This window comes from Euprymna scolopes, chromosome 27 (genome assembly GCF_053919585.1).
Source record: "Euprymna scolopes isolate OS-2025 chromosome 27, ASM5391958v1, whole genome shotgun sequence".
Lineage (NCBI taxonomy): Eukaryota > Metazoa > Mollusca > Cephalopoda > Sepiida > Sepiolidae > Euprymna > Euprymna scolopes.
Window position 1 is genome coordinate 44,450,515 of NC_136508.1, and position 72,089 is coordinate 44,522,603.

Sequence of the window (72,089 nt, forward strand, 5' to 3'; positions counted from 1 at the left end):
GTGGCGCATCTCCAATCTCACTCATTGAACATTGTGTCACTTTCAGACATGATAGAAGGCTCCTATCGAGATTTGTACACAACTTCCAATTAGTAGATGGTATGCAAAAAAAACAACAAAAAAAACGGTTTTCATCAGAAGGAAATGCAATCATGTCGTCTTTTCTAGGGCAATAAGTTTATCCTTTAACCTTGTATATAACCAGGGAACCGTTAATAAAATTCACAATCGCTACTGCAAAACTTCAACCAAATTTGGTACAAATAAACTTCAATCGATTCCTGACTTGTCCACCAAGTTTGAATCATGAATGTCCAACAATCTTTGTTTTATTGTCGTTCAAAGATAATCTCTTTGTATACGACGTGCAAAATTATTAATAAATTCAGACACATATCTCCTTGGCATTTCTCTGATTTAATATGTGATGAGACCAAAAATAGCAATAGGCGTGGACTGGTGTATTTGTACTTCTTATTTCAGAAGTTTCTTTCCAAGAAACACAACTTTATGGAACTCTTTTCCTCTTGGGGCGTTTCCTCCTACATTATATTTTTTTTTCCAAAACGAATGTCAATAGGTATCTTCTGTTTGTTTTGTTTTTTGCAATAAGCATCTTTCGTTTTTTGTTTGGTCTTTACTTCAAGTAGCTTCAGGCCTTGGCTCGAGCGTTTTCCATTAATGAGACTATTTGCATTACAGAACGAACAGTAAATTTTATTAACGAATGCAAGGTTGGTATTTTGACGAGGTTATTTTGTTTAGCATTACTTTACGTTATGTTTCATGACAATAATGTACACACGCACACATAAACAAACACATAAACGCATACACATACACACATGCACACATAAGCACAAACACACACACATAAACACATACAAACACACACATAAACACAAACACACACACACACAAATAAGCACATGCACACACAAACACAAAAACACTCACAAATAAAAAACACACACAAACACACACACAAATAGAAACCCACACAAACTCACCCACATATAAACACATAAACACATACGCACACAAACACACACATAAACGCAAACACACACACATAAAGACGTACACAAAGAACACACACAAATACAAACACACGCATAAACACAAACACACACAACCATGCACATAAGAAAAATACACACATAAACACATACACACACAAACGCACACACACACGTAAATACATATACAAGCACACGCAAACATAAACACATACACACATGAACACAAACACATACCCATACACACATAAATACAAACACAAACACATACACACATGAACACAAAAACACAAACACATAAACACAGACACACACAAACACATACACAGACACAGACAAACAAACACGCATAAATACGCATAAACACACATAAACATATACACACACAAACACAAACACACATAAACACATACACACACATATGTGTACAAAACACAAACTGTCTCGATATATTTATATCAAACTAGCCATTCAATTTCCACAATTCTCTATCTGTGCCTAAAATTAAAGGAAATTCGACGAGCAAAGTTCCTTAGCTAGAATTGCCTATCTATGAAACACAATACCACGAGGCTACTTCCCAGCTTATTATAACATCGTCATTTACAAGTCTAGTGTGAACCCGTTCTCTAAAATAATCGAATCCTCCAAAATTTCCACCACTACTGATCATCATGATGGTATCTCACAGATCACACAACACAAATTATCCTCGAGTGGCATTTGAGCCTTGAACAACGGTAACCCTAATCCGGTAAAAAAAAATAAACAAAAACAACAATGAAATCAGTATGAGGGCGGGGCAAATAATTTACTTTGTTGATTTTTAGGATATTCGGAATACAAATTTGAATATCCCTTTCTTTAGTTGGTACTCTAACGCACATTGGCTATTCATTATTACCCTTAGATTGATAAATGAAAAATCTTTTGTGTAAAAGACGTATGCGTGTTCTCGTCGAGTGGTTCCAATATGGGGGATCGATTTATTGTATTAGTGTACACACGTAAGTAAGTATACCAAAGAGGTTTCCTGTTAATTTAAAAACTTTAATGTTGGGTGACCAAACTTGAAGATTGCGTAATCAAAAAAAGAAAAAAAAGTTCGTCCGGGCAAAACCTTTTTTAAATATCGGGCGACAAAACTTGAAGCTAACAATAAATATGTGCATAAAATAATAAGAATAGTGCAAATTTCAAGCAAAAATTAATTTCAAAAAATGACTAAACTGCTTAAAAAAAGGCTAAATTCGCGAAATTTAGCTTGTTATGTCAAGTAGTTCTTAAATGGGTGATCGATTTACTAGGACGTTGTACTGGAAATTGAGTACTCTTGCAAATATTTAAATATTGACTTTTTCATTTTTCTTTTCTTTTTTCTTTCTTTTCTTTCTTTCTTTTTTTTTTTTTTCGATAATCTGGTAGATAAGTGTCCATTCGATAATAATCCGCTAAAAGAAAAAAAAAAAAGAAGAAAAGAAAAAAAGCAAGAAAAATATAGAGAGGGGATACCGTTCGTACATTATGAACAGGATTTATCTATTTTCTCTACAAAAAAAGTTTCATATTAAACTTGTAAAATTATTGATGACATCTGTTTTTTCTCAGAATTTGAAATAAAACTTTTGTAAAGTGACCTTGTTTAAGACTTTGGCACATGTACAGTTTAATCAAGACATCAAAAAATGAAAATATCGAAAAAAAACAACAGCAAATTGTTGCAGTGTTGCACGTATCCATTTTAGACTGAAGGTCTTTGAAAAAAAATCACTTAATTTGATCAAGTAGTTTTTTTGTTTGTTTGTTATTTTTTTACTGCAGAAAAACACGTTTTTATGGCAGCGTGTTGAAGGTAGCCATCTTTGAATTTTTTTAACACGACACGAGGAGATAACTCAGTTTAAACGCCGGCACTTCCTCCTCATCTTTAATACTAGCTTTTCGGTAAATATCCAGATCCGCTACTACAGAACACCGACCACTCTAATTTGTTTTTTAAATAGGTAATTGAGGTCGCTGACAACGAATCTGATAGTCAAACTTGAGGCAGATTTACCGTTTGCATGGTATTAACCCCCGAACCCACGAATAAATTTCCACCATTTTGCATCTTCCGTTTACGCTACGCGCGTGCGCTGCAGCATGAATGACGGCTTGATTCACCTAGCAAACTGTCTTCTCACATGGCGTACCAATCAAAAAATTACGGACTGACATTTTTTAATGACTTACAGTTAAAGAAAAGTACAACAAATTGGGGGACTTTTTTTTTTTTTTTTTTTTTTGTCTCGCGTAGTTTTTAATGTGGTTTACAAAAACATAAGCACCAAACATCTTTATGTTTTTCATTCTTTTTTTGCGGGAGGGGGATTCGATTATAGAACATATGTGGCTTAATAGGTGCTTTTGCAGTTTAGTTAAACGTTTTTCCGTAAGTAACGCACCGACATTTACCAATAAGAACACCATTTAACATTTTCCGAAGATTTTATTGTTTACATTGGGGGCGCGAGCGGGGGGGGGGGGGCGGATGTGATGTTGGGGTGCGCGCGCCCCGCTCGCGCCCCCAACAGTAAAATCTTCGGAAAATGTTAAATGGTGTTCTAATTGGTAAATGTCGGTGCGTTACTTTTTGAAAATTTGAAAATTCTGTGTTCCAGGTAAAAAAAAACAAAACATAAATTACCCCCCCCCCCACTCCAACTTGGAGTGCTTTCCTTTTCTTGTTTTATTTCTTTTTCAGCTAATTTTAAATTTTCCACCCAAAAAGTGCTATAATGTATTTTTGAAAATTAGAAAATTCTATGTCCTGGAAAAAAAAAAAAAAAAAAAAAAATCCCCTCACCCAACGTAGTTTGCTTGGTGAAGCCGTCGTTTATGCTACAGCGTGCATGCGCGTAGCGTAAACGGAAGCTGCAAAATGGTGGAAAGTAGTTCGTGGGTTCAGGGGTAAATACCATGCAAACGGTAAATTTGCCCCAAGTTTGACTATCAGATTCGTTGTCAGCGACCTCAATTACCTATAAAAAACAAATTAGAGTGGTCGGTGTTCTGTAGTAGCGGATCTGGATATTTACTAGCTTTTCTTTTTAACACACCACGGGGAGATAACTCAATTTAAAGCGCCGACACTCCCTCCCCATCTTTAATACTAGCTTTTCTTCCTAAAAATCGAACCTTTTGCTCGGTATCATAATAATTTTTTTTTCGCTGTAAAATATAAAGAAAGAAAGAAAAAAAAACTACTTGATGAAATTAAGTGATTTTTTTTTCTCGAAGAACTTCATTACATAACGAATAGGTACAATTAAAACTTTTTTTTTTCGATATTTACATTTTTTAACGTCTTAATTAAACTGTACAAGTACCAAATCTTTATATTTTTCGGCACGAAATGCGTCAATTTTAGCAATTAAACTAAATTCATAGAAATTATCTCATTTTAAAAAATAATTTTCTTGGTGATCCGGAACCTCATTTCTTTTTTTTTTTTTTCTCAAGATTAAAAAAAAAAATCTTAGGCTGATGTTCACTCACTTATTTAAACATTTTCTCGGAAATTGTTATCATTAAACAATACTAATAGTGATGAGTTCGTGATATTGTTTGATCGTTAATTAATAAATACTGGAAATTACATTAAAATTGGTTGATTTTCTGAATTTTGGTGAATTTTTTTAATGAAATGTTTCTACATTTTAGGGATCAGACATACTTTTACATAGAAAAAAAAACAACAAAAAAGAAAAAAAAACAGGTAATCTGGAAGAAAGAGAGAGCCTGTTTCCTCCGTTTGACTATAGATGGCGTTACTGTCTGTCCACCCAGTTACGGAAGTACAAAATGTATATAATAGCACCCTTGAAATAAAAATAAATGTTTTTGTTATATTTTAATTTTAAACGTGTTTTTTTTTTGTTTTTTTGCAAACATATTACTTTTTTTTTTTTTTTTTTTTTTTGCAAACATATTTAAGTTTTATTTTTCCAAACATTTACGTTTTGTTGCTTGTTTATTTTCAAACATTTACGTTTTTTTTTTTTTTGGTTTTTACGTTTTTTTTTTGTTTTTTTTGTTTTTTTGCAAGCATAAACTAAATGTTTTTGCTATATTTTTCTTTTAAACATACTTATGGGTACAACCGTTTTTCCGTGAGTATTTTTGCGCTCTTATAATAAAAAAAAAATCCACGTTTTTTCTTTTATCTTTTTTTTATGGACGCCCCCCCCTTTTCTTAATTTTTCTGCACTTATTTTACCTTTTCCGCGAGTAAATATATATATAAGCGCGTGATCAAAGAAAGAGCTCAAATATGTTTGAAAAAATGAAACTTAAATATGTTTGCAAAAACAACAAAAAAAAAAGTGTTTAAAATTAAAATATAACAAAAACATTTATTTTTATTTCAAGGGTGCCATTATATACAGTTTGTGCTTCCGTAACTGGGTGGACAGACAGTAACGCCACCTATAGTCAAACGGATGAAACAGGCTCTCTCTTTCTTCCAGATTACCAAAAAGCACTAATTATAAATTAACATTGCTACACCTTTTGGTTTAAAATATTAAAAGCATATTAATTCTAGTTTCATTAATCGTCCCAAAAATGTTTTTCTCTCTTGGCAATAATTTTCCGGGTTTTTTTTTTTTTTTTTTTTTTATAAGGTAAAATTAAAAGCCAAGAACAATGCGAGATTTTTTTTTTTTAATTTTTTTTTTATATAGAGTAAAATTAAATGCAAACAAAAGAAATAAAGTTCTTTTTTTTGTTGTTTGTTTTTTCTTTTTCACACAAATTTTAACTCTAAACAACAGTAATTTTTTTTTCTGTTGTATTCAATGGTTTTTTTTTTTAATTTATTTATTTATTTATTTATTTATTTGTTGAATCCAAGTTTAGCGTTACAAATTCCAGGGATTTTTTTGAGAAAGGGCACTATTGCAAAACGAATTATTTTGCTAAATAGTATTTTTTTTTTTTAATTAACCATTATAAGCAGAGAACAAAATATCGAAGCCGTTGATTTTGCTTACTTTATATCGCCATCATCTAAATTGGAAATAAACATGTCCGCTTGTCTTCTTCATAAAGTCGTCATTTAATATGATTTGTCCATTTTTTTTCTCCGAGAGTGACTTGCCCTTGCTTTTTTCAGAGGTGGGGTGGGGGGGGGGAGGAATTCTCTGGAATTTGTAACGCTAAACTTGGATTCAACCATTATTATTTTTTTTTTTTTTTTTTTTATATCATCATCATCACCACCACCACCACCACCACCACCACCACCACCACCACCACCACCACCACCACCATCACCACCACCACCACCACCATCATCATCATCATCATCATCATAATCATAATCATTATTATTATTATTATTTTTTTTTTTTTTTTTTTTTTGGCACCACCTGGTTTTTCTCTCTCCCTCTCTCACTATTTTTTTTATTTTGTATTATTTCATCTTTTTTAAAAACGATCTTTGTTCTTTAGTTTGTACAACTAAAGGGGAATAATACAGGTAATTTATGTGAATTATCTCCCCTGATCTCTATTGCTTTTCTTTTTTCTTTTTTCTTTTTCCTGTCAAAACCTTATACCTGTTTACAATGCTTCCCCACGGGACAGAGTTAGACACCAAGGTCGTTTTTTAACGTGGAGAAAAGGTACAAGAATAAAAATTGTCTCAGTCATGAAGGATTTCTCCTCCACTAAAAGAGAACGAGAAATGGAAGTGTTGCATCTGAAGAACAGATGGTATTTATTTGCTCCCCCACCGAGCAAATTAGGCACAAGGCCGATTTTTAATGTGAGGAGTTAAGGGGAAATGGGGACCAACTCCCCGGGGAGTAAGGGAGCTGGATAGTGACAATTGGTATGAAGGGTTGCCCCTACATTGACCAAGGTCTTATATGTGGGGTCGCCCCCACATATGGTCTTTGCTTGCAGTATCTGCTGGAACAGATGGTATTTATTTGCTCCCCCACCGAGCAAATTAGGCACAAGGCCAATTTTTAATGTGAGGAGTGAAGGGAGGGGGAAGGGAAAAGGAGACCAGCTCCCGAGAGGTGGGAAATGGGAGCTGGTTAAAGGTCAGGCATGTGGGGTTGCCCCCACATCTGGTCTTTGCTAGTCATAGCTAGTCATAGCTTGCAGTATCTGCCGGAACAGATGGTATTTATTTGCTCCCCCACCGAGCAAATTAGGCACAAGGCCAATTTTTAATGTGAGGAGTGAAGGGGAAATGGGGACTAACTCCCCGGGGAGTAGGGGAGTTGGATAGTGACAATTGGTATGAAGGGTTGCCCCTACATTGACCAAGGTCTTATATGTGAGGTTGCCCACACATATGGTCTTTGCTTGCAGTATCTGCTGGAACAGATGGTATTTATTTGCTCCCCCACCGAGCAAATTAGGCACAAGGCCAATTTTTAATGTGAGGAGTGAAGGGAGGGGGAAGGGAAAAGGAGACCAGCTCCCGAGAGGTGGGAAATGGGAGCTGGTTAAAGGTCAGGCATGTGGGGTTGCCCCCACATCTGGTCTTTGCTAGTCATAGCTAGTCATAGCTTGCAGTATCTGCCGGAACAGATGGTATTTATTTGCTCCCCCACCGAGCAAATTAGGCACAAGGCCAATTTTTAATGTGAGGAGTGAAGGGAAGGAGAAGGGAAAAAGGGGACCAGCTCCCGAGAGGTGGGAAATGGGAGCTGGTTAATGGTCAGGCATGTGGGGTTGCCCCCACATCTGGTCTTTGCTAGTCATAGCTAGTCATAGCTAGTCATAGCTTGCAGTATCTGCCGGAACAGATGGTATTTATTTGCTCCCCCACCGAGCAAATTAGGCACAAGGCCAATTTTTAATGTGAGGAGTGAAGGGAGGGGGAAGGGAAAAAGGGGACCAGCTCCCGAGAGGTGGGAAATGGGAGCTGGTTAAAGGTCAGGCATGTGGGGTTGCCCCCACATCTGGTCTTTGCTAGTCATAGCTAGTCATAGCTTGCAGTATCTGCCGGAACAGATGGTATTTATTTGCTCCCCCACTGAGCAAATTAGGCACATGGCCGTTTTTAATGTGAGGTAAAAACCAGCTCCCCTAAAAGTAGGCAAAAAGGGGTCACTCTGGTTACCAAAAATAATAATTGTCCCAGTATAGAGGGTTTCCCCTTCATTGACTGGTACAAATTATCTTAAGTGCAGCATCTGCCGGAACAGATGGTATTTATTTGCTCCCCCACCGAGCAAATTAGGCACAAGGCCAATTTTTAATGTGAGGAGTGAAGGGAGGGGGAAGGGAAAAAGGGGACCAGCTCCCGAGAGGTGGGAAATGGGAGCTGGTTAATGGTCAGGCATGTGGGGTTGCCCCCACATCTGGTCTTTGCTAGTCATAGCTAGTCATAGCCAGTCATAGCTTGCAGCATCTGCTGGAACAGATGGTATTTATTTGCTCCCCCACCGAGCAAATTAGGCACAAGGCCGATTTTTAAAGTGAGGAGTGAAGGGGAAATGGGGACCAACTCCCCGGGGAGTAGGGGAGCTGGATAGTGACAATTGGTATGAAGGGTTGCCCCTACATTGACCAAGGTCTTATATGTGGAGTTGCCCCCACATATGGTCTTTGCTTGCAGTATCTGCTGGAACAGATGGTATTTATTTGCTCCCCCACCGAGCAAATTAGGAACAAGGCCGATTTTTAATGTGAGGAGTGAAGGGAGGGGGAAGGGAAAAAGGGGACCAGCTCCCGAGAGGTGGGAAATGGGAGCTGGTTAATGGTCAGGCATGTGGGGTTGCCCCCACATCTGGTCTTTGCTAGCCATAGCTAGTCATAGCCTGCAGTATCTGCTGGAACAGATGGTGTTTATTTGCTCCCCCACTGAGCAAATTAGGCACAAGGCCGTTTTTAATGTGAGGTAAAAACCAGCTCCCCTAAAAGGGGTCACTCTGGTTACCAAAAATAATAATTGTCCCAGTATAGAGGGTTTCCCCTCCATTGACTGGTACAAATTATCTTAAGTGCAGCATCCGCCGGAACAGATACTACACTTTGATCTTGGCCCGAAGGCCAAATAAAACCTTATAACGTACACATAACTATACTATCTGCCTTTCCAACTATGAATAAAGTGTTGTATCGATTTTAATCAATCACAGGAGGTTATCTCCCAGGAGTAATAGCCAATTCGGAATCTCAACTCATTATTTTAAGGGAGGTAATTCTATTTTACTAAAGTAGTTGAAAAAAAATCATTTTTCTTACAATTACTCGAATATGTTGTTTAAGAAAAATGAGAATATCGTCGCATTTTACAGTTTTTTTTTGTTTTTTTTATTATGAATGTTATAAAACTTTGTTACATTGAATGAAGTAGTTAAAAAATAAATTTTTCTTACAATTCTTAGTAAAATAGAGTTACCTCTCTTCAACAATTAATTAAAGTTCCGAGTAACGGAATTATCTCCCCTTTATGATACGGCCATTTGTTGGAAATATTCTGAATTAGATGTTTGCAATTTGCATAAGTGACTTCATTATAATTTATGTTGCTTTCTGTACACTTTACTTAATGTTCTATATAAACTCTCATAGAAGAACTTTCAACAGAAGGAAATCTCAAATATTGGAGAAAGTTAATTTTGATTAATAAAAAAAAAAGGAAAACAAGGAAAACACTTTCCAAAACAACCGTTTTTTGGAAATCACACAAGAAACCTACTAAGTATGTCTTTGTTTTATTTGGAATTGTAATATATATATTCGATTGAATGCAATAATTGATTTTGTTTGGTCGATTGTTCTCAAACAAAAGGGAACTTTGTGTTTATATGTGTTTGTGTTTGTGTGTGTATGTGTTTATGTGTGTGTTTGTGTTTGTGTGTGATTGTATATGTGTGTGATTGTATATGTGTTTTACTGTACAAGTTGGAAATTACCTTCCAAATAATGTCTAACATATTATTTGATGATCGTTTAAAGTTGTTTTTAGTGGCAAAGGGAATGCCCACGAGCTGATCATGTCCAATTGTGCACCTGTTCAGTATCCTGTATTTTTTAGGGGTAGGGCACATTTCCACAATAAAGTCAATAAATTCAAGTGATCGCTCATCTCCCTGTGGCTTGAATCTGTGTTAAATAGAGAAGTAGTCAACAACCTCAGCAAAAATAACCCGTTCAATGACATGCAATATGGTTTCTGTTCTGCTAGATCAACAACAGATGTGCTAACAGTTATATCTCATAGGATTAGCAAATCTCTTAATGAAGGCTTCCTTTTGAGGTAATTGTCCTTGACATATTAAAGGTCTTTGATAGGGTATGGCATAAAGGTCTATTTCACAAAATCTCATGCTACAGTATAGCTGGAAATTTCTTTTCAATTATTAAATCATTTCTCTCTGATTGATTCATAAGAGTAATGGTTGATGGGCAGAAATCAGAAGCTCACAGTATTAATGCTGGATTCCTTCAGGGCTGCATCCTGGGCCCAACTCTCTTCCTGATTTAAGTCAATAATCTCCCAAATCACATCCTAAGCTCGTTCATAGATATTTATGCTGACGACGCTACCATCTATGGCAACATATTAAAGTCTGTAAATGACCAAGTTCTCTCTGATTCTCTCTCCTCTGATCTTGATCATGTGGTGCAATGGGAAAAGAGGTGGCTGATTAATTTTAATGCATCTAAAACCAAGCTTCTATCTTTCCATCATCCACGCTCTGATCCCTGTCTGGCATCAATCGAAATGAATGGCTCTTGTCTTGAGGAGGCTCCATGTTTTGACAAGCTTCTAGGTCTGACTTTACTCTTGATCTGAGATGGAACACATACATCAAATCCATTGTCAAGGCTGCTGGAAAATGGTGGGATCGTTCTACCGCTTCATTAAATATCTCACTGCTGATGCAATTCTCTACCTATATAAAAGCCAGGTACGTCCAACGATGGAGTACTGCTGCCATATCTGGGCAGGAGCTGCTTGAAGCAGTTTATCTTGCCTTGACCGAGTTCAAAATAGACTTCGTATGTCTAGTGGGGGATGCCCTTTTCTCTTCCTTGCAACCTCTTTCCCACAGAAGAGACGTTGCAAGCTTGTCTCTGCTTTATCGTTATTTTCATGGCAAGTGCTTGTCTGAGCTCCAATCTATGATTCCCACTCTCCCGTCCTGACTTTCATGAAAAACGCTTGTCTAGTTGAAACCCTTATCAATAATTTCGCCTCCTCTTTATCTGTGCCTAAACCTAAACGCATATTCCATAAACAAATCTTCTTTCTTAGAACTGCACGCCTGTGGAACTGTCCCATTTTCCTGTTTTTTAACTGACTACACTATGGTCGTCTTCAAGTCCAATGCGAACAAATTCTTAATGGGTCATCCCCTTAAGTAGTCCAATTTACGATTACTATGACATGTTTCCTTTGGCCACTGTACACTCATTAACCCTTATCCTTGAATGGCCTCCAAGTCTTGATAAAAGTCTTTGTAAAAAAAACTAACCTAGTGCCTGACTTTGCTGTTTAGGTGGGAGCGGCAGATAAACAAACAAATCACTACTATACTATTAATTGTTGATAATGTTTGAAGTGATATGAACAAGTTTCGGTGGAATCGATCTGCCAATTGGTTGTTATTTGCTGCAAAATATGAGGGGAGGTGTAGAAAACCTGCTCCCCTGAAAGAACACTCTGTTCAGGTACAAAAAATTAAAAGCCAGAAGGAACTCATCGGCAATCTGCTGCAGGAGTGACCCAGGTGATTGTTAATTTAATAATCCTCCATCTACTGAAGGAGGAAATAATGACTGGGGGGGGGGGCACGGGGAGGTTCCTGAATTCAACATAATGTTTCTGATATACTTGAAGAAGGTCAGAGGTTATTTCATCCGAAACTTTGTGAAGATAAACATCAAGATGAGAACCGTAGGGAAACGTGCGACTTACCTAATTAACACGTGTGCATAATTCAACGGGTCGGTTGTGGAATGAAATGAATGAAGATGAACGAAACAAAAATGGCTGCCTTATCTCTTTATATGCCTGCAATGTAACCATCCGATATGCAAATGAGATGCTCCTGGTTGGAGATAAAAGAGGGTTGATTTTTTTAGAGGGACGTTCATTTTGAAGTTGGATTTTGAAGAAATAAGTTGAATTAGCAGAAGTTCGTTGGGAGTTGAGAGAAGGTGCGTTACGTATACAGAAGTTTGGAAGTTGGAAGTTTGGACAACAGTGTTAACTGTACCCAGGAAATTATTGGTGTGACTGGCGGAAGAAATAAAACTCAAGCTATTGAATTATAAGAACAGTATTCCGAATTATTCAAATAACGTAAAGTAAAAACAGTTGGGTGCGAAGCAATCCAGAAACTTTCAACAATGGCATATCCAAGAAATTTGGAAGATAGGAGGAATGAGACGAAATTGGGTGAGAGGAACATAAAACTGAAGAAAACATGGAGGGAAAGCCAACCGTCAACCTGAAACTGCTAAAATGACATGGAGTAAAGATCTTAACATGGTAATTATGGAGTACTTGTTCAGAAGCAATCCTTATGATAAAAATGAAAATTAGGGAAGTACAGAAAACGTATATCTAGAGAATGAAGGGAACGAGAAATATTTGAATTAACAGAACAGTGCATGTGAGAGCAATATGGAAGAATGGATGGTTATCAGAGCTGGAATCGGAGGCCATAAAAAGACAGATGAACGCAGACGTAATGGGGGATGACATAGTAAATGAAGGAGATGTTCAGATTGATGAGGAAAGGACAGAGAATGTAGTTGAAGATGTAGATTAAGTAGCGGAAAATGGAGAGAAAACAAAGGACAAGGTAATCTATAATATAAATCTCACCTATCTGTTTAAATTATGTATGTATGTATGTATGTATGTATGTATGTATGTATGTATGTATGTTGTAATACTCACCAGAGTAGCGAGTGTCTGCGTATTTGTGCAATGTGTAGATGTGCATGCGAGTGGTGGCATGCTGGAGGAGGGGTGGATTTGCAACAGGGAAGTGTTGGGTGGGAAAAGAGAAAAAAGATGGCACCAGGTGTTTTATAAACTGTGGTCTCGCAAGATCACAAGAAAACAGAGGGCACATATGCAAATGAGACAGGGTGAGAAACTGCATAAAAAGCAAGCTTGAGTGAAAGGAAGGGACAGTGTTTTTTACAGGCAGGTTATTGTGTTACTATTGCGAGCATTGGTGACGATTGAAGTTGAATTTGATACAAGCTATTCTGGCTATTGCTGTGAAAAATGACCGACTCAAAGTTTGATCTGAAACTGATTCCAGACTTTGATGGATCCACATCTGTCGTTGACTCGGTTGAGAGGGTCGAGTTGACCTGCAATCTCTGTGAGGTAAAGAGAGTGTACACTGTGATTCCTCTGAGATTTGCTGGGGGGCGCTCTGAGTTTGTATCAGCGACTTAGTGCCACCAAGAAGGCTGATGTGACTGCTATAAAAAATGCGCTGTACAAGGCATTTACAATGGATCTTTGCACGGCTTATGAAAGATTCGCCTCCAGGAAGCTTATGCCGGGAGAAACCATGGATGTGTTCTTTGCGGAATTGAAGAAATTTGCTGTGCTGTTTGGCAATCGAGTGTCAGAAAAGACATTGGCATATGCATTTGTGGTCGGCCTTCTCAGCCGTGTTAAGCAATTGTTGAGAGCCTCTACCAGTGTGTCCGCAATTCCTATGGAGCACTTGATGGAACGCACCTGGGCTATCATCAGAGATGAGGAGGATCTGAGGGAACCAGTTGTGATGGCGACAAAGGCAGCCCAGAACGAGGTTGGGGAGATTCCCAGTCTGTGCGCCGCAACTAATGGAAGATGTTACCGCTGTGGTCGGTGAGGTCATTTTGCGAAAAGCTGCACTAACAAAGGGCGGGGGCGACTGCGCTGTTTCCAATGTGGCGGCATAGAGTACCTAGCCCAAAACTGTGCAGGAAACGCGTCAGGGGATAGGATGTCAGCACCACCTTGCTCCCCAGACAAGATCTAAGTGACGCACCACCTAAGATAACTGTGTACATGAACCGAGTGCCCTGCTTAGCTCTTCTCGACTCCGGCTGCTCACATACCATCATGAATGCCAGATTGTGTCAGACCTGGTCTAAAAGGAACATTAAAGTCACCACAATAGGCGGCGAGGCACAAGCATGCTGTGGAGCTGGAACCATGAAGGTCCACATGGACTCTGGTGTGGCCGTGGAAATTAATGTGTTGGTGACGCCAGGGGATTTGCTGGGGTTCAATGTACTGCTGGGCTACGATGCTATCAAGGCACTGGAGGGAGTGATCATCGAAAGAGACGGGAGCATGCACTTTTTAAAAAATTCGGTGTGTGCTGCAATCCACATCGATCGCCCTGACTTTAAGGTGGGCTATGACTATAGCCAGCAGGCCTGGACTGCATCATGAAAGTGGACCGAGGGAGGGGCACCAACCGAATTAAAGAATCGTGTTGCAGAATACCTTATACCTGATGAGGCTCGTGATGAGTATGAGCAAGAGCTTGAGGCATGGATCTGAGATGGATGGCTGATCCCCTACCCCGAGAAGCTTGGTCCACCCAAGAGTCTGATATCCTTAATGGCGGTTATTCAGCATAACAAGTCAAAAGTAAGACCAGAGCAGGATTATCGTAAGCTCAACCAGTATATTGAGGCTTACACTGCCGATGCTGACGTGTGCACCAGCAAACTCAGGGAATGGCGCCAGAAGGGCTCCAATGTGTCAATATTAGACCTGCAGAAGACATATTTGCAGGTGTGAGTAGATGAGACGCTGTGGCCATTCTAGATAGTGTGGTTTCGGGGTCAGAGGTACTGCCTAACACGACTCGGCTTAGGTCTGATTGTGGCACTGCAGATCATAAAGACCATTGTGAATGCGGTGTTGTCTCAAGAAAAGACCATTGAGGACGCAACATCAGCCTACATTGACGATGTGTATATCAATGAGGACATAAAATCTGCATCGTGTCAGGGAAAAATTGGCTCAGTTTGGTCTGCAGTGCAAGAATCCTGAACGTTTGAAGGATGGAGTGCGTGTATTGGGATTAGACGTCTGTGAGGAAGACGGCACCCTATGATGGAGGCGTAGCAGTGGGATTCCAGGTATCCCTGACGTTGTTACGAGGTGGACCGTTTTTTCCTGGTGTGGGAAACTTGTTGGACACTTACCAGCCTGTGGCTGGCTCCGTCTAGCTGTGGGTGTCATTAAATGCAGAGCGAATTTGGTAACCACAGGTTGGGACGATGTGCTTGATGATGCTCTTCTTACTCAGATGGTAACTGAAACCCTGGAGAGAGTCAACAAGGAGAACCCTGCCTATAGAAAAAGGGGTGTTGATGCAGACCACGGAAATGTGTGGGTTGACGCTAGTTCATTGGCATTGGGAGTCGCATTAGACCAAGAAGGGAATGTGTTTGAAGACACATGTTGGCTGTGACCTGTGAGTGATGCTTAACACATCAACTTAGCAGAGCTGGACACTGTTGTAAAGGGAATAAATCTTGCACTGCAATGGCAATCGAAGAAACTGCACCTGTACACGAATTCTCTCTGCATCTACCACTTGGTGTCTGACATGCTTTTAGGACGGAAAGGAATCTACACTAAGGCAGCCAGCGAGATGTTGATCCGGTGAAGGCTAGGCATGTTGAAGAGTCTGGTCTCTGAGTATGGACTATCAGTGGGGGTAACGCTGGTAACATCACATTGTAATCATGCCGACCAACTAACCTGTGTACCTCACAGATGGTATGGAGCCATGAGGATGAATGTGGAACACACTGCTCGATCTCATACAGTTGTAATTGGAGCGATTAACCCATGTGAAATACAGAAGATACATGCACAGAGCGGACATCCAGGTGTCAAAAGAACAGTGTATTTTGCGAGGCATGTGGATCCAGTAGTGACAAAGGCAGATGTCAGGCACTGTGAGGCGTGTCAGTCTATTGATCCTGCACCAGAGCAATGGCGAAAAGGACGATTGGACGTCAAGAAGGTGTGGCAGTGGGTGGCGATGAACATTACCTATTACAGTGGTAAACCCTTTCTAATTCTTATCGATTGTGGATCCACACATTTTGCGGTATGGCGATACATGATTAGACGGGACTTGGCAAGTGTTGTTTGCATCTTCTCATCCATCTTTTTTGAGCAGGGTGCGCCGGAAGAGATCTTGATGGATAACGATGCTGCTTTTTGTAGCCAACAAGAGTGGCAGCTGTTAGATGAATGGGGCGTCCAACTATGGCTGCAATGCGCTCATGTGCCATCAGAGAATGGCATTGCTGAGAAGAGCCATCGTAGTATTAAGAGAATTGCTGCAAAAAGCAATGTACCATTACGGAGGCCACGTATTGGTATAATGTCGCGCCAAAGGATGGGAAATTACATACAACAGCGCCGGCCAATGCCATATACACATATCATGTTAGATTAAAGGGAATTGATGCTGCACAGCCAGTCAACCAGAAAAGGCATGCCAAATATGAGGTAGGGGATCCAGTTTGAGTGAGACCACCTCGAAACCGGTGCACCACCAAATTCAAACGAGGACGAATCTCTGAGGTGATCAGCCAGCAATCGGTCCTAGTTAACAGAACCCCACGCCATGTGCGCGATCTTTGCCCGGCTTCTGAGGTGCATCATACAATTACATAGGAGAGCAATGAATCCTCAATTCCTACTGATGAACGAAATCAACAGACCAGAGAGTGATGATTATAGTTTATCTGACGTGGCGGAAACAGAATCAGAACCAGACCCGAAACCAGAACCAGAATCTGAATCAGAACCCGAACCTGAACTTGAATCTGAATCTGAATCTGAATCAGAACCAGAACCAGAACCAGAACCTATGAATGTGCCCCTTCACAGAAGTAAGTGGACTAGGAGACCAACCCTTCAGTGCTCTCTGTGTGATCATTTGATCAGGGGGAAGTGTAATACTCACCAGAGTAGCAAGCGTCCGCGTATTTGTGCATTGGGGTGGACTTGCCGCAGGGAAGTGTTGGGTGGGAAAAGAGAAAAAAAGATGGCACCTGGTGTTTTATAAACTGTGGTTTCGCAAGATTGCGAGATCACGAGAAAACAGAGGGCACATATGCAAATGAGACAGGGTGAGAAACTGCATAAAAAGCAAGCTAGAGTGAAAGGAAGGGACAGTGTTGTTTACAATCACAAGGTTATTGTGTTACTATTGCGAGCGTTGGTGACGATTGAAGTTGAATTCGGTACATAAGTATGTATGCATGCCTAAAACTTTTGACAGATGCGACAGATTTTCACAAGATTGGTATCATTTTGAAGTTCGAACCTTTGCACGACAAATGTCGAAAAATTGACTAAAAACATTAATTCTTTCACCCCCAACTGGGCACTTTTCTACAAGGAAGGGTTGCCTTTTTCGCTGCTCTTTTCGAAAATCATCTCCTCTTTTTGATTGACTAGCCTTAATTTAAACCTTTGTCACTTCTAGTTTGGCGATGGACACAACAGCAAAGACGTCACGCTTTTTTTTTTTTTACATGTTCTTTTCTTCCTTTGCTGTATATATTCGAGCCTGCCTACTACTTTTAATTTTTTTTTTTTTTGCTCAACATACACCTCCAAACACCCGGGCAACGCCGGGCATCCAGGCTACTTAGTAATAATGGGGAAACTGATTATGAGGTGCTAAAAGAAACTGAGGAAGTGAGAGGAATCGTTGAAAGACTGAAAGAGATTATGGCGTAAGGAAAAAAAAAAACGAAGTGATGGGATCATGTTTAAGAAACTAAAGAGAAAAACTGTGAAAGTGAAGCTGGAAAAAGTAAATGAAGCAATGAAGTATTCGAAATGCCGGACCATCGAAGAAAGAGATGTTAGATTGTTACAAAAATAATGGCCGCCTAAAATGATGTGTTTTGAAAAGTCATTTGAACACAAAGTTTTAAGGTTATATACTAATTAATATTTTTTTATTTATGTATATTAACGCAAAAATTTTTGGAAGCATACAGGACTCTCAATGATGAATAATCCAAAACGTGACCTTCGCCTCCTTATGTTGCATGAGTTCAAACTTGGACTTAATGCCTTTGAAACTTCTGCTAATATCAACTGAGCATGGGGAGAGGGGTCCACAAGTGATCAGACAGAACGAAGATGGTTTCAAAAACTCTGTAGTGGAGACGAGAGCCTTGAAGATGAAGAAGGTAGAGGGCGAGCATGCAGTCTTGACAACGAGCAATTGCAAGCAGTTGTTGAGCAAAATCCTCGTCAAAGTGTCAGAGAAATGTTTCAGACATTTGGCATAAGTACGGCAACATTTTCACACCATTTACAGAACATGTGAAAGGTGAAAAAAACTTGATAGATGGATTCCTCAGGAGCTCAGTGAGAATAAAAAACTTAGGAGATTTGAAGTCTGCTCAATGGTTTGTATGCATAACAGCAATGATCCCTTTCGTGACCGAATTGTCACTTGTGATGAAAAGTGAATCCTTTATGATAATTGTAAACGATCTAGTCAATGGCTTAATCGTGATGAGTCTCCCAAACACTTTCCAAAGCCAAAGTTGCATCAGCAAAAGATTATGGTGACAGTTTGGTGGTCTGCAATCGGTGTTATCCACTGCAACTTTTTTTTTTGGGGGGGGGAATCAAAGTATTACAGCAGAGGTCTACTGCAATCAACTTGCCGAAATGCATGTTTCCTTGCAAAAAAAAGAGGCCTGCCTTGGTAAAACGACATGGTCTAATTCTGCTCCACAATAACACATGGTCACGTGTTGCAAGATTGACTCTGCAGAAACTCACAGACTTGGAATACAAGACTTTACCACATCCTCCATATTCTCCAGACCTTTCGCCTACTGATTATAATTTTTTTAAGCATTTAAGCTCATTTTAAATGGTAAAAAGAGGTGGAATCATCTTTCAAAAATTTTGTTGCATCATAGTCAATAACTTTTTATCAACGAGAAATAAATAATCTTGTAGATCGATGGCAGAGATGCATAGCTGTGCAATGTACGTATTTTGATTAATTTTTACTATTTCTGTTGTTCATTTTTCAAGAATAAATGTTTGTTGCATTTTTTTGTAACACTCTAATAATTTAATTATAGCAGGAAGTGTTTGGGTTTCAGAAAAATTTGGATTGAAAAGAGGTGAACGCCAGAATAGAAATGAACCAAAATGGAAAAGAAGAATAAAAGATGATAAAAAAAAAAATAAGAAAGAACTGAGAGGACAATTGGGTGCAAAGAAGAGAAATTAAAATAGGGAATTAAAGCTATCCTAGAAGAGATCAAACAAAGAATGCTAGCGAAAGTGAAGAAATAGTTCAGAAAGAATAGGTTATTTAGTCTGGACCAGAAGAAGTTCTATGAAAGACTTAAACGGTTAAATTACGTACATGAAGTACCAAAGTCAGAAAATTATATTCTTATCCTGACGGAGGACGGTATTAATAATGGCCCACATTATTAGAGGGCCATCATTCAGCCAGAATCCAGGCGGGTAAGACAATATCGCTGTCCCTTAATTTTTACCGTTTGGAACGCCCACAGAGATTTGTCAACATCTACCTGCAAATAGGCTCGGCGTAGGTCCAGCACCGCAACGTTTGGTCTCTGTTGTTGCAATTTTTGTAAGTAAATATCCGCGTTGGCAGAATGCACATCCATGTACTCATTTAGCTCCTGATAATCCATAACAGGACACACTTTCTGTTTAGTCTCCTGCACAACAGCCATGAGAGGGATTAGACTTTTTGGAGGGTCAAGTTCGTCCTGAGGATATGGCAGTAACCAACCATTATCAATCCACCCCTGCAATTCCCGATCGTATTCATCACGAATCAGTGTTGGCGCTGGATACTCTGCAAGTCTATTTCTCAATGTAAGTGGAGGTTGGTCCCCAGCCCATGTCCACGATGTAGTCCACTTCTAAGTATCTTGGTCATATTTGGCAGAGAAGTCAGGCTCGGTAATAATGATAACAGCAAAATTGGCCTTGCTAAAATGTGGAAAGGTCACCTCTCCTGCACTAGCCTCAGCTACTCCCAGTCGTTTGATTGCGTCCAGTCCAAGCAATAAATCAAAGCCTAGTAAGTATCCAATCCACAACAAGGACCTTTATGCTAATGCTCCGTGTTGCATCAAGGTCAACCTGCACAATTCCTACTCCACAGCAGCTTAGTGTGCTTTCATCTGCTGTGAGCACTAGGGTTACTTTCCTCGTCCACTCCTTGCAACATGATTTGCGGACCAGTGACTGTGTACATCACGTATCCACCAGAGAACCATGACAATTGGCAAGGCGCCATTTACATCAGTTTGGGGGATGAGATTGGTGCTCACTTCCCGCTCCCTTGCTCGTTTCCTGGACAAAATCAAGCAATGTGCCCTCGCCGCAGACATTGATAACACGTGACAGGGGCTCGAGGTCTGACCCCGACATCTCCTATTGCACTATCCAATAGGCAATTGCTTGCTCTATAATTCAGCCCATTACACTTGTAACACCTCCATGAAGTATCTGTCTCCTTGGGGTTAACTGGTGTCGATCGTGCAACTAATGCAGCTTGCTCTGGAACTGTCGGGTTAGTCATTAAAATAGCATGAGTGCGCGCCAGCACATGAGATAGACCCAAGTTATCCATCTGGGATGATGCCCGCAACAAGTTTTCCGCATGTTCCGCAAACCAGCAATAAATGCACATTGTAGGCATTGATCCGATACGCCACCAAACAAGACTGCTAGCCTGCGTAGCTTCGCCAAAAAAACGTCGACTGTTTCACCTGGTTGGAGACGACGAGCTGCGAACTGCTTCCATGCAGCAAACAGATCCAAAGCAAACACTGTGTACAGGGTTTTCTTTATACACCCAAAATCGGCCCGCTTTTCCTCACTTTATTGCTGGTACACTGCATAGGCGCCGCCTGAAAAACGCATTGGAATTACACATTCAATGCGCTTTACGCCACTAAGCTGACATATTAGTTCAGTTTTCTTCAACCACTCCACTATTGACTGCCCAAATTCACTGCCATCAAATATAGGTATAAGTTTTGGATCAAAAGCCATAATAGCCGAAATAGCTTGTCGCAGCATGAGAGAGGAGAAAGCTAATTTGTGTTAAGCGATATACACGCCAGAAATTCTTTTCAAAGTTGAACGAATCAGTTCTTTCGGCTTCTGTCTTCTCGCAAATGTTGCACTCTTCACAAGCAAGTTCTTTTCAACCGTCGACCAAATAAAAAAAAAAACTCGCAATCTTTGTTTCGGCTTTACTTTTTATAGCCGTCGAATGAACCCAATTGTCGCGGTAATGCGAGTATCGCTCACAAACGTTTTTCTTTGTAATCTAACGGTCCCAGGTTCGATCCCCGATGCAGGCGTGCACAACTCATACTTTTGTGCGCTTTTGCGCATGCTCGTCACAGAAGAAAGGTACTTTTTCTTTATTTACTTCATAATTAACTAATAAAGGTTATCAATTAATTTACAGGTTTCACATAGCTAAATTAAGGAATGTACAGAAATATTTTGAATAGCAGCGAATATGCGAGACTTTTTGGAAAGAAGCATGAAACAATTGAAAGTATGATTAACATCAAACAGAGAAGATCTTGGGGAAGTTCATGTGAAGAAAGGGATTTTTCAGGGAAATAGCTTGTCGCCGTTGTTGTTTGTTTTGAATATGGTACCCTTGTTGTTCATATTATGTAAATGCGTGTTATGAGTGGGGAAAGAAGAAGTACTGGGTAAACCATTTATTATTTATGTTGTATGCAAAGAACAAATACCGGCAAAATATGCCTGTAAGAACTTTTCAAATGTTTAGTAATGACATAGGTATAGAATTTGGCATGAAAAACCATGGTGCCTTGAAATTGAAAAGTGGAGAATTGTTGAAATGAAAAGGAATAAAACTTTTGAATGGGGAAATGATAAAAGAACTTGGAGAAAAAGGTTGCACCTATTAAAGAATTGTGGAATTAGATTAAAAAAAAAAAGCTGAAATAAAGGAAATAATAGGAAAAGAATACAAGAGAAGACTACGGTTTGCTCTTCGGTCAAGATTGAATGGGAGAGACAATTTGCAGTAAAAACATGGGCAGTAGCTATATTTCGATATGGAGCAGGCATTATTCAATTGAAAGAAACTCAGCTGAAAAATATGGACAGGAAGACAACGAAAACGATAACAATGAATGGAGCTCTTCACCCAAAGAGTGATGTCAATAGGTTAAATGTGAAAAGAAAAGAGGGATGACGAGGAGTAACAGGTGGAGAACAATGAGTAAAAGACGAAGACAATAGTCTGAAAGTTTACGTCTCCAACTGTAATGAAAAGTTTATAAAGTGAAAATTTGAAAAATTGTAAGAGAGCAAACTAGTAAGAAGCAAGGAATTTAAGACAATAAAAAAATGAAAGACATGTGGATTGAAAAGAAAGTGCATGGCCAGTTCTGTAAAGATCTACCAGAGGCAGTGGACAATGGAAAAACCTGGCGACAGTTGTTAAACTTGAAGGTTGGGACACAAGCTATAATATGTGCAGCAAGGAGACCAGATTTAGCCTTGTCAGAAAAAAAAAAGGAACACAAGGGATCAATGATTGATATAGCAATGCCAGTTGATGTGAATGTGGAGAGAAATTAAAAGAAGAAGGTCGAAAAAATACCAAGACTTGAAAAGGAGGTAAAAAGATTGCGGAAATTGAAGAAGGTAGAAGTTGTACCTATTGTGACAGGAGTCCTGGGGAGTGTAGCAAAGGATTTATGGGTTATAGAAGTAGTGAGTTTATCAGGTTTGTGTTTATTTATCTGACTCCATAGAAATAAATAAAACAGACATTATATTTTAAGGGTAAAAAAAAATCAACTTTATTTATTAGTGGGAGGTATGCAGAGAGAGAGAGAGAGAGAGAGAGAGAGAGAGAGAGAGAGAGAGAGAGAGAGAGATAGAGAGAGAGAGAAAGAGAGAGCGTTTTGTTGGCAGAAGAGAATTTTCGTGAATGTGTGTGAGAAAAGTCAACGTAAAGAGAGAAATCCACAAAAGGAAAATGTTCATTTGGTTTGTACTTATCGGTTTAGATGGAGACAAAATTGGTTTGAATTTACTTTGATGTCTTCTTTTTTCTGGTTGTGTGAATTAGGCAGCATTTAGTAATTGAAGGCGTTGGCCGATACATGAGAGCGTAATCGGCTTCAGTTCACTGGTGCCTTTTTCTTCTTTTTTTCTTTGTTATATCTCTTAAGGTTTGATGACAGAATCCGTTCGTACATTTACTGACGTGGTAGCGCGAATTCCCTTTTCCTCATCTCTTTAGGTTGGGTGACAAGATTCGTCCGTACATTCACTGGCGCAGCGGAGCGAATCCTCTTCTCGAAAGTTCTTTTCTTCAATCGGAAGTCCCACGCTTTCTTCCGGTGCGCATGAGACCTTCGTCTCTGACTGTTGTTGCGGACCAGGATATGAATACCCTAACTCGCTACAAGAAAAAATAATGAAACGAATTGAATGAAGGAAACAAAGTACTCAAATGCTGGAATAAAATAAACATGTCGCTTATTTTCTGTTGAGAAACGAAAGTCTTGGGTGTACACGTGTTCATTCGGCCGTTGACGACTGCGCGTGTGGAAGGGAAGGGAAATGCAATAGAGAAATGCGAAGTGGCAAACTGGCCTATAGAAAGAGAGAGTTAAGCTCAGTAGAGAGTCGCGCCGATGTCTGTATTGATGGATCAAAGCCGAAGGGGAGATAGAGTGAGAAAGACATTCTAGTTCATGGAGAGAGAAAGCGTATAAAGTGTACGTACGGTCTGTTAGTTTTTTGTCCCACATAGTAGCAAGTGGTGTAAGGTACGCGCGTGCGTGCGCATACCGAAAAGCATGCTGTCGGTCTGTAGATCATCCAGCTAGGAGGCTGGTCTGAAAAAGGCCGGAAACAGCTTGTCTCTTGCTTTTATAGTCGTTTTCAGTGGTCTTTTGCGCATGTGTAGATTTCCTTTGAAAGGGGAAGTGACGTTGTCCTTGTGTGCGTACGTGTGCGTGTGTGTGAGTACATGTGTGTACGTTAGCGTGTGTGTGTGTGTGTATACACGTGAATGTGAGTGTATGTACACGAACGTTAATATATCTACTTGTGTGTACATGTGCGCGTATGTGTGTGCGTATGTAGATGACAAGTAATATAGCTTGAGATGTGAACGTGTGTTTTTGTGTGAGACTAGAAAAGGCTCGCACACTGTTGACTTCTCCACCTCCGTTTTGCAGTCAACTCCTATCAATCCCCACAGATTTGATAGGTGAATTGAGAAAATTGGGAGCCATTGCAATGTTCGAGTACTTCAAAAGACTGCCTTCGTAATCCCTTTTTTAGACGGGAATATTCACCGCTCACGTGAAACAGTCGCCAGTTTTTGTCGATGATGACTACAAAGTGGGTGTTCAATTTAACGCTATAATTGAAAACTGATCCTCGACGGTAAAAGTCATAAAAATACTTTTTTCAAACTGTTTTTTAATCTGAATGTTAAGTTTGTAATTGATGAGATTAACCAAAAGAACAAAAAATAAAAAACAAACAAAACAAAAACAAAAAATCCCCCAAAAAACAAAACAAAACAAAAACAGTATAATCTGTGGAATTTAGAATTGGGAGCAATCTCGTAGACGTCAGCCAATATAGCAAAATGAACACATCCAATAAATGTCATCAACCGTGCAAAAATGTAATGTTCTAGCAGTATTTTGTTTCTTTTTTTTTTTTTTTTTTAAAATTTTAAGCCATTATCGATCTCCAAACTGACTGTAAAGACAGCGCTATTTTTTTTTTCGTTCTAACTCGACACACTTAACAATCATTTACAGCCCCCACCCCAATATCTAGGTAGATACAACTAACTTACTAACTTAGCTTGCCTTTGATAACATTTATTTGTTGTATATATTTTCTTCACCTTTTTTGTCACTTTTTTTTTGGGGGGGGGGGGGACAATTTTAATAATTGCCCCACCCCACTAGTCTTTTTAAATTTGTATTTCTCTCTCCTCAACGGACAATCCAAGGGAGACAATTCCCAATGAAAATAAATTAGAGTTACCGTTCTTTGTTTTCAATCTTGTTCACTTCCGCTTAAAAGTCAACAACGCCGTTCCGATCAACTTCTTTTGTCTTTTAAAACATTTTAACTTGTTTATTCATGTAAGTAACCATTTTTTTTTAATTATTATTTCGGACGTTTTTTCCCCCCCCCAAAAAAAAATCAAATCCACACCGAAAACTATGCCTTTAATAACAATCAGTCTTGGTAAATGCATTGCTATTCGTTCTTAACATGTCTTACTCTTCCACGTGGATGAAATGTTTGGTACTTGTGCAGTTTACTGATCTTGCTAAAATAATAACGTTATCATTTAGAAAACCGTTTTTCAACATGGGGATGGGAGCTTTGTTAACTATTCTCTACTTTCATCTAACAATTGAATAAATAAAAGATACTGTAAAATTTAAATTTAGCATGAAAATCCTATCTAAAAAAATAGCTCGACCCGTAAAGCGTACGGTTATAAAAGTTTGATCCATATTGAGAATTACTCTTACATTAATAATAAAAGAAAGAAAAACTGAAAAAAAAAAAAAAAAAAATCACCAGTAATTATAACATAAGAAATTACGAGTTTTTACAATCCACAGAGGTACGGAAGTTGTCAAAAAAAAAAACAAAAACAAAAAAACAAGTAAAGGCAAAATAAGTTACGGGACGGGTTTGTATTACTGTACACATAGATTCGAAAAAGTTGTCAAAAAACAAATATATAACAAATAAATGTTATCAAAGGCAAGATAAGTTACTTTTCTACCAAACTGGATATAATTTTCGTGTTTTTATTCAATTTAACATGTTAATTCAGCTCGAAAAACATGCAGTGTTTACCGATGTATTGGAAAATTCAAGATGGCAGCCGATTCTCTCGTTAACACGGTAAGTTCAGGAAAAGGTGTTATAAATATTAAACTAGACAAAATACTATTAAAAACCACCGAATATATGTCAAGTTATGTCACGGTAACATATATTGAGTGAATTTCTAACAGTATTTTGTCTAGTTTATTATTTATTACACCTTTTTCCAAACTTACCGTGTTAAAGAGAGAATCGGCCGCCATTTTGAATTTTCCAATACATCGCTAAACACTGTATGGTTTTCGAGCTGAATAAACATGTTAAATTGAATAAAAACACGAAAATTATATCCAGTTTGGTAGAAAAGTAACTTATCTTGCCTTTGTTGATAACATTTATTTGTTATATATTTGTTTTTTGACAACTTTTTCGAATCTATGTGTACAGTAATACAAACCCTTTTTTTTTTTTTCACACTTTATTTTCCTACTTTTACTCATGACTCCGGGTTTGATCCTTCCTACTTACCTACCATAACATTTTTTAAAACTCCCCCCCCGTCCCGGAAACAAACACTCGGGCAACGCCGGGTAACCCCGCTAGTATCAAATAAAACATTAAAAATTTATCCAGATAGGTAGAAAAGTAATGTATCTTGCCTTTGATAACATTTAGGTATTTTTTTTAGATTAGTTCCACCTCCACAATTTTCTTTTAAGTGACACCTTATACAGGTTTTCGACTGTGCTGAATACGAAAATCCCATTGAAATTTTGCAGAAATAATTAGTTATTGAGATATAAAAAGTTGTATTATGCATTGTATTCTTTGGCGGCTATCTCTTTTACACGCATGCAGTGTCAGTCATAGATGAGTTGATTTGTTTATGGCGCACGCACATAAAAAAGATGCCTGCCAAAGAATACAATGCATAGTACAACTTTTTATATCTCGATAACTAATTATTTATGTAAAATTTTAATGCGATTTTCGTATTCAGCATAGTCGAAAACTTATAAAAGTCGTCATTTAAAAGAAAATTATGGAGGTGGACCTAATCTGAAAATTTACCAACATTTATTTGTTATATATTTGTTTTTTGACAACTTTTTCGTACCTCTGTGGATTGTGATACAAACCTGAAAATCCTATCTAAAAAATAACTCAGTCCGTAAACTGCACAAGTATAAGTTTAGTCCTTAATCAAAATTGCCCCTGTATTAATAAAAAACAAAGAAAGAACTGTAAAAAAAAAAATATGTACGCGCTTGCATGTACAAAATTGGCCACCAGCCATAACATAAGAAATTACATTGCTTAATAGTCAGAAGACTTCTTGTTTACAGCAAATTCAAATGAAATCTTCGTTTTCAGCATACCTGAAAATCTTTAAAAGTCATCATTTAAAAGGTGATTTTTAAGGTGGAAAGTAAGTAAAAATTTACCAAACTCTAACCTACTTAGCCGTGACGAAATGAAAATATCATGCTTGCTGGAAAATTACTTCTGGTACCAGTTGTCAAAAACTCTGGCAAAAACATCTGACCCACAAAGTTATTGCCCTATGTGTATCCTTTCATCATTAACAACCCTTGAATCATAAATATCAGCAAAAAAAAAAAAAATACTTGAACCCTACCATTATCCCTAAGTCTGGGTGGCTTCATAAATCCATCTCTAAAACTTTCCAACAACCCCTCTCTCCCCTCCCCAAAAACAAGGACATGGTTACATCGAAGAATTAACGGAAACTGTACCCTGTCGTTTAAATGCTATCTGGTTGAAAGGTAAATGATCATTTTACATCTATATATATAAAAGTCAAAATGTTTGTGTGTGCGTTTTCGTGTATGTCAGAGAAAGACTTTTCTCCAACGCCTTTTCATGGGTGTCGCTTCTTAAAACTTTTTATATCACATCTAAATCATATGTACGAGTTAACAACGTGGGCGTGGGGGGGTGAGGGTTCGCCTGTCTATTTAATTTGCCTGACTTTCAAAAGATAAATATTCCACATATTCGGATCGCCGCATCTTTGCTTTCACTTTTCTGTATAAAACAGCAAACCTGGATTCGAACCAGATGTAAACGTCACCGTCAACTATCCTGCAGTAAAACGATTTGACCTCATTAAAAACTGGGGAATAGCGTGATGTTTGACATTCACATTTTAATCGCTCTTACACTGCTACTGTCGCCGTAGCGCAGGTGTTCAGGCTCAGCGTATGGGCCTCAAGGTTCCGGGTTTGAGCCAACCTGTCACCAACTCCCCCCCTATTTTTTTTTTTTCCATTTTTAAAATCGCTGTTTTTTATGTTTTTTTTTTATATTTTAACAGGGTTAAGTTTCCTTTTTGTTTTTCTTTACCCCCCCCCCCTCCCAAACGCACACACCTACAAGCACCCGGGCAACACCGGGTACCCCCCCCTCCCGTTTATTCTATAAAGGCAAAATAGGTGTGCATGTTTGTGTATGCCTGTCAGTTACTATTTTGGAGACGTTTCCTTATTCTCCTTAGATTTTAATATCTCCGATTCGAAAACGGACGTCGTCGCTATCTTTATTTTGATCAACTTTTAAAAAAAACTCCCTCGTTCCCGATGTTTGTTTGTCTTTTTTGTATAAATAAAGCAAAACTAATCAAAGCAAAGTCAACCTTCCTGGCCTTCCGGCCGGGACATCCAGAAAGGCAATCAGCTTTGATCAGTATGGGGGAAACCCTTCATATCAGACAATTGCTATTCATTTGGACACTGCTCTCCCTTTTTGGGAGGAGCTGGTTTTCCCCAACATCGTAGGGAAACAAGTACGGGGCAGAAAGCTGAAAGCTTAACTGGCCTACAGCCAGATGTTCATTTCTATGCTTACATGATTCTCATTCATTTCTTTATTATCGCTAAATTTGAACACTTTACACTTCCACTCGAGTCATGGCACAGTGATAAACTTTCAGGATTTCTTTCACTTTCTTTTCCGCCTTTGTGTCACAAGTTCAAGCCTGCCTGCCTACTACACCCCCTTCCCCCCAAAAAACGAACACCCTGGGCAACGCCGAGCATCCCCGCTATTCAAATATATTTGCAAAACTAATCTCTACTTTAAAGTCTAAAAATAATTGTTGATTTTTATCCTCTCCCCAAATGCTACAGATTGTTTGCATGTAATCACCTAAAAGAGTAGAATCTCATATTTCATTGGTTATGGGGATTTAACTGAGGATCCTCGTCTATTAATGCAGATATATGGTAGGGAATCATTTTATGATAAATTTACGTAGAAAGCTGAACCTATGCTAAAAATTGAACAATTTTTATGAAACTTTGTTAATTTACGGCATTCCAAAGAATTTACCAAAAAATAACCATGATCGAAAATGTGTTTGTTTTATGGTATGTGAACCGATTTTCGCTCTTTTAATACCAGATTCAATTATTTCAATGAAACTTTTTATGCTTAAAGTTCTTTAATTTTAAAACATTTTTTTAGACATTTCTTGCAAAACTTTTCTTTTGAATTAAATTTGTTAATACATTTTTGCAAAACAGTATTTTGCATTACATTTTTTTTTTACAATACAGTCTTTTTACAGACAAAAATTTTTTTACAATACCGTCTTTTTACAGACAAAAATTTTTTTTACAATACAGTCTTTTTACAGACAAAAATTTTTTTATAATACAGTCTTTTTACAGACAAAAAAATTTTTACAATACAGTCTTTTTACAGACAAAAATTATTTTTATAATACAGTCTTTTTACAGACAAAATTATTTTTTACAATACAGTCTTTTTACAGACAAAATTTTTTTTTATAATACAGTCTTTTTACAGACAAAAAATTTTTTTAAAATACAGTCTTTTTACAGACAAAATGTTTTTACAATACGGTCTTTTACAGACAAATGTTTTTTACAATACAGTCTTTTTACAGACAAAAATTTTTTTTACAGTACAGTCTTTTTACAGACAAAAATTGACAATGCATTTTTGCAAAACAGTCTTTATGCTTTAAGTTCTTAAAATGTCCAAATGCATTTATTTGAAGTATATGTAAAAAGAAAAAACCCCAGAAAGGACTAGGATAAATCTCAGGTAAGTGTAAGGTGTGAACTATTTCAGGCAGTTTAGTTTTATGCCTAGTATTGTTTTTTTAGTCGTAAATTGTATTTATCCTAAAACTAAAAATAAAATTGAAATTCATGAACAGCATTTCTTTCCACAAACTTCTCATATGTGGAACACATTACCATGGAACTGTTTCCTTGCATATTTGAACATGGTTGAATTCAAGACAAATGCCAAATAAATAGTTTTTTACAAAATGTTTTTGTAAAACATTTGTTTACAAAACATTTTTTATAATACATTTTTTTATAATTTTTTTGCATTAAAACTGTTTTTACATTATAGTTTTTTTACCAAAAAAAAATTTATAATACATTTTTACATTACATTTTTTTTACAAAACATTTTTTATAAGACAATTTTTAAAATGCATTTTTTTGCGATGCATTTGTACAAAACTTTTTTGCATTAAATCTTTTACAAAAAACATTTTTTTATAATACATTTTTTATAGTTTTTGCAAAAAAATTTCTATTTTTTTTGTTTGTTTTTTTATGCATTTTTTCCATTACATTTATTACAAAACTTTTTTCTTAATAGTTTTTTAGAAAAAACAATTTATAATACATTTTGTTACGAAGCCTGGTTGTACAAAACCTTTTTTTTTTTTTTTTTTTTTTTTTTGCATTATATTTTTTTTGCAATGCAGTTTTTGCGCAAAACATTTTTCTTTCTAAAAAACACTTTCCTGTACAAAAATTAGATATTAAATGCTTTATTTTGAACATTTATCTCTTTCCAGTTCTGAAAACCTTACAAAATGACTCGTCGGGCCCGCCGCTGTTTAGGTGCTATAGAGAAAAAACCACACCAAGGGAGTTCCTGGGAGGAACTCTCGTCAGCCAACCAAACCAAATCTCATCACAAATCGTCTGGGTCTGGTGGGATAGAGAAACACAGATTGAATAAGCAAGTGTCGATGGAAGCCGCTGCAGAGAATTTCTTAAAGCAGCGTGCACAAGAAGGCAAAATAAAATCAAAAGCAGCCAATGCAGAAAAAGAAATGATGATCGATTACATGCGGAGAGATCGGAAACGAGAAAAGCGACGTCTGAAAAGAATTGGCACTAAGGAGACAAATATGGTAAACTCGATTTGTAATTTGAATTTAAGAATTTCGGTGCAAGAATGGCTTACCAGAATAAAAAAAAAATGCATCAAGGGAGAAAACTCTGATAAAGTTCTGAAGTTTTTGAAGTTTTGAGTTTTTGAGATGAGGACTGATTGGTTATATTACTTGTCTTGATCAGATTATTGTTCTCATCTTGAGTGTTATTTGTGCAACGTTTCAGTTGGATTGTCCTTCGACCGTCTTCAGGCATGTTGCTTGTTGTTTGAAAAGAAAAAGAGAAAAGTTACCAGCTCCGTAGATATTTTTGTATTCTGTGAGTTAGTATCTATTTTATGGTTTTAGTTTCAAATTTGTGAAAAAAGTTAATTGACAAATGGTAGGCAACTCTAATAAAGATCCATAGGGGATTATCTCCCTTTCATTGCCAAAATTTTAAGGGTGTACAATATTTGTTTTTCTAAAATTAGAGGCCCCCAAATGCTATTAAAATCTAAGCTCGGTCTGCTTAGTAATTTTTCTTTTCGCATATGTGTTGCCTCTGAGTCGCCTGACTCTCCACCTTGCATCCTTGTTAATTATTTTCATCTCGTTCCACAAAGGAAAGTGTGTTTCTTTTTCTTTCAATATGTAATCAGCTAGTCCCTTTTTACCCCTTCCTCCGTGTCACGGCCTAACGGTGTTCTTCCAGTCTCACCTTTGTATAGTTTTCTGCATTTTAAACTCCTTGCCCTAACATTCACAGGGAACATGAGTTGGAGCAGTTACATTGTGAGCATTGCCAAGACCACTGTGAAGAAGGTAGGCTCTCTCTACCGTGCTAGAAAGCTACTAGTGCCTGAAAGTATCTTGTACCTCTATAAGCCAACCATTCATCCATATATGGAGTATTGTTGTCTCATTTGGACTGGTAAGTCATTCGCAGCAAGCACTCGACTGCATACACCAACTATCAACAATTTCCCTTACTCTCTATCTGTGCCGAAATCTAAGTAAAAATTCCATTAACAGAGTTCTTTTTCCTAAAGCTGCTCATCCGTGGAACACAGTATCACAAAGCTGCTTCCCGGCTGAATATGACATGGTTATTTTCAAGTCCAACATGAACATGTTCTTGAAGAGCGTCATCTGAAATAAATTGTTATAAAATTTCCATTATGCTAAACATTAACCTTGAGTGACCTCTGGGCCTTCATGAGTGGTGACTATATGAAATATAATAAAAAAAAAATGTAGTCTCTTCCATTTCAAGTGGTAATGTCTTGTTTGGGGTGAAAAAAAAAAAAATTTACTTCTAACATTATCGTCTTCTATATGTATATATATATATATATATATATATGGAAAAACTATAAATCTATATCTATAAATATAAAAGCGAAAATGTATGTGTGTTTGCTTTTTCTGTATGTCTACAAAAGGCTTTTTTCAGAGAAGCGGTCGGTCGCCTAACTACTTTTTAAAACTATAAATATAAAAGCGAAAATGTTTGTATGTGTGTTCGCTTTTTCTGTGTGTCTACAAAAGGCTTTTTTCAGAGAAGCGGTCGGTTGGTTCACAACTTTTTAAAACTTTTTATATCACATATAAATGGTAATATCTCACAGTTAACAACGAAGCTCGCCTGTCTATTTAATTTGCTCGATTTCGGGAAGATAAATATTCAATATTTGTCGCTTGCAGCATGTGGGTTAGTCTTTTTCCTATAACATCTTGGGGGCGAGGAAAAAAAGCGTTCAGCAGTAAATGAAATCCTGCAGTCAAACTGACCTCATTAACTCATTAAAACGGGCACCTGCTAAATCCAACTAATTAAATAAATTCAAACGTGTTTCCGTTAGCATCTCGCGGTGGGGCAATGGTTAACATTGCATGTTTTTTTTTTCACACTTTAATTTACAACTTTGCCTCAAGGGTTCGGGTTCGATCCTCATACTTACTTTTTTTTTAACACCCTCCCCCAAACACCCGGGCAACGCCGGGTACCCCTCGCTAGTCACATATAAATTGTAATATTTCAGAGTTAACAACAAAGCTCACCTGTCTATTTAATTTGCTCGACTTTGTGAAGATAAATATTCAACATTTGTTGCTCACCGCATGTGGGTTTAGAGAGAGACAAATAGCGAGAGATATCTAGACAGGAAACGAAATACGTAATTTAATAAACGCTAATGTGAAATAGAACAAAAAAAATAAAATACTGCTATGTCATCTCGTAACGCTCCCGCGATGACCTCATTTAGTGGCTATCTGTCAATCAAACCTCTTTCACTCGCTTTATAAGCATTATTTTAACACTATAATCAATTCCTCTTACTCTTGGCCTACGCAGTTAAGTCGTTGGAGTTTGCTTCACCTCCGCGTCAAGGCTCCCGGGTTCAATCCAGCCTCACGACCCAAACTATTTTTTTTTTCTTTTACATCTTTAGACACGCGGGCAACGTTTCTTTATTTTTTTTACTTCGCTTATTCTTTAGTTTACTCCCCCCCCCCCCCATACACACAGCGGGTTTTTTTTTTTTGCTGTTTTTTTTTTTTTTTTTTTTTTTTTCGTTTTTCTGATTCTTTTAACATCGTTTCAGGGTTATTACTTATCCCCCCCCCATACACACACCTACAAACACCTGGGCAACGCCGGGTACTCCCCCCCCCCGCTAGTCTTATATATAAAAGGCAAAATGTGTGTTTGTATGTCTTGCAAAAACTTCTGACAGATGCATTGAAACATGACAAAATCAGTATCGTGTTAAAGCTTGGTCTCCCGGACGACAAATATCAAAAAACATTATTCCTTCACCTTCAATTTTTTATAAGGAGAGGTTGTTTTTTTGCCGACATTTTCGGAAGTCGTCTTCTTTCAATTGACTACCCTTAATTCCAATGCTCACAACTTCCGATTTCATGATGGACGCATCAGCTAAGACGTTATCTTTTTTTTTACCTTCTTTTCCTCTTTTGCATTACGGGTTCGAGCCTGCCTGCCTACTACCATTTTTTTTTTTTAACGCTGCCTACTGTTGTTTTGATCACCTCTACCACTCCACCTCACCACTACTATCACTTTTTTTAAACCCCTCTGTGTGTATGTGTGTTAGTATGTCTACTAAATGTTTTTGTCAACAGCATCCGACTGGGTCGAAATCAGTACCATCTGAAAAAGCAATCATTCAGATGCATAATATGTGAAAATTAAAAGAAAAAGATTGCTTCTGTGGCAGTCAACGTCATCACATTTTGGCAGTGGGGGTCAGTTTTCACGTTACTATTTTCGCAAGTCACTCACGCATAATTAACTAAAACTGTGTTTATAAACCTTATTTTGCAACGTCATGACATCATAAGCACTCATGGCCATGTCGGCAAACACATTTGCCAGTAACTTTTTTCTATTTTCCTCTTTTGCGTTTCAGGTTTGAGCCTGGCTGCTGCTACTCATTTTCTTTTTTTTTCAGTTGCATAGGCACTTGCTGCTATTTTGATTTAAAGAAAAGATGTTTTGATTCATTTATTTATTCATTTTTTGGGGGGAGGGGTTCCAGCACATGGGCAACAAAAAGTGCTTAATATCTGGAAAATAACTTCTCTTCGTATCCCTTCTGCCGAAATATCGGGTGGGGGAGGTTGTCACATACTTCTTTTTCTGTTTGAGTGATTCTATTCTTGTATTTTTGAAATTGTTGTGCGAGTATCGATGAAAAAGTGCTCAGTATCCTTAGTATAGCAGGTGCGTCCAAACTGAACTGTATGTTGACTCTGGCAATGCTGGGTATCCATACTAGTTTCTTATAATTATGAAGTGTGTCTTGTTCGCTTTTGTTCGTGTTATTGCTTCATGAGTTTAGATTTAAAGTTGTGTGTCAATGCTGTCAAGAATAATTACAAGAACCCTTCCCAACCACTAATAGCTGCAGCTAAAGATACATTAACTAAAAATAATTTGTTTAAACTCCTTGGCTTAACGTTCACAAGGAACATGAGCTGGAACAGTACGTCAAGGGCATTACTGCGGCTGCTGTGAGGAAGGTGGGCTCTCTCTACTATGCTAGAAAGTTGTTTACGTCTGAAACTATCCTGTACGTCTACAAGGCAACCATTCACCCATGCAGGGAGTCTTGTTGTCACTTTTGGACTGGTGCATCTTCTACTAGTCTCTCACTCCTGGACAGAGTTCAAAAGGGAGCCGCAAACTTGATAGGTCCTGAACTGTCATCTAAGCTTCAACCTCTGTCCCATCTATGGAATGTTGCATCCCTCTGCCTTTTTAACAAATATTTTAATGGTGGATGCTCTGACGAACAAGCCCTTGTACCTCCTCAACGTAAGTATCCCCCACAAGCAGCAAAGTCCCACACCTACATAGTCGAGATCCCTAGATGTAAGAAAGCCTTCTACTCTAATAATTTCTTTCCCAGAACTGCTACATTTGGAATTCCCTTCCGGGTTCCTGCTTCCCTAACTGTACTGACATGCAGAAGTTTAAGTGTAATGTGAACAGACATCTTGCTGCTAAACTCCCTTCATAGTATCCCTCCAACTTATGTCTCCGATAGTAGCCCCTGACATCAATGTGGCACTGTGTCTTGTTTGAGGTGAAAATGTAATAAAAAAAAAAGATATATTAATGCTAAATAGAACGAACTTGTAGAAAAAATAAATGATTACAAATTCTTTTTATTATTCAGGTTTGTTTCAAATGCCGTCAAACTGGCCATGACATGGCTACTTGTCCAAAAGTAGATATGACTGAAGAAGGTTCTGGAATTTGTTTCAAGTGTGGATCAACGGAACATTCTTTAAACCAGTGCAGAATGAAAGGTGAGTTACAAGACCCCCCCCCCCATCCACATACACACACAACTGAAAATACCAAAGTTTCTGTGTTGGAATATTTTGGGAGAGTAATGGGGTATGATCCCACACAGTCGGATGATTCTATTTATAAACGATGCTGCTAAGAACTGACGAATCAAATAAATTCACGTGCTGCTACCAACCAATCAGAAACCAGAATTGCTTCATAAATATTAAACCTTTTCTGGTGCAATTTCACATGTTCTTTCCCGGGTTTCGACACGGTAAGAATATTTTGTTCTGAGGAACTGTCTACTACAAACAAGTCACCTACCAAGACTTGTGTGTAACAGCGAACCATGAGAGGATTCAAAATGGCTTACACTTCTACAGGTTATGGGCCCAGCGTGCGTCTTTATTTCGATGGATCCGAATCAAAGTTCGAATTGTGGCAAGTTAAATTTCTGGGATATCTACGAATCCAAAAGCTACACAAAGTACTAGAAACACAACCTGAAAACAGAAACGACCCCGACTTCATTGAAAAGAACGCAACTGTCTTTGCGGAATAAATACAGTTTTTAGATGACTGAAGTCTATCCTGGACGACGGCTGCAAAGAATTAAACATATTGAGAGAGCATTATTTATCGAAAGGAAGCCGAAACTGTTACTGATTGTATTATAAGAGCCGAGACAACTGCAAATTCTTTAAAAATGTCTGGCGAAGTTATAAGTGACAGTCTGTTAATTTCCATGGTCCTTAAGGGATTACCGAGTGATTTCAAGCCATTTACCACCGTGATAACCCAGAAAGAAATACCCATGCCAGGAATAAAAAACGCAACTTTGCCAAAAGCAGGTTTTTTCCTAAGAAAAGTACAAAAATTATGTTATAATTGGACGACCTAAGCACAAGAGTTTCCAATGTAGATACAGGACTCAAAATGGCGACTACATTAAAAATGTAGAGAGCTCTGTTAGCGAACATACATTTTTATTTTCGTGTACATTTGATGCGTCAACGAGCAATAATAATTTTCTTGTCGGTTGTGGGGCCACGACACATGTGATTACAAAGGAATCTGATTTTATCAATTTTGATCCCAACTTTAAGCAACAAAATCATTTTGTAGAACTGGCTGACGGGAGTCGAGTCAATGATATCGTTTTGAAAAAGGCAATGCAAAAATCTCGCTAAAGAACAATAAGGCTGAACTGTGTTTCGGTATTCAGGAGTTCGCTCTTCTGGTCCCAAAATTTAAACAAAATATATTTTCTATGCAGGCTGCCATGGGACAATGTGCAGATATAAACTTTGGCCCCAATAAATCGGGGCTGGTGTGCCCGAATGGAACTGTATTTGACATTGGGGGGGGGGGATGGAAGACTATATTATTTAAATGGTGTAGTCCCATCAAAAACCGCCTGCCATGATCTACAGATATGGCATAAAATTCTTGGACACTGCAATATTCCTGATATCAAAAAGTTGCCGACTGTAGTTGATGGAATGTGAATACAAACATCAAAAACCTTCAACTGCAACGTCTGTACGCAGGGGAAGATGACAAACTATGAATACAAGAAAGCAGAAAAAAATCCAATCAATGGTGCATTGTGACTTGAACGGTCCCGTAGAACCGATGGCCAGAGAACATTATAGATATGTGTTGAATTTCGTAGATGACCATTCAGGTTTAATAATGGTTTATTTTTTAAAGAATAAATCTGATACCCTGCTAGCAACTAAGAAATATCTAGCCGACATGACCCCCTACGGTGAAATCAAGTGTATTCGCTCTGACAACGGTACGGAATTCATCTATTAAGACTTTGAACTTTTATTAATTAACCAACGTATCAGGCATGAAACATCAGCTCCTAGATTGCCACACCAAAACGGGACTGCTGAACGTGCGTGGCGAACACTTTTTGAAATGGCAAGATGCCTACTCATTGAATCAAAACTCCCTAAAAACCTCTGGACGTATGCACTTATGGCGGCAGCCTATATACGCAACAGGTGTTTTAACAAAACACTATCTAAAACTCCATATGAATCTTTCTGCGGTAAAAAAAAAAAAAAAAAAATTTAAGCAGAATGCATATATTTTAGTTCAACTTGCTTCGCATATATAGAGAAAAAGAGTAAATTGAATATTAAAGCTGACAGAGGTATATTTCTGGGATACGATAAAAACAGTCCAGCACATTTAATATTTTTTTCCCGAAAAAAAATAAAATAAAAAGAATCCGGTGTGTACAATTCAGACACGTTTAATTGTAAAGACGAAAACCCGTCATATGAAGAGGATGGAATTATATTACCTCAAATAATTAGAACAAACGAAAAGAATAAAAATGACGGAGACGAGTGTCGATGATGATGATGAAGTCGAGAGATATCCCAAAAAGAAATAGAAGACGACCCGATTTTTTTGTGGTCGACAATATAAAAGATTATCAAATCGACTATTGCTATTCAGTGGAAAATGCCCCAATAAACTGTGAAATTTATATTACCCCTCAAGAGGGATTTATAATGAAAAATAAAAATAGCGTGTGGCGACTTAACAAGTCATATGGTCTAAAGCAGAGTGCTCAGTGTTGGAACAAAGTGTTCCATGATTATATTATTAAACAACAATTTAGACAATGCGCTGTAGACCCCTGTTTATATACCCAACACAAAGACGATAAACTACTGATTTTGGTTTTGTGGGTCGAGGATATTTTAATCGCATCAAATTGTGACATAATGTTAACTGATGTTAAGAACAAATTAAGTAAAAGATTCAAAATGACCGATCTTGGCAAAATATCCTGGTTTCTGGGGATAGAATTTACTCAAAGCAAAGGACTTGTTACGATGACTCAATCAAGGTACATTGACAAAATACTATTAAAATTTGGAATGGGAGAGTGCAAGAAACGCTCTGCACCGGTCGAAAATGATATTAATAAAAAGTGTACACACAGTCTGAAATAATGAATGACACAATATCGCGAAATTATGGGTAGTCTTATATATTTGATGACTGCAACCAGGCCCGACGTATGCTATACAGTAACGAAACTGTCACAGAGATTATCACGACCGAGAATGAAGGATTTGGACAGAGCTAAACAAGTCCTACGTTATTTAAAAGGAACTAAAGAACAGAAGTTAGTATTTAGAAAATCAAGAAATCCCCTAAAATTATAAGGTTTTTCGGATTCAGACTGGGCAAGCGACGAGGATCGCAAGAGTGTATCTGGATATTGTTTTAGACTCTCAGAAAATGGGCCTATTATTTCATGGAAATCTAAAAAGCAACAGATTGTATCTCTCTCTACGTGTGAAGCAGAATTTATCGCGATCACACACACGACCCAGGAAGCACTCTACCTTCAAAATATCCTGAAGACTATTTTAGAGCCAGAATTGATTACAAGCCCCGTGGTAATTAATTGTGATGATCAAGCCAGTATAGTCTTAGCACAGAGCACGGATGATCAATCAAAGATCTAGGCATATGGATATAAAATGCCATTTCGTAAAAAATGAGAGATCTAGGCATATGGATATAAAAAATGCCATTTCGTAAAAAACGAGAGATCTAGGCATATGGATATAAAATGCCATTTCGTAGAAAAGGAGATAGAGCTACAACGTTTTTCTCAAAACTTGTTGGTGAATTCGACTGAATAATTTTTTTTTCACTGCCCTGTATGTATATAGATTTCTATATATTAAAAATACAGACCAGTGAAGTTCCACTTATGAGAAGGCTATTACTTTTTTGCATGAATATCAGCGGAAAACCCTAGGGATAATGCTCAGTATATAGATTTCTATATATAAAAAATAAAAAGAAAAGAAAAGAAAATTAGTCCTGGACAAGACGTTAAACTGTATCCATTTTATTTTGTATTAACACTTTAACCTACTAATACTTTTGCTTAAAAAAAAAAAAAAAAAAAAAAACTTTGTAATTTTCCTTTTTGACGCTTGAACACAATTAAAAATGGCATCTTTTTAAATGCTAAAATTCTAAGATCCAAATGATTTCTAATTTTTGGTATGTCTAAGTAAATATAAAAATATATATTTATTTTTGAGCAGAACAAACACAAGGGACTTCCCCATTATAAAAAATAGGGAGGATGTTGGAATATTTTGGGAGAGTAATGGGGTATGATCCCACACAGTCGGACGATTCTATTTATAAACGATGCTGCTAAGAACTGACGAATCAAATAAATTCACATGCTGCTACCAACCAATCAGAAACCAGAATTGCTTCATAAATATTAAACCTTTTCTGGTGCAATTTCACATGTTCTTTCCCGGGTTTCGACACGGTAAGAATATTTTGTTCTGAGGAACTGTCTACTACAAACAAGTCACCTACCAGGACTTGTGTGTAACAGCGAACCATGAGAGGATTCAAAATGGCTTACACTTCTACACTCTGGCTCAATAAAAGATATTTGCATGCACCATGAAATTGTCTACAGAGTTCAATGCGGTGATCACAGTTTTATAGCGTTGGGTTGCGTTTTAATACGTCGGAAAAGGTATAAATCCGCAATTTCAAATCTCGATTTTTAAGGGGCCATAGAAGCCATTGTTAACGTAACAATCGTAAGTGACCCTTTTATGTTTGACAAGGTCCAATGTATGAATTTTGTTTTACTTGGGCTAACACTTGATCTTTATACGAGAACAAAATACATTCGAATATTCTATTAAAGTTTTCACTTACCTTTCAAACACCGAATAAAGAAGTTGAGAACATAATTTTCTCCTTCCAAATTGACCATTTGGTTGGTCTTACTAGATTCCAGGACAAGAATTCATTTAATCTGGTAGAGTATCCAGCTTCGTGCTGTTCCTTGTAAAAGCCAACGTTGGTTAGCGATACTGAGATCTTATTCGGGCTGTGGATACTATGTGATTTTGAATATTTCGTCAAGGTTTACTTGTAGAAAAAAGTATCCTCATTCCAGGTTGTCCAGACAAACGTGGAAAATGTATAGTAGGCACTCACGTTCTCTCCAGTAGGCATTATCCAAATTGGGGATTTTTGGAGAGTGTGGAATCACCTCTTGGTTAACATTACTCCGAGGTCCATTGCCACTAAAAGTGGTAGTACTGGTCATGGTTTCATCTATGTATTAAATAGAATTAGCCTCACCATCATATCGTATGAATTTGAAAATTCTATTGTTGGCATTGATTTTCCCGATATTTTTCTAGTCAGAGGTCTTTCTGGAAAGAAATTGGGGATTAAGGGGAGGGACCGCGTGAAAGTGATTTTTGTGGAATGAACAGGATTTGAACTCGGGTTGTCAGTTTGTGTTGTTAACCACTATACCACCATCACGTCCTATCATCATCATTTCAATACTTATTTTACATGCTGGCACGTGTTGGACCTACCATCAAATTGTTTGGAACATCCTTCGGCAAGGTGTTTTATTTTTGTTTACAAAGGAATTACCACTTATCATGGCCCAGAGGCCACTCGAGGATAAGGGTTACAGAGTGTACAGTAGTCAAAAGGACAATATGATAGTAATCGTTAGAAGTGTAAATTTGGTAAATTCGATTACTTAAGGGAAACGGCTCATCAAGAACTTGTTTACATTGGACTTGAAGACAGCCATATTGTAATCAGCTGGAAAGCAGGTAAATGGAAGAGAGTTCCACAGGTGTGCAGTTCTTAGAAAGAAGCTTTGTTCATGGAATCTACCTTTTAAGTTTACGCACAGATAAAGAGTGGGGGAAATTATTGATAGTGTTTACAGCCAAATGAGTGTTTCTTGTGAATGTTTGACGAGGGGGGACCATAGATTGGAGCTCTGACAAGCACTTGCCATGAAAATAACGATAAAATATAGACACGCTCGCAACGTCTCTTCTGTGAAAAAGAAGTTACAGGGAAGAGAAAAGGGCATCCCCCACTAGGCTTCAAAGTCTATTCTGAATTCTGTCAAGGCAGGATAAGTTTTCCTATCAGCTCCTGCATACAGGGTGGTCAAAAAGTCAGGTAACATTTTAAAGAAAAACGATATTAGCAATACACGTATATTTAAGTACCATACATTGAAATATAAAATGAAACAAACATGAAATATGTTTATTTTGTTAATTGTCATCCATTTCTCTCTATCAATCGCTGGAAGCGATTAACCACTGATTGTGTAACACGTGTAATCATGTCAGCTGATATCGGCGCAATCTCCTCTTCAATAAATAACTTTAAAGACGCTATTGTATCAGGCTTCTTGCCATAAACGCTATACTTTACATAGCCCCAAAGCCAGAAATCAGGAGGGGTAAGATCCCTATATAAGATTATAATGGATCATATTGTTTTTTCTACCTTTAACATGTTACCTGACTTTTTGACCACCCTGTAGATGTGACAGCAATACTCCATCTTTGGACATGTTTGTATCTATCTTACCATACCATCCTGAATTCCATTGTTCTTAACTTTTTCTGTTTTTTTCTGTCTACCCTATTTCCCTATCCTATCATCTGCTGCCCCTTCCCAACCATTCTGCGAACATTGGATGCTGTTAAGAATGTGAACCCATGATTATAGATTTTTTTTTTTTTATTTCTTAAATTTTTTATTTCTTAAATTTTTTATTTCTTAAATTTTTTATTTCTTAAATTTTTTATTTCTTAAATTTTTTATCTTTTTCAGGAGAGATGCTTGCTTATGCCAAATGTTTTATTTGTAAAGAGAATGGACATTTAGCCAAACAATGTCCAGACAATCCACGCGGTCTTTATCCCAACGGTCAGTATTCAATCTTGCTTTTTTGTTACTTTTGTAATGGCGTTGTGTAATTCGATTTGATTAAAAAAAAAACTTTGGTGCTTATTTAGAATTGCATTAGATTAAAAAGTAGAAATACAGAAAAATCCTTATGATGTATGTACTTGTCATGGAATGAAGATGTCATATTCCAAAAATCATGTAAATTGATCACATAGTTTTTTTTTTTATCTAAGAATATAGAAATTTACAGCTTTTTACTAATACTAAATGTATTCATTATAAAGCTGAATTTGATCTTGATATTTCGAATTGAGTTGTCTCCCTCTTATGCTTGATGAAAAACATGGCTGACCAAAAATCACTCTGTCTCGCTTAGTCCTAAAATTTGATTTTCTTAGTTTACAAAAAGACTTGATCAATTTACATGGTTTTTGGAATATGACATCTTTGTTCTGTGATGACTACATACATCAAAGATTTTTCTGCATTTTTGTTTTTTAATTAAAAAATTAATTGTAAATAAGCAGCATATTTTTGTTTCTAGTTTTAAATGTCATACTTTAGCTTTGCTGGCAAAAATTGCTATTTTAAATACTTGAAAAATTAATTTAAAATAATAAACATTTCATTCCTAACTTTGTTATAAGTATGAAACGAAAATTTTACTCCTAGAATTGATAAACGTTAACATTTTGATAATTTTGATACACATTTCTCTTTTAGATATGACCATAAAGAAAAGAAAGAAGAAATCAATTTGTCTTTCCAACTGCAATAGTTTAAATGTAACGTAAACCATCATCTTGTTAATCTTTTCTAGGCATGGTTCCAAATAGTAGCCCCTCATGTCCAAATGGCGATATGCCTTGTTAGGGGTGAACGTGAGTAAAAAAAAAAAAAAAAGAGATTGCAACTTGTTAGACATCAAAGAAAAGACCATTGCAACAGAAATGTGAAATAAACGATTACTACACTATCATCTTACATTCATTAAACCTTATCCTTGAGTGACCTTTTTCTTTTTACCTGTACTTTCTTATATTTGTGCCATCCAGTTCATCTGTTCCTGTGGATTTAACCTGAATTTTATTTCCTTTATTCGTTCGGTAATGTGAACTCTTATGCCCAACTTTATCATAAGTCAGACCGGTTTTAAAATGGTATTGTCAATCTCTAAACTAAGTAAGAGCCCCACAACAATAGCAATGGTTAAGTAGTAATTTTTCCTGGTTTTTATTGGAGTGATTTGTCTTTATAGGTGAGTCATAAAAATCTTTGTTTTTTTTTTTATTTGACTTGTTTTTAAAAGAGAGTTAAAATGTGCTTTCTGATGGATCTTCCTTATGTGAACAATGCTCAACATTTGAATATTTTTAGAATCTTATTTGATACTTATAAGCCTTTAGCAGTCTTCAGCTAATTTTTGTAATGTTAAGTTTGGTGTTTCTTTCCAACTTGGTTAGCATTCTTTGTCTAATTTCTGTGTCTTTTGCAGATACCAGTTCTTGCACGAATATTAAATTTAAGATTATTCACACTAGTTCAGAAAGTTTGTAATTGTCACAATGTTTGGTTACGACATGCAAGCGTTAAGAAGTCCTAATTGTTTTTCCTTTTCAAACATTTTCACCTTTTGTTGAACAGAAGTTTTAGGGCTAAATAGGTCTGTTAGAAGTTTTACAGCTTCGGCAAAAGTCAAGTCAAATTTTTCGGGTTAGAATATAATCAATAAGCTTATTATGTTTGGTCTTGCCTTATTTTCAGAGTAGTAGGCAAACTTTTTTAGATTCTGCCCATTCTCCACAATCTATTTTATATAGATCTTCATAACTTCTGAAATATGAAGTCGAGATTTTATCCTTGTTTTTGAAATAAGTAAAATTCTCAAATAGTTTTATGAAAAAGCATTTTCGTTTTTGTTATTTTGATTCCTATTCAACACTGCAATAATAATTCTTCAAACTTTTGCTGTCTTCATTCAGTTGTTGACATTGCAGTAATCTTTCTTTGTTTTATATGATGTTGTTCTAATATTGAATTTTTCATTGTTTCTTTGTTGTTCTATTTGAGATGTTTGTAAACTTTCTTCGCTTTTTAGCTGTTGATCGATTTGGTATTTTACTAATTTAAGCGGAACAGACAGTCTCCCATGTTGTAAAGAAAGTGTCTTCTTAGTATGGAATTCTGAATTTTAATCTTATGCTGCTAATATATGTGTGTGTGTGTGTTCGTCTGTCGAAACGACGAGGACCATCTGATCATCCTGTAGGGTAGATTGGGGAGAGTCATCATCGGTGAGTATGGATATAGCTGATAAGCCCAATCTTTGCTTGAAAAGTTCTATTTCAGTGGTAACAGGGAATCATTGCAGACGCTGCTAATATAAGAAAACAAGCAAAATATAAAACCATATTTATTTTTCACCAAGAAAAAAAAACTTTTCAAAAAAACTTTTAGTACTTCATAGGCAGCAGTAAAAGAAAGGTTTATAATTCCGATGGCAATACTTTTTTTTTCAAACAGATACAAAAATAAAGTCTTTTTTTGTTAACACAGTGCCAGACTAAAATAAAATCACTGACTTCTTTGAGAGAAAAAGAAAGGCATTCACTTTAGCTGAGAAAATAAAAAAAAACAATGTACTTATTTTTCTTTTTTTAAGTTTGCCACTAAAGCCTTTTTTATTTTTTTCAGGTTGGGAAATTTCAATATTGGTTTGCATGTTTGCTCTTTTAAGGTTCTGAAAATTAAATCCTTGTCGACCGTGTTTCGGCGTCTTAAGATTCTTGAGTAAAAGGTTCTTTAAAATTTTCTATGGCAAATGTGGATGGCATAAATTCTGAGTTCCTTAATGATCCCTTGTTTAAGATCCTTAATTTTTCCTGTTGTTAGTGTCGTGATCTCATAAGGGCCCAAAAGAAAGACAGCTTGATAATTTATAGAAACAAAATCTATTGAACAGAAAAACAAATGCAACAAATGAAGAATGTTAGGATATTTTCGTCCGATCACCACGAGTGCAAGATTCGAGCATAACCTGTGCTAACCAGCGAAAGACATATTTTCTCAGTCTTTATTATGAATGGAAGAGTTCATTTTTATCCGTAGGTGGGCACAATGCAACAAAAACGATAATAATGGTTCAAATCCTTATCTCCTTCCAGAATGCAATACAAATTCTTTCTTGATGAAAAGAAAAGTTGAAAAACTTCAAATAAACATTTTTTTAAAAATGGAGATGACTCCAGACAAAGCATGAAGCTACTTAATTTAAGGAACTAAAAGAATGAAAGATGATGATTGCAAAGACAGGAGCTAGTTTTGAAAATACCAAGGCTGTGGTTAGGAGGGAAACAGTCTGCAGGAAGAGAATTCCACAAACCTTGGAAAGAATCTACTGAAATAGTGAAATAGAAAGCTATATTATAATGAGTTTTCTAAACAGTGAATTGATAAAGACCACTAGACCTACAAGGAAAACAAGCTGGAACAAAGGAAGCAGGGAATAGATCAGACAATTCTAGAGAACACATGCCATAATAATATTTATAGAAAAGACAGACTAGCAACCACACATCTGTGAGAGAGAGGGTGCAGACAAGAAGAAAGGGTGGGAGGGGTCAATCAAATTAAAGATACAATTCTGCACCTTATCAGGAACCCCCCCAAATGGGACAGAGACTCGTCAGCCCCCAAAATAACAATAGTACCCCATACAATTTTTTATCTATATATTTTTTCTGTGATAGGTGGGTGCTGTCGAGAATGTGGATCTGTTGAACATTATCGAAAAGACTGTCCAGAATTACAGCAACGTCTTGGTACGTATTTCTCTTCTCCTTTTATCGTCTTCTTTTTTTTTGTTTGAATGTTTGGCTCTTCAACAGATTCACCGGTCACACAAAAATACAAATGATGCATGTCTTTAAAACTTTTTTGGTTTGCACACCTCCTTTGAAATGGCGACAAATGAAACCACCCTGTTCATATAAATTGACGAAGGCTGCAGAAATTATCAAACCAAATTAAGAGGCCAAAAAAAGAGAACAGGCTATGGTAATATGCACATTGTAGTTAAGTTATGAAAAGAGTTTAACAAGTCCCTCAAAATTTTGATGTTTGGGTGTATGTATGTATATAAATATATATATGGAGGCTCCTTCAGTCTTTGACAGACTATGGACTATGGATACCCACGAAGGGGTGCCTGCGCATGAAATTTTTGTGGCAGAAGGTGCGCAATCTCCAATCTCCAACCACACCTCTCCTGAGTCGACATTGTTAAATACCAGTGGCAAGTGAAATGTATGTACAGGACGACTGGAAACAAATGCAGAGATAAGCAGAGAGCACATACAGCGCCTAGAATTCCCAAATGGTCACCCATTTGGTACTAACCAGGCTCAATATTACTTAACTTCCGTGATCTGAGAACCGGTGTGTCAACGCGATTATGCCATATATATATATATTATATATATATATATATATATATATATATATATATATATATATATGTGTGTGTGTATGCAAGTTCAGTATGTGTATATAATTTCAATATATATAGATATATGTATCCGCCTCATCTTAAATATTCTTTCTACTTATTTTATCTATTTGTTGTGATTTTTAATGATATTTATTTGTCTCTGATGAGTTGTATGATGACATAATGGACTATATTTTTCATCAGGACAACGAAACACTATAGGACAATAATGAAAGAAATATAGGCAGGGGTCTCCAAACTATGTCCTGTGGGCCAGATGTGGCCTGCCAAATCTTTAATCAAGCCTGCAGAATTTTTATGGAAAATGTAAAAGTATTCAAAGAAATTTAAAAAATATAAATGTGTAAAAATAATGTGATGGGTTTTCTTTTTGTTCAGAAAAGGATGAAGAAAATGAAAAAAGCAAAGCTAATAAGCAAGACAGTATAAAACATGTCCAGGCCATTTTTTTTATTTTGGGCACTTACATAGTTTAATCAAGATATTAAAAACTGAAAATATCGAAAAAAAAAAAAAAAAAAAGGTTATATTGTACGTATCCATTTTGGATTGAAGATCTCTGAAAAAAAATTTCACTTAATTTGATGGAGTAGTTTTTTTTTTTTTTTTTTTTTTTACAGCAGAGAAACACGTTTTTATGACAGCGTGTTGAAGGCAGACATTTTGGAACTTTTTGAACCACCATGGGGAGATAACTCAATTTAAAGTGCCGACACTCCCTCCCTATCTTTAATACTAGCTTTTCTTCTTAAACATCGAACCTTTTGCTTGGTATCATAACAAATTGTTTTTTTTTGCTGTAAAATAAAAACTACGTGATGAAATTAAGTGAATTTTGTTTTCCGGAGAACTTCATTTCATAACAGATATGTACAAGTTAAACTTTTTTCGATATTTTCATTTTTTAATGTCTTGATTAAACTGTACAAGTACCTTATTTTGCCCCACGTAGTTGGCCAAAATAAAAATATGACCTGATTATGTTTTATACTGTTCCATGGACTTTTTATAGTCAGCAATATGGCTACCTACCTTTGGAGACACATGACTTCTATTGGATCATTATGAATTTTGAAATATATATTTTAGGCAACATATATAGTAACATGGTCACACTGTTGTTTTTTTTTTTGTAAACTGTACAAAGTAATACATTTTTTCAAAGATTGATATGTACATGTGTGCATCAATGATATCTATATACTTGGTAAAATCCTAAACTATTGAATTATTGAATTTATTAAGAATTATGGAATATGTATTCTTGGCAATAAAGTAACATGAACACATTTATTTTTGTAAAATTTACCATTTAAATGGGTGCTACCTAAACAGTAAGAAAAGACCAAAAAAATATATCTAATATATAAAAGACTATATGTCTGTTTGTCTGCCTGTCTCCATATTTTCAAACTCTTTTCTCTTCTGAAACTAAAAATTGCAAGGTGATGCTAGGGGCCTCAAATGATTGGACTTTTTATGGACCGTTATTTAAAAAATGAGTATCAGTGAATTTAATGGAATAGAATTAAATGTCTTTATAAATTTAAAAATAAAAGTTACTTTTTGACATTTTCGGCTTCCATAGAAATTTTGCATGTCACTAGTTATTTGTTTTGACTAACGGTTTCTGCTACTAAACTCTTGCTCATTTGGGATAATTATGCAAATTTTAGTAAAAAGTAGATTTTTTTTTTTATTCGGTATCTTAAAACTTTAATTTACTAATTATTTTTGATTTAGTTTCAGAAAACTTATATTTATTTTTCAAATGATTTTTACAATTTACTTAAATTTCAAATTTTGCTGAATTTTCGTATTGTCTTAGCCACCGTTATAACATTGTTTTATCATAAATTGTTTTTTTTTTTAACCTTTTTAAAAGATTTACTTGAAACTTTTATTTTTCAAATACCATCAAAAAATAATCAGAAACTTATAAAAAAAATTATAAACTAGCTTTTGTATCCATGAGCTCTATAATTTAACATCATTTTTTGTACATACCTAGTATCTGTTCTTGTCTGTCTCAGAAGGCTGCACTCTGTGGCATTACCTTCTTTTATGGAAAACGATTAGTTGCTGCCAAGAAATGCTAACTGGACCGATCATGGCAAATTTTGCATTTGTCCAGAGTATGCCCTAAGATAAGGTTGGTTTTAATATGAGGAAAATCCAGCTCTTTAAAGAGCACATTAGATTGTGGCAAAAATAAAAAAAATTTATATCAGTCTAGAAGGATTTCTTTTCTTCTGACTGATGAAGAGGAAGTGTAATAACAGAACTGATAAACAAACAGATTGTTACATTCGAGGGACTTAATTCATGTTTTATTGTCAAGGGAGATAATTCATGCTTCGTTATTGATTTTTTTTTAACTTTGAGGGAAATAATTTCTACTTTATTTTCTTAGAGTTACCTCCCCTGAAAATAGATGCGTTTGACAGCATGTAAGCATACACGAGAAACAGAAAACGGTATTTTGAAAGTGGCATTAAGAAAAAGTGAAATATACAATTTAATTAATATTTTTTACTCTAAATTTGATATCAAACGCAATTTAAAAAAAAACAAAAACTTGTGTATTATTTGGATTCTTCGGACTACTCTTCTGATTTTGAGTGTTATTCTTGCAACGTTTCGACTGATATAATCTCTGAAGCTTAGGCACCTCCAAAATTCACCACAGAATTACCCCCCCCCCCCATATGTAACACGATGTAACTTTATTATGAGTTAATATTATCAATATAACTTTTATACAATTTAAAAGAAGGGCAAAATAAATTAGTAATAATTAAAAAAAAAATTTTTTTCAGCGAACAAAAATAATGAAATTGCGAGACGAAAATCTTGTTTACATAATTGACGCTTTAAAATAACGTTCCCATGTAAGATTTCCGAACGTGACAACATACCCGTGTTTAATAAATCTAGCAAAAATCAACTAATGGTCAGATTTTCGTGAAATTTTCGATACTTCTCCATTTTAGAATGAAATTACATATAAAATAAAATATATGAGGGGAAATGTTTTTTTAGTGCGTGCCCCCCCCCAATTATTTTTTCGAAATTTTAACAAAATATATTAAAATCTATCGAAAACTCTATTATGAAGCATAAGAGTTCAAATAAGTAAAATTAAATATAGGTATTGAACAAAAACTTGTTAACATGTTAAAAAAATTTACAATAAAAAATGTTGAAAAAACACAACATTTTGTTCAAATAAATCAACTTTAAAAATCTCTGGAAAAACGATTATCAGTTATCTGATACTATTTCAATGATAATTAGTAAATTAAATTCATATAAGATACCAAATTAAAAAAATATGTACATACTTTTTCTAACAAAAAATACATTATAAACCAAAAATGTGATTTACGGTATAAAAAGAAACGTTTTACTGAAAATGTAAACCTGAGTGGCACTAATTTTCACCAAATTATGGATCATGATGAGTAATAATTTCATTTAATGATTTTATTTTTGTTGAAATATAACAGGAAAAGTTTATTTAATTAGAATATTTTTTAATGAACACAAGTATAAATTTCTTTATTTTTCTCTGAAAAAAAGTTTATATTTAACCTGTTATAAGCTTTTTTATTCAATAATATGACAAAAATTTTGATAACCTTTGTTTATATACTAACAATTAATGCAAAAATTTATTTTAAAACAGTTAAAACTATTACTTATTAAATTGAATTAAATAGAATTCAAATTTGAAAGGAAATGATTAATTTTTATAAATGTAAAAAAAATAACACCTGAAAACTTAGGTTTTATTTATTTTTTAATGAATGTCTCAACGTAAATTTTAGAATTTATTCAATCAATCGCAAACATTTTAAAACGATGGCAGGTTTAGAGGTGAATGGGAGGTCCAAAAGTGTCTGCTTTTTTTCATCGCATTGCATCCGTAGCTGAAAAAATCAAATGTTACCTCAATTTTCCTCTTTCTTTTTTTTTTATATAATTTTTTTTATATTCCTGATATTCAATATTTACAACTTTTTATTTTGCAAGATTATAGAAAAGTATTAATTGCGCTGATGTTTACACGTTCATCTTGCAAAGACAAATATCGAAATAGTAAAATAATGAAATAATAAAATAATACATATAAAATATTGAAATAATAAAATAATACATGTAAAATATTGAAATAATAAAATAATACATGTAAAATATTGAAATAAAAAATACATGTAAAATATTGAAATAATAAAATAATACATGTAAAATATTGAAATAATAAAATAATACATATGCAATATTGAAATAATAAAATAATACATGTAAAATATTGAAATAATAAAATAATACATATAAAATATTGAAATAATAAAATAATACATGTAAAATATTGAAATAATAAAATAATACATGTAAAATATTGAAATAATAAAATAATACATGTAAAATATTGAAATAATAAAATAATACATGTAAAATCTTGAAATAATAAAATAATACATGTAAAATATTGAAATAATAAAATAATACATGTAAAATATTGAAATAATAAAATAATACATGTAAAATATTGAAATAATAAAATAATACATATAAAATATTGAAATAATAAAATAATACATGTAAAATCTTGAAATAATAAAATAATACATGTAAAATATTGAAATAATAAAATAATACATGTAAAATATTGAAATAATAAAATAATACATGTAAAATATTGAAATAATAAAATAATACATATAAAATATTGAAATAATAAAATAATACATGTAAAATATTGAAATAATAAAATAATACATATGCAATATTGAAATAATAAAAAAATACATGTAAAATATTGAAATAATAAAATAATACATATAAAATATTGAAATAATAAAATAATACATGTAAAATATTGAAATAATAAAATAATACATATAAAATATTGAAATAATAAAATAATACATGTAAAATCTTGAAATAATAAAATAATACATATAAAATATTGAAATAATAAAATAATACATGTAAAATATTGAAATAATAAAAAAATACATGTAAAATATTGAAATAATAAAATAATACATGTAAAATATTGAAATAATAAAATAATACATATAAAATATTGAAATAATAAAATAATACATGTAAAATATTGAAATAATAAAATAATACATGTAAAATATTGAAATAATAAAATAATACATATAAAATATTGAAATAATAAAAAATACATGTAAAATATTGAAATAATAAAATAATACATATAAAATATTGAAATAATAAAATAATACATGTAAAATATTGAAATAATAAAAAAATACATGTAAAATATTGAAATAATAAAATAATACATGTAAAATATTGAAATAATAAAAAAATACATGTAAAATATTGAAATAATAAAATAATACATATAAAATATTGAAATAATAAAATAATACATATAAAATATTGAAATAATAAAATAATACATGTAAAATATTGAAATAATAAAATAATACATGTAAAATATTGAAATAATAAAATAATACATGTAAAATATTGAAATAATAAAATAATACATGTAAAATATTGAAATAATAAAATAATACATATAAAATATTGAAATAATAAAATAATACATGTAAAATATTGAAATAATAAAATAATACATATGCAATATTGAAATAATAAAAAAATACATGTAAAATATTGAAATAATAAAATAATACATATAAAATATTGAAATAATAAAATAATACATGTAAAATATTGAAATAATAAAATAATACATATAAAATATTGAAATAATAAAATAATACATGTAAAATCTTGAAATAATAAAATAATACATATAAAATATTGAAATAATAAAATAATACATGTAAAATATTGAAATAATAAAAAAATACATGTAAAATATTGAAATAATAAAATAATACATATAAAATATTGAAATAATAAAATAATACATATAAAATATTGAAATAATAAAATAATACATGTAAAATATTGAAATAATAAAATAATACATATAAAATATTGAAATAATAAAATAATACATGTAAAATATTGAAATAATAAAATAATACATGTAAAATATTGAAATAATAAAATAATACATGTAAAATATTGAAATAATAAAATAATACATGTAAAATATTGAAATAATAAAATAATACATGTAAAATATTGAAATAATAAAATAATACATGTAAAATATTGAAATAATAAAATAATACATGTAAAATATTGAAATAATAAAAAAATACATGTAAAATATTGAAATAATAAAATAATACATATAAAATATTGAAATAATAAAATAATACATATAAAATATTGAAATAATAAAATAATACATATAAAATATTGAAATAATAAAATAATACATGTAAAATATTGAAATAATAAAATAATACATATGCAATATTGAAATAATAAAAAAATACATGTAAAATATTGAAATAATAAAATAATACATATGCAATATTGAAATAATAAAATAATACATATAAAATATTGAAATAATAAAATAATACATATAAAATATTGAAATAATAAAATAATACATGTAAAATATTGAAATAATAAAATAATACATATGCAATATTGAAATAATAAAAAAATACATGTAAAATATTGAAATAATAAAATAATACATATAAAATATTGAAATAATAAAATAATACATGTAAAATATTGAAATAATAAAATAATACATGTAAAATATTGAAATAATAAAATAATACATGTAAAATATTGAAATAAAAAATACATGTAAAATATTGAAATAATAAAATAATACAAGTAAAATATTGAAATAATAAAATAATACATATGCAATATTGAAATACTAAAATAATACATGTAAAATATTGAAATAATGCAATAATATATGTAAAATATTGAAATAATAACATAATATATGTAAAATATTGAAATAAAAAATATGTGTAAAATATTGAAATAAAAAATATGTGTAAAATATTGAAATAATAAAATAATACATGTAAAATATTGAAATAATAAAATAATATATGTAAAATATTGAAATAATAAAAAAATACATGTAAAATATTTAAATAATAAAATAATACATGTAAAATATTGAAATCATAAAATAATACATGTAAAATACTGAAATAATAAAATAATACATGTAAAATATTGAAATAATAAAAAAATACATGTAAAATATTGAAATAATAAAATAATACATGTAAAATATTGAAATAATAAAATAATACATGTAAAATATTGAAATAATAAAATGCATGTAAAATATTGAAATAATAAAATAATACATGTAAAATATTGAAATAATAAAAAATACATGTAAAATATTGAAATAATAAAGTAATACATGTAAAGTATTAAAATAATAAAAAAATACATGTAAAATATTGACATAATAAAATAATACATGTAAAATATTGAAATAATAAAATAATATATGTAAAATATTGAAATAATAAAATAATACATGCAAAATCTTGAAATAATAAAATAGTACATGTAAAATATTGAAATAATAAAATAATACATGTAAAATATTGAAATAATAAAATAATATATGTAAAATATTGAAATAATAATATGATACATGTAAAATATTGAAATAATTATAAAATGCAGGTAAAATATTGAAATAATATAATAATACATGTAAAATATTGAAATAAAAAATACATATAAAATATTGAAATAATAAAATAATACATATAAAATAAATTAAATAATTAAAAAAAATATTTTTATGATCTATAATGCTTTATTTTAATAAAAAAAAAAGTATAATCAAATTTATGCATGTTTTTTAGTATTTAAAACTAAAACTTTAGTAAATATGTTTATTGTTTATACAAAATAATAGATTTTCAGTAAGTTAAAAAAAAATCAATGGATTCATTATATTCTGTGATCATTACTTAATAAATACTGAAAATTACATTAAAATTGGTTGATTTCCTGAAGTTTTAAGTGAAAGGGAGAGGTCAAAATGTTGATTCATTTTGCACGTAGGTCTTTTTGTTAAGCATCAAGAATTAATCTTGTTTTATGTGGAATGTTTAAATTTTTTTATCAATGGTCCAAAGATTCTGATATATAGGGTTCTACATTGCAAGTGAAACAGTCGCATTTGCAAGTGATTTTTCAAAGTAGCGACTAGAAATAATGAAAGGCTTATCTTTTGGCGATTGTATTTCTTTCACTGACAATCTTGGAAAGTCCACTACTGAGTGAAAAAGTTTTTCTTTCAACTTTTTTTTTAATAAAACGAACAAAGTTAAATTATTTAAACAACTAGCGGGGGTACCCGGCGTTGCCCGAGTGTTTGTTTCCGGGACGGGGGGGGGGGAGTTTTAAAAAATGTTATGGTAGGTAAGTAGGAAGGATCAAACCCGGAGTCATGAGTAAAAGTAGGAAAATAAAGTGTGGAAAAAAAAAAAAAAAACACATCTGCAAGGTTAACAGTTCGGCCACCAAGAAAAGTCCATTCCAGTTGTTTAGGAAAAAAAAAACAAAAAAAACGACTACGGTAGGTCGGCGCGAACGTGAAAATATAATGTGAATTGTCCAGCACGCTAACCACTACGCCACAGAGCACTGCAGCTTAGTTTAGTGATTTTAAATAACTTCACATGAAAGAACTACACAGCCAAACCGGTGTTCTCTTCTCAACTGTTCCTTGTGAACGATCCCCAAACGGTGTTAAGTGGTGGCAGGGGGAGGAGGAATTTATTAGAGAGAAAATATTTTACCACTTCCATTGATCTTAACCTATTTTGGCCGTGACTTCTCAGCAGAAAAAGTATAGAAATCTAAGATTATCGAGGAATTTGAGAAATAATAAGCCTATAACACACCTCAGATATTGTTCTGCCGTTTGTGCATATGATATTTGCATGAAATATCTTGATTTTTAATCCTATTAATGTCAAAATCAGACGGGAAAAAATGAGTTCATTTTATTTATATAGAGATAAAAGTTTAATAGAACAATATACTCCTTTTTTTTTAACGAAGGCTGTTTTAAAAACATCTGAAGAAAACAATTTTTATACCTTCAAGTATCAACATAAAATTTTTTATACATATTATTTAATTAGAATTCATTATTGAGATGAGTATCATTTATTAATTTATTTATTGCGGACTATCATCCTCATCTTTTTTACTTGTTGTTTCACAACGTTTCAGCCAACCTTTCCTCTGGCCTTCGTCAGGTGGTAACCGTGACGGGATAGGAAGTTTGTATCTTCTAACTGCATTCTTAGCAATTACTGCCTTCCATAGTTGTAAGTAAGCCTCTGGCCGGCTTTGGGTAGGATTGAAACCGCTATCTTCAGACAATGCTCACCTGGAACAGTATGGATTCAACGTCTCTATTCACTGCACCACAGGCCCCAAAGTATTATTTGTTTGTTCTGGCCACAACATAAAACTGCTTTGGACATCCTTAGGCAAGGTGTTCACTGCCCACTCTCACCATACCAAAATTCAACTTTCTCAGTCCTTTTTACGGCAATCTTTTCTGACTACCCTGTTTTCATCTCCCTCCATCACACACACACACCACCGCCCTTGGTATGACACAAACTGCATCCAGTGAGGGTCCTCAATTAAAAAAGTGTAGAGTAACCCGTTTGTCACCACTACTCCCACGACCACTCTATACCAAAGGAGTGGTAGAACCTGTTAGGACCGCACTTAGGGGTTTAATATAAACTATTGTTTACACAGTTTACCCATACATGGAGAATTGTTGCCGCATCTGGGCTAGTACACATCTACCACTAGTTTCTCACTTCAAAAATTAGTTTCAAATCTAATAGGTCACACACTGTCGGCCAAAGCCAGGCTAGCAGCATTCGTTTTAAGTGGGTCGAACTGGCTTCCGCTAACGGAGGAAGTATCCAGAGAATATCAAATTTACAAGCCGCCTCAGTCGCAATATATCCTGGCTAGGAGATTATGACAATATTATATATTTTTTTGCAGTTCTTGCAGGGAGGTGTTGATGTCCTCCTGCATACAGCACCTGGTATTCCTGAATGGTTACCCATCTGGTACTCACCATGCTCAACATTGCTTAACTTTGGTGATCTAATGAGGATTAATGTGTCAGTGTGATATCCCACGCTCCAACCTCTGTCGCATCACTGTACCTGTTTTTCAAGTATTTTAATGGATGAACTTGTGTCCTCTTGATGTACATGCTGCAAAGCCACTCCTCTTTCACTGTTGCAGTCTCTAGATGCCGCAAAGTCTTCTGCTCTAATAGTTTCTTCCTTCAAACCTAGTCTTCGGAATTCCCTCCCTCTTTTCTTTCTTCCCTGACTGTTTTAACGCGCAGAAGTTTAAATGCAATGTGGACAGATATCTCACTGCTCAACTCCCTACAATCCCCCATTAGACACAATCCCAAATAGTAGTCTCTGATGTTCCAAGTGGCAATATGCCTTGTTTGGAGTGAAAGAAAAAACAAAAATACTATATGCCTCCAAAACCAATTAATCTACAAATAAATCTTATATATAAACGGCTATATGTCTGTCTGTCTGTCTCCATATTTTCAAACTCTATCTCTTCTGAAACTAAAAGTCACAAAGCGACACTAGGGGCCTCAAATGATTGGACTTTTTATGGCCCGTCCTTTAGCCGATTAAAATAGTTTTCAAAGCGTCAAAAATGGGTCAAAATTGAAAAAATCGTTACGCATTTTGTACATTCATTTTAGTTTATTTTAAATTTTTAATTTTTAATCAGTTCATATGTGTGTCATGTTAGCACAGTGGTAACATCACCAGCTTTGAATGCTACAGTTTTTGCTTTTGGTTTCGATTCTAGCTGATGGCACTCAAATACTTTTATTTTTACTTTTGAAATCTAACCTGGACAAATTAAAATATATTAAGCATATTTTACGACCGAGCAAAGCCCTCCCCTCCCCCCTTTAACCACCAGTTGTCATATAGAAAACATAAGTACTGTTTCTAACTTGTCCTTGAAAGAATATTCACCTGGAGTGGTGTGAGCTGACTCCATCAATCCTTGCCGCTACTAATCCTCGTTTAAAGTCAACATATAAGTGATCTCTTGCCACTTAACCATTCCAACAGTAAACGCTGTAGATTCAGGGATGAAGGTTTTGTTCCAGAACAACTTTTGTCATCAGCCAGGTTTTTTTGTCCAACGCTAGAGAGGATCAGGAAAATAATGGTGAAACAATGGTTATGATAGCAGTATAAATATTCATAGAGGTAGGAGTGGATAATATACTTGGTAAAAATCAGTTGTAAGTTATGCTTTTTTGGAGGTTGACGGTTCAATCCTCAGTGTGGGCGACACTCAAATACAATTGCAAATTACTTGTCAGTTTTGGCTGATAAATAAGGGCGTGTTATCCCCCAGGGTGAAATTTTGTACAGTTAACTGAATTTCCAAGTCTGATAAGATAAATTTGAAGAAGGTTGGAGATTATATCGAACAAAATGTTGTGAAAATAACCCTCAAGATGAGAATAGTAATCCAAAGAATCCGAGTCAATTTTTGCAGTGGTAACATACTGTGTTGTTTAAAAGAAAGTATTGCCATCAGATGTAAGCAACTGTGATTTAAAGTTTCTAATTGCCTAACGTCTTTGACTCACATTGGCCAGGATTCGCTGCCATTAAGGAAGATTGTATGCATTAACACTTAGTAAATCCTAACTTTGATGCTGTGTCTTATCTCAGATATTCATCTGGGCCAGAAATTTATGTCTGGTTTTGGCCTGTAATAATCCAACAATGGTTGACATTCTATAAAACTCAACAACCCATCAGCCAATCACAAATCAGATTAATATGCAAATGCAGATTAAATAGGCAAATCTTTAGGATTATTCAGATTACTACGGGGCAGAACGATAAAGTTGTCACCCTAAAGAAAACAACACTACAGCTTTATTTTTAAACGTTTTATTGAAAAAATCAATTCAGATAACTTTATTATGTAGTAGAGCTGACATCTATTCAATATAGATGTGTTCAACCTCAATCACCATCTTGATACGGGTCTGGAACTGGGAGCATGCCTTTTCCACAAGCACCGGCAGGAACTTGCTGAATACTTGGCAGATGGCGGCGATCTGGCTGACTTTGGTGTTGTGGGAGGTCATTTTGGTGATGTTCTCGATGTATGACCAAGCGAAGTAGTCCAGGGGGTTAGAAGGGTACAAAGTTATAGCACTCCTTCTGAAGCCAAGCCTGGGTCTCTTTGAACTTGTGGGCTGGCGCCAAGTCCTGCTGCCACACTCAGGGTCTGCCAGTGGCCACCTTTGCACCAGAAGATCACCACACTCTTCAGCACAGCCAGATACACTTTATTGTTTACTTTCAAGCCGATTTTAAGATGTGAGGTGGCATGATGTGGCCCTCATTTGCAACCACGCCAAAGACCATAACCGTGGCCAGAAACTGTGTTTTCATCACCCTGGGCTGTCTCTGTTATTCGTGGCAATCCAGTGATACATTTTTTAAGTTGCTGGCAATGGTCCTGTTGTCATAACTTGGATTGGTAGAGAGTATGAGTTGTACAGCGGTGCATCTCCGATCTTGCTCGTTGAACATTGTGTCATTTTCAGTCATGATATAAGACTTCTGTTGCTGTTGGGATTTATACACAACTGGCCAACTAGTAGATGGTCTGCAACAAAAAAAGGAAAACCGTTTTTCATCAAATGGTAATGGAATCATGTGGTCTTTTTTATGGTGACAATTTTATCGTTCCACCCTGTATTTTAATCTTGGATTTCAGTTTTACAATCTTTTGGCCAATGTAATTTCTGACCTTCTTTATGTACGTCTTGTCAAACTTGGGAATCGGTATAAAGTACTCCAAGTAATAGAAATTATCAAACCTCATCCCAAAAATGCTGTTTTCATTTGAGATATTATTCTGACAATGTTTTGACTGATGTAACCTCTGACCTTTAAGTGCGTCTTATAAAATTCCGAAATCTGTATGGAATGATCCAAGTGATAGAAATTATCTTTTTGAACAATTCTAAAACGAAATTCTTGTTTCTTATTGTTAATATTTCTTTGTTTTTTTTTTTTTTTCTTTTTTTTTTATTTCTCAGCTGATGAAGATGTCACTGTTGAACGTTTGGATCCACTTGAAAGTGCTGATGCTGAAGTTGATGGTAACAAATCCAGAAATTTACAAAAGCGTAGTGGGCCCAAAATTGTGAACTTTTGAAGAATAAAACATTAATTTATTTTGCATTCATTATAGTTTTTAATAAAAAAAAACAAAGAATTTTTTTTAAATGCCAAAAAAATTTTTTTCTTTTTCTTATTCCGATCTTAAGAACGTGTTCTCTTTGTACAAATTGATGCGTGTTGTTATGATGATTGGATTTTTGTCTCTGTGCCGAAATAGCTTGACGTTAAATTTGAACTCAACCTCAGATCAAAAGTCTCAAACTCAAATCTAACTGTTCTCTTCTCTCTGCACTTTTCACACTGATGCCCAAAATAAAGAAGACGGCTCTTTTATAGAGAGACCCAACCACATCTCATTTGCATACCCCCTCCCCCCTCTTGTCACATCACGTGATTTTCAGTCCATAAATACCAGGGCGCAGCCATTTTTCTTTTCTCTTTTTTTTTTCTTTTCTAACACGAGCCGCTCGATGCATGAGGTAAGGTTCTTTACTTTTAACCACAATGATTGGATTTATTGCCCGTGCGATGTGTAACAGAAAGAAAAAGCAAATTAAAAGCAGATTCTTTCAATGAGGCCGCTCATCACCATGGTATTGTTTGGTGTGTGAGAGAGGGAAGCTGGCATGAACACTTGGATGTAGCATTACAAAGAAAACAGTTGCAGAAACAATTATGTAAATTATAAAATTCCACAGCTGAAAATATAAACGGTTGACTTTTTGTTTGTTTTGTTTTCTGTCAAATGATATTTTCAATGGAAAAACGTCCCACGTTTTATTTTACTTTGTCTGCCAACTCCTTGTATTTCTTGGAAAGAAGCTTCTAGAATAGAAAGACAAATTGCAACAAGGTATCAAAACAGTGATTAGGAAACTGAGTACAGGGAAGCAGAAGAACACATTCCATATTAAAAAAGACTGAGACTAGCACCATCATGGCTGTGAGAGAAAGGGTGCAAAGAAAAAAAAGAGTAGGAGGCAAAAACATTACAGATATGTTCCTGCACTTTATCAAGAACCTTCAAATGGAACAGGGATTCACCAGCCCCAAAATAACGACTGTATTTCATACATAGTCTGATAGCAGATTTGTAAAAATAGAGAATAGTCTCATGTGTGAGAATATGTTTTAACAATAGAGAGAACCTATAATATTGTAGAAGACTCACAATTGTCATAGCATCAAGCGGTTTCCAAAGAAAAGGTAGAATGAAATAAAAATTTTGATAAAAAGCAGATAAGTAGGCTTTTAATAGCAATGTGAGAGCAAAAAAAACGCTCAACTATATAGGTGTATAGATTGTGTAAATTATTTCAGAAAAAGGAAAAAAATGAAATGAACAATTTTTGAGATTGTCCCAACTAATTCACACAAAACTGCACATATTATAAATTTCCTTAGGCATTCTCACTTACTCTTACTTTAAAATTAAACAGAATTAAAATCCGGACACAAATTATGGGATGACCTAATAAATATCAGTTCGTTATTTTTAACGTAGTTCTTTGTGTATGCATCGTCCGATCAAGATTTAAATGAATACTTTTCTTACTTACTAATCTGAGTGTTGAGCGAATAAAACCATGCAATCTTATAGCTGCGACTAATGAGTAGAACTTCATGCAGATTAGACAAATCTAGGATGCAACTTTCGTGAGCTCTCCGCTGAAGTTTGATTTTAGAATAACAAAATAATTACGGTATAAATTGTTTATTTATCTCTTGGTTAGAAAATTTCTTTCATGAGCCGAATATTGATAACGACCGTTTTATTTTTGCTTCTCTCCTTTCAGTCTGGAATGAGGGTGTTCCTGAGCTGTATCATTTTTAAATGTCAGTTATTAGAGCTTTTGGTGAAAAAAGAGGATGATTGTTGTCCGCTGCCATAAGGTCGTTCAAGTGATCTTGTCGCATCCCATTTGTACAACATTGATTTTATCTTTTCCAAAATTTATATTTTAGATATTGATTAATAAATGAGTGACAGAATTTTGTCGCATTGGGGATACAATTAAATTTGCAAGTTCAAAGTAGTAGTTTTTTTTTTTTTTTTAAATACGAGAGACGTTCTGAAAGTAATGCCTCCTAGTTTTTATTTCATCTGAATGAATCAGAGGGGATTCCAAATTGCGTTGTTATGATGACTAAACTTATGCATTCATAACCTAAAGTTTTACTTCTCTGTTGCAGATATTGACAGTGTGAGACTTTAAGAAGCAGAGATGTGTCCTTGAATTCCTGGCAAAAGTGCATTGCGAATGGTGGTGACGATATAAAAAAATATATTCTATTGCCCAAAAGCTTGCACTCTCTTCTTCGTAACTATTCAACTTTCTGAGTTAAAAAAAATAAGACTTTACTTTTGACATGACCTTTATATGATCAAGAGGGTTCCAGACACCCATACAAAGCCATCTTTCATCGTTGGTAAAATTGCATTAAGAATCGTGGTAACTATGTAAAAAAAAAAAAAAAAAAAAAAAAATTGTATAGCTATATGGCCCGCCTTCCCACACCTATAGCACGTAACTGGATTTACCTTCTGTAATGGTGTCCATCAGCGATTGTTCCAGTTATCTCTCTTCATAGTTACTTTAAATTCATTCACTCGACTTGCTATGTTTTATGTGCTTTTATTTCTCTTTTGAGTTATTATATATTCATCAGCCATCGTTGCTAAATCGCTGCCTGATTCGATCCTTTTCTCAGTGAGATGAATTCACATTTCTTCAGACAACCAGTTGAGGATCTTTTCTATTAACACGAGTTGCTTAATTTTTTCTGCATCTCCATTAATTCCTTTGGTGTCACACCACTTATTCATTAGTCTTTCGTTCTCCTTTACGAATTCCTTAAATGATTGTGTCTCATTCATTCTTAGCATCCAGTGATGGTGACTATGAAGAAAAATATATTTTGGAGCACTAAGTATCTCTCCTTTTAATGTTACCACTCCCTGCTATTGTAGCTATTCAACTTTTTGAGTTAAAAAATATAGGAGGCTTTTTTATCTCGTATGACAAAGCCAGCTCTAGACGCCCATACAAAGCCATCATTCATCGCTGAGAAAAGTGCATTGGAAATGGTGTTGACTATGTAAAAAAAACAAAAAAAAAACTTTTTGGTTTGGACTGTTTAACTTGTATCTCCAGTTTTACTGTTATGGATTACTAAAGTCTTAACATTTAAAAAAAAAAAAAACTTGGCTGGAGGTTTTACAAAACTGGAATAAATGTTTAAACAACTATAAAGCACAAACAAGTACTAAAAAAAATAAGGCGGACTTTATTTCTATAAACAGCTGTAATTTTGTTCTAAGTTTATGCGCCGTTTATAATTGACTGTTAACCCAGCCATTGTGGAAAATGATTATTAAATATGAAAACATTTTGTTTTTAATTTTCTGTTTTGGAATAGGAAACTGAATAGGAAAAGACACACTCGTTTTTAGCATGGACTATGCTGAGCAACTTATAAATAATTTTGTTTTATTTGCAAAGTTTTTCACCGTGTTTGGTGCTTTTGTTTGTCAGTAATTTGCTGCATGGATCCAGATAAATACGGAACACTGAAATATTAAAATTTTTAGTAGTTTCGATTTTGAAATAAAAACAAGACTGCGCGATGGTCAAGTAGGACACCTGGCATGAAGGAAATTACTCTTTGTAACTGAAACTCTTTATGATAATAATATGCAGCAGCTGGCATTGCAGAAAGATAATTGCCCACTAAACATTTGGGGTGCTCACAGTCCTCGGTTATAAAGATGAAGGATATAAATAGTGACAATTTTTTTTCTGTAGACACTATGAAAGTTGTTAGCAGAATTTGGACAACAGATCAAATTTCCAGGATATGCAATAAATGCTTTTGTTAAAAATGAAAAAAAAAAATGCCGTCCTGAATTTATTTATTGTTTGTTTGTTCCTGCAATGTTACGTTACAATTATGTGCTAATCTGAAAAGAAAATACTGACTAATAAAGAATATTTTACATAAAGGAGAGTGCCGGCTATATAAGCTTTCATAAGTTGATTAGCCAACATGGCCGACTGATGCTGACATCGCGTGGTGATTTAAAATTGCAAAATACAAATATAGGAATGAAATGCGTTTTAATAGTTTTTGGTGCAAAAAGACCCCAACGTTTTTTTTCATCTTCTCTTTTGTCAAACAATTCTTTTACCGAATTTTTTTGTATTTAACAAGAATTAAAAAAAAAGAAAAACAAAACAGCAATCGAAAAGGAAGTTGTGACTACATGTTTTTGATTAAATGAGTTCATGAGGAGATTAGTTAATTAGTTGCAACTTTTTCTTTAACTTCAGAAGAGATAAAATAATATAAAATGAAATTACAAACGAAAGTGTAATTATTTCAAAATTACCATTTTATTTACATATATTGACTGTACTCCTGTTCTGGATTAATTGAATATGTTTTACGAACATTGAACAAACACCAACTTAAATTTAAACATGGCACCTCGTACGTTTACATTCAGTGATATTGTTTGTTACAACACTCAAAATTTATAAACACCACGTTCAGCAACTAAAGTAAATTCCATATAAAATACTTTTACATCTTCGTATACATGAAATATGTATCTGTATATTCACATATAAAGCGAACACCCTTTTAAATTCTATTTCCTTCTCCCTGCAGATGAAGTAAATGTTATAAGAATAAAGGAATACAGATTGAAATTGCATAATGTCGAGAAAGCAAGTCATATTTACTTTAAAAATTCACAATGGCATTAATATTTTATTCCCAGATAGATATAAGGTATCGGTTCTTGTTCAAAATTCCCCTATATTAAGGAAAAAAAAAAAAAAAAAAAAAAGAAATATATATATATGATGTGTTCATCCATGACGAAACAAAAATATCATGTTCCAAAAAATTGTGTAATTTGATCTTTTAGGAAGGACATAATTTTTAAGTGGTTAATGGGAATTAGTAGGCATTACAACAAGAATCTTGTAAGTTTAAGTTATCGCTGAATTACCTCCTTTATTTTTTATTGTTTTAAAAATGGTGAACAAGACCGTGCTCTTTCGTTACTCAAAAAATTCATTTTCTTGTTTAAAAATCGAGCTTATTTGATCAGATTTTTCCGTAGGTGACACAATTTCAGAGAACAGCCACATCTTCTAACACTAATATCATTGCATTAAGATGTAAGAACTATCTCATACAGGAATAAACAAACATTAATAGACACTTTTCCATACATATTTAAGCATAATAACACGAAATATTACTACAATTACTACCATCCATACATTTCTGTAGTCTCTTAATTGATTTAGGCAATGAGATATATAGATATCTCATACGGTAATAAACATATGTTAATAAACACCCGTTTATGCTTATTTAAACTTAATAACACGATTAAAACAATTTATGCCATTCGTAGATTTACATAACTTTCTTAATTTCAATTTATGTACTTTCCTTCCTACTATTTATATTTAAAATTTTATTTAACTGTCATCATTAAAATACTTTCCTAAATATTTTTTTTTTTACATAGGAATTACCACTTATCAAGGCCCAGAGGGCACTCAAGGATAAGGGTTAATTGGTATACATTCGTCAATGTGATTATATGATATAAACAGTGGGAATTTTGTAAATTGGATTACCTAGGGGGACGGTTCATCAAAAAATTGTTTATGTTGGATTTGAAGATAATCAAATTGTAGTCAGCTGGAAAGCAAGCAATTAGAAGAGAGTTCCACAAGCATGCAGTTCTAAGAAAGAAGCTTTGTTCATGGAATTTACATTTAGGTTTGAGCACAGATAAAGAGTGGGGGAAATTATTGACAGTGGTTTTGGCTAGACGAGTGTTTTTCATGAAAGTTTGGCGAGCGGGGACCATAGATTGAAGCTCAGGTGAGCACTTGCCTTGAAAATAATGATAAAGCAGAGACATGCTCGCAACGTCTCTTCTGTAGGAAAGAGGTTGCTGGGAAGAAAAAAGGGCATCCCCCATTTAGCTATGAAGTCTATTTTGAACTCCCTCAAAGCAGGATAAGCTGCTTCTAGCAGCTCCTGCCCAGATATCACAACAGTATTCCATCGTTGGCCATACCTGGCTTTTATATAGGTAGAGAATTGCATCAGCAGTGAAATATCTACTGGAGCGGTAGAAGGATCCCACCATCTTTCCAGTGACGTTGGCAATGGATTTGATATGCGTGTTCTATTTCAGGTCAGGAGTAAAGGTCAAGCCCAGAAGCTTGTCAAAACATGAAGCCTCCTCAAGACGAGAGCCATTCATTTCAACTGATGCCAGATTGGCATCAGAGCGTAGATGGTGTAGAGATAGAAGCTTGGTTTTAGATGCATTAAAAGTAACCAGCCACCTCTTTCCCCATTCTACTGCATGCTCAAGATCAGAGGAGAGAGAATCAGAGAGAATTTGCTCGTTTACAGTCTTTGATGTGCTACCATAGATTGTAGTGTCATCAGCATAAATGTCTATGATGTAAGGATGTGATTTGGAAGATCATTAATGTAGATCAGGAAGAGAGTTGGGCCTAGGATGGACCCCAGACGGACTCCAGCATTAATACTATAAGCTTCTGATTTCTGCCCATCAACCACTACTCTTATGAACCTATCAGAGAGAAATGATTTAGTAATTGAGAAGATATTTCCAGCTATGATATAGCTGGAGATCTTGTGAAGTAGACCTTTATGCCATACCTTATCAAAGGCCTTTCATATGTCAAGAATGATTGCCCTAGAGAGGAAACCTCCGTTGAGAGATTCGCTAATCGTATGAGATATAACTGTAAGCACGTCTGCTGTAGATCTAGCAGAACGGAAACTATATTGCACATCACTAAGAAGGTTGTTTTTGCTGAGATGGTTGACTACTTCTCTATTTAACACAGATTCCAGCAGCTTACTCATGAATTCTACATTAAATACATTAAATACAGCAAGCTCAAAATGTTGCTAACATGTGGCGTGATTCGGGTCATCACACACAAAAAAAAAACAAAAACCAAAAAAACATGAAACAAAACAAATTAAAACCTTTTCAAATTTTGCAATAGCGAGTGAGATGTATAGATGTCTTATATTATTAAATCATTCTTTTATATTCTTCCCGGGCAACGCTGAGACACGGGTCTTGCTAGTTTTAAATAATTTTAATCTATTTATATAGCAGCTGCCTGTTTACTTTTCATTATTTTCTCTGTAGAATTTGAAAAAAAAAATTCAATGACAAGTTAATTAGCGTGCTACGTCGTCATGCTAATTATTAAGCTGTTGGCCCAGTTTCTTCACAATTTTATTTCATTAACATCTAGCATAATTTAAATTCTATTCATAGAACATTTCAGAGCAAGCCTCTGGCCCCAAAACAAATCATTTCAAACACACATTCCCATACATACCGCCCTCAGTCACTCGGGAAACAAGCTCTATGATAAAGACCAATGTGTATACATTAATATACAGAGTGGAACGATAAAATTGTCGCCTTAAGAAAACAACACTACAGCCTTATTTTAAAACTTTTCTTGAAAAAAAAAACAATTCAAGTAACTTGATTATGTCGTAGAGCTGACTATTCTATGTAGCCTCCTTCAGCCTCATCTCGATACAGGTCCGGAACTGAGAGCATGCATTTTCCATAAGTGGAAGCTCGGCGAATACTCAGCGATCAGGCTGGCTTTGGTGTTGTGGGAGATCATGTTGGTAATGTTCTTGATGTATGACACAACGAAGTTGTCCAGCGGGTTCAGGTTGAGGGAGGAGGGGCCAGTGAGAGATGAGTACAAAGTTGTAGCAATCATTCTGAAGCCAAGCCTGAGTCTCTTTGGACTTGTGTGCTGGCGTTGAGTCCTGCTGCCACACCCAGGGTCTGCCAGCGGCCACCTGATTGCACCAGGGGATCACCGCACTCTTAACACATCTAGGTACACTTTGGTGTTGACTTTCAAGCCGACTTTGAAGATGTGAGGTGGTATGATATTGCCCTCACGTGAAACCACACCAAAGATCATAACCATGACCAGAAACTTCGCTGAGCTGTGTCCTCAAGCGTTGAACCATCGAATTTGCATTTTGAGGGTGCTGGCAATAGTTCTGTTATAGTAACTTTGAAAGGCGCATCTTCGATCTCGCTCGTTGAACATTATGTCACTTTCAGACATGATAGAAGGCTCCTATCACTCTTGGAATTTGTACACAACTGGATAACTAGTAGATGTTTTGTATAAAAGAGAAAACCGGTTTTCATCAAGCAGAAATAGAATCGTGTCTTCTTTTCTAGACACGTTTTTACCAATCTAAAAAGAATCAGAATCAATAGTTATATCCGAATCATGTAATATAGAACAAAATCGAGAATTGTATCGGAATCGTACCATCCATATTTATATTCGGATTAATTAGAAAGGAAGTTTCTCCAAATAGTACTCAATCTCAAGACAGAATATTTTTTTGAATGTATTACAAAACTAAAAATTATTTTAGCACATATTTTTTACGAATAAAATCTAGAATAATATTGACCACTTCTCTTGTATATATCACTACTAATACTACGTGTCGGATATTTATTACTTAATGTGTTGGATATTGAGCTGGAGGGACACCGATAAAAGCGCAGGTGTGCACACACGCACATTCGAGATGGATTTTTGATCTACATTCTTGTGTTCCATAAACATGACTGGAATTGTAATTATCACCAAAAACAAAGAAAAGCTTATATACCAAGTTGGGAAATTAGAATTGCGCAACTGAAAATATAATGCGAACAATGTAATAGTTTTAATATTTACATTTCAGAAATGTCGGTTGATATCTATATAAAACAGTCTGGCATTTATTACTTAATGGACATGTACATGTTTTCTACAGTTGCACTTTTTATTTGCACTATTACTACTGCTACTTATAATTTTAATGTCTTATTTATATCAAATGTCTCCATAATTCTATAAGCTCTGGTAACACATTAAACAAATTAATATGTTTATCTTCTAAACAGTATGAGTATATTAACTTTATTATCCGAAAGAAAAAAATTGTGTTTTGCTTGCAATTAATTACGTTTCCACTTTTGCGATTCAATAGATTCACCAGATCATTCATTAAAAGCTATTATTTTGCTGCTCGTACATATTAAACATGTTTCAAATGCACAAATTGAACTATGTTTTCTGAAAGTTTTTTTTATGGAAAATCGCTTATGACAAGGCATCAAGCCATTCGAAGAGAGGAGCTACGAATAGCACTTCAAGGTCAAAAGTAAGCCAACGGTGATTTGGATAGATTCGACCAAGAAACACCTATTTTTCCTCGTTTGCCAGAAAAATTCGCTGATTGTATATGAGAATTAAAAGACAAAATAAGGGAGTTAATTTAATTAAAATATCTAGACCATTGCAATTGTTATATATATATATATATATATTTATATAAAAGCAACGTTGAACCTGGTCAGTACTGAATGGGTGACCATTTGGGACTTCCACGTAATGTATGTGCTCTCCGCTTATCTCAGCATTGTTTCCAGTCACTGGACTCAACAGTGCCGATTCAGGAGAGGTGTGGTTGGGATTGCGTTACCCTTGCCTCACAATTACATGCGCAGCTCCCGCTAAAGGGGGTATTCTTTGTCTTTCGAGACTGAACGGAGGCATCAATATATAAGTGACTTTATCAGTGTGTCTGTCTGTATGAGGCCCGATCACTAACAAACTACTCTGCCAATTTTTAGTCTGCAGACTTGAAACTTCGGGGGTTTGGACCTGTGGAACGAATTTGATTTGGTTTTAAAACGGTAAAAATAGCTGCTAAGAACAACATGGTACTTGGCAGGAGTAATTGCACTTGTTTTCTACGCATGCGCAAATGTACACTTATACTCTATATCATATACATATATACTGAATAAGACTGGAGCGCTAAATGTTTTAATTTTGACTTTAGTTTAACTTCGGTGATCGAGCAGGAACCGTATGTTGAGCCTGGTCAGTACTAATCCGGTGACCATTTGGGACTTCCAGGTGCTGTATGTGCTCTCTATTTATCTCGGCATTGTATCCAGTCGTCCTAGACTTCTCCTGGCCACTGGACTCAAACAGTGCCGATTCAAGAGAGGTGTGGTTGGGATTGCGCAACCCTTGCCTCACAATTACATGCGCAGCTGCCTCTATAGAGGGTATTCTTTGTCTTTCGAGACTGAACGAAGATATCGCTCGATCGATTCTAGCTTATGACATCGAAGTCATTATATCAGATATAATAATCAACTATTCATTTCGTAATGACATGGCATGGAAACACAGCCTGGTTACTAGACCGTGTAAGGAAGCATAAAATTACTAAAACAACAATTGTGAAAAAGGCAGCTGTACAAAAACTGTGCACAGCGAAAAAAAAAAGCGGGGGGGGGGGGAAATGAAAAAAATTGTGCATGTTTCTCAACCCCAATACAGTAAAGTTGGTTGGTTGGTTGTTTTTGTTTTACAGCATATCAACCCTTTTCAGGTTATTTAATGCCGAATCCAAATATTTTGAAGAAAATCTTTTTTAATAGATTATATTTGTTGTTTTCAAGTCGGTTTCTATTTAACCCATAGTTGGGACCCTAACAGGTACTACAACTCCGGGTCAGAGTGGACCTGGGAGCAATGGTAATTAAAAGGTGGCTCCACACTCCCCAAAGCCTGCAAGCTGGGTTCTCACCACTGGATATAGTTTAAGGTCATATCCAGGACCGGGAAGTAGAGAAAGAAAAAAAGGGGGGAGTGAAAGGGGCTGTTGTTTTTGTTTTTGGTTTTGTAGAACATAATTAAGTTTTACAAAATAGAAAAACAAAAAGGAACATCAATGTAGGTGCATTTCGTCTCAGGAAGCCAATAGACAGCCTGATCTGGTAGCACCAGCCAATACAGTAAAGTAATTAAAGAAAATATAACCATAAGAATATTACATTCAGTTCTAAAACCGTTGATTCTGGTGTAATTTAATGAAGAAGGAATCCTTCTAGACTGAGTTAATATTTTTGGGTTATTTATGTATTGGAGTTTAAGTTCAGAAATGATGCGCGCAAATAAAAATTAATAGACAAAAGCACGTCAGTAAATCCTAAAAACATTGTATTTGGTATGTTGCAATGATTGAGAAATTCTTCTAGACAGAGAAATATCTTTACTTAGGTAATCTAGAAGCTAAATAATTTATGCTCACCAATAAAATGCAATATAAACAACAGCACTGAAAACTGCAAGATAAATAATAATCCTTAGAATAAGTATAACCGTAATATTTAGAAAAGTAAAATAAATAAATAGATAAATAATAGTAATAATGGAATAACAATAATGGTAAATGGTGAAAAGCTCCTCCAGTCTGGCCAGACTATGGAGACCTACTGTAAGAGTGCCTGCGTGTGAAACTTTTGTGGCAAGAGGTGTGCAATCTCCAACCACACCTCTCTTGAGTGAACCTTGTTAAATCAAGTGGCAAGTGGATATATACAGTGGCAAGAGATATATACAAATATATATAGATATATATATATATATATATATATAGATACACACACATACATATATACAAATATATATAGATATATATAAATATATATATAAAGATATATACAAATATATATAGAGATATACAAATATATATAGAGATACATAC

General features: G+C 34.8%; 1 protein-coding gene across 1 annotated transcript; it reads left to right on the top strand.

Annotated features, from left to right (window-relative positions):
• Positions 1-24,224: 24,224 nt before the first annotated feature.
• On the top strand, positions 24,225-60,455 carry LOC145248841 (zinc finger CCHC domain-containing protein 9-like). The gene is made up of 6 exons (XM_080110565.1): positions 24,225-25,247; positions 30,818-31,159; positions 35,830-35,962; positions 42,642-42,737; positions 46,469-46,540; positions 60,311-60,455. Exons 2-6 carry the CDS (start codon positions 30,836-30,838, stop codon positions 60,427-60,429), a joined length of 744 nt encoding a protein of 247 aa, XP_079966691.1. The 5' UTR covers positions 24,225-25,247; positions 30,818-30,835; the 3' UTR covers positions 60,430-60,455.
• The last annotated feature ends 11,634 nt before the right edge of the window (positions 60,456-72,089 follow it).

Bases quoted from the DNA above. Each gene is read 5' to 3' on its own strand.
- LOC145248841 (XM_080110565.1), top strand. From the start codon at position 30,836: ATGACTCGTCGGGCCCGCCGCTGTTTAGGTGCTATAGAGAAAAAACCA. The intron at 35,963-42,641 runs GTGAGTTACAAG...TATCTTTTTCAG, and splicing joins AAACCAGTGCAGAATGAAAG to GAGAGATGCTTGCTTATGCC. The intron at 42,738-46,468 runs GTCAGTATTCAA...TTTCTGTGATAG, and splicing joins ACGCGGTCTTTATCCCAACG to GTGGGTGCTGTCGAGAATGT.